The 72,089-nt window shown below is 36.7% G+C and overlaps 1 pseudogene; it reads right to left on the minus strand.

Annotated features, from left to right (window-relative positions):
• Positions 1-23,084: 23,084 nt before the first annotated feature.
• On the minus strand, positions 23,085-30,651 carry Rpl5-ps11 (ribosomal protein L5, pseudogene 11; annotated as a pseudogene).
• Positions 30,652-72,089: the final 41,438 nt, after the last annotated feature.

Consider the following 72,089-nt stretch of genomic DNA (forward strand, 5'->3'; position numbering starts at 1 on the left):
CTATCTGTCTGTCTCTGTACCAATACCATGCAGTTTTTATCACTATTGCTCTGTAATACTGCTTGAGTTCAGGGATAGTGATTCCCTCTGAAGTCCTTTTATTGTTGAGGATAGTTTTAGCTATCCTGGGTTTTTTGTTATTCCAGATGAATTTGCAAATTGTTCTGTCTAACTCTTTGAAGAATTGGATTGGTATTTTGATGGGGATTGCATTGAATCTGTAGATCGCTTTTGGTGAAATGGCCATTTTTACTATATTAATCCTGCCAATCCAGGAGCATGGGAGATCTTTCCATCTTCTGAGGACTTCCTCAATTTCTTTCTTCAGAGTTTTGGTGGGATTGCAGACTGGTAAAACCATTCTGGAAATCAGTCTGGAGATTCCTCAGAAAATTGGACATTGAACTGCCTAGGGATCCAGCTATACCTCTCTTGGGCATATACCCAAAAGATGCCTCAACATATAAAAGAGACACGTGCTCCACTATGTTCATCGCAGCCTTATTTATAATAGCCAGAAACTGGAAAGAACCCAGATGCCCTTCAACAGAGGAATGGATACAGAAAATGTGGTACATCTACACAATGGAATATTACTCAGCTATCAAAAACAACAAGTTTATGAAATTCGTAGGCAAATGGTTGGAACTGGAAAATATCATCCTGAGTGAGCTAACCCAAGACGGATGATCAAAATGTGAATGCTTCACTCCTTCTTTAAATGAGGAAAAAGAATACCCTTGGCAGGGAAGGGAGAGGCAAAGATTAAAACAGAGACTGAAGGAACACCCATTCAGAGCCTGCCCCATATGTGGCCCATACATATACAGCCACCCAATTAGACAAGATGGATGAAGCAAAGAAGTGCAGACCGACAGGAGCCGGATGTAGATCGCTCCTGAGAGACACAGCCAGAATACAGCAAATACAGAGGTGAATGCCAGCAGCAAACCACTGAAATGAGAATAGGACCCCCGTTGAAGCAATCAGAGAAAGAACTGGAAGAGCTTGAAGGGGCTCGAGACCCCATATGTACAACAATGCCAAGCAACCAGAGCTTCCAGGGACTAAGGCACTACCTAAACACGATACATGGACTGACCCTGGACTCTGACCTCATAGGTAGCAATGAATATCCTAGTAAGAGCACCAGTGGAAGGGGAAGCCCTGGGTCCTGCTAAGACTGAACCCCCAGTGAACTAGACTGTGGGGGGGAGGGCGGCAATGGGGGGAGGGTTGGGAGGGGAACACCCATAAGGAAGGGGAGGGGGGAGGGGGATGTTTGCCCGGAAATCGGGAAAGGGAATAACACTCAAAATGTATATAAGAAATACTCAAGTTAATAAAAAAAAAAGAAAAAAAAATGAAGTTCTTATTTTACAAATCTTTTACTTGCTTGGTTAAAGTCACACCGAGGTACTTTATATTTTTTGGGTCTATTATGAAGGGTGTCGTTTCCCTAATTTCTTTCTCGGCTGGTTTCTCTTTTGTGTAGAGGAAGGCTACTGATTTATTTGAGTTAATTTTATACCCAGCCACTTTGCTGAAGTTGTTTATCAGCTTTAGTAGTTCTCTGGTGGAACTTTTGGGATCACTTAAATATACTATCATATCATCTGCAAATAGTGATATTTTGACTCTTCTTTTCTGATCTGTATCCCCTTGACCTCCTTTTGTTGTGTGATTGCTCTGGCTAGAACTTCAAGAACTATATTGAATAAGTAGGGAGAGAGTGGCCAGCATTGTCTAGTCCCTGATTTTAGTGGGATTGCTTCAAGTTTCTCTCCATTTAGTTTAATGTTAGCAATTGGTTTGCTGTATATGGCTTTTACTCTGTTTAGGTATGGGCCTTGAATTCCCATTTTTTCCATGTCTTTTATCATGAAGGGGTGTTGAATTTTGTCAAATGCTTTCTCAGCATCTAATGAAATGATCATGTGGTTTTGTTCTTTCAGTTTGTTTATGTAATGGATCACATTGATGGTTTTCCGTATATTAAACCATCCCTGCATGCCTGGGATGAAGCCTACTTGATCATGGTGGATGATTGTTTTGATGTGCTCTTGGATTCTGTTTGCCAGAATTTTATTGAGTATTTTTGCATGGATATTCATAAGGGAAATTGGTCTGAAGTTCTCTTTCTTTGTTGGGTCTTTGTTTGGTTTAGGTATAAGAGTAATTGTGGCTTCATAGAAGGAATTTGGTAGTGCTCCATCTGTTTCAATTTTGTGGAATAGTTTGGATAATATTGGTATGAGGTCTTCTATGAAGGTCTGATAAAATTCTGCACTAAACCCGTCTGGACCTGGGCTCTTTTTGGTTGGGAGACCTTTAATGACTGCTTCTATTTCCTTAGGAGTTATGGGGTTGTTTAACTGGTTTATCTGTTCCTGATTTAACTTTGGTACCTGGTATCTGTCTAGGAAATTGTCCATTTCCTGCAGATTTTCAAGTTTTGTTGAAAATAGGCTTTTGTAGTAAGATCTGATGATTTTTTGAATTTCCTCTGAATCTGTAGTTATGTCTCCCTTTTCATTTCTTATTTTGTTAATTTGGATACACTCTCTGTGTCCTCTCGTTAGTCTGGCTAAGGGTTTATCTATCTTGTTGATTTTCTCAAAGAACCAACTTTTGGTTCTGTTGATTCTTTCTATGGTCCTTTTTGTTTCTATTTGGTTGATTTCAGCTCTTGAGTTTAATTATTTCCTGCCTTCTACTCCTCCTGGGTTTGTTTGCTTCTTTTTGTTCTAGAGATTTTAGGTGTGCTGTCAAGCTGCTGACATATGCTCTTTCCTGTTTCTTTCTGCAGGCACTTAGCGCTATGTGTTTTCCTCTTAGCACATCTTTCATTGTGTCCCATAAGTTTGGGTATGTTGTACCTTCATTTTCATTAAATTCTAAAAAGTCTTTAATTTCTTTCTTTATTTCTTCCTTGACCAGCTTATCATTGAGTAGAGCATTGTTCAAATTCCACGTATATGTGGGCATTCTTCCCTATTGTTATTGCAGACCAGTTTTAGGCAGTGTTGGTCCAATAGCACGCATGGGATTATTTCTATCTTTCTGTACCTGTCGAGGCCCGTTCTTTGACCAATTATATGGTCAATTTTGGAGAAAGTACCATGAGGAGCTGAGAAGAAGGTATATCCTTTTGCTTTAGGGTAGAATGTTCTATAAATATCTGTTAAGTCCATTTGACTTATGCCTTCTCTTTGTCTACGTCTCTGTTTAATTTCTTTTTCCATGATCTGTCCATTGATGAGAGTGGGGTGTTGAAGTCTCCTACTATTATTGTGTGAGGTGCAATATGTGTTTTGAGCTTCAGTAAGCTTTCTTTTACGTATGTAGGTGCCCTTGTATTTGGGGCATAGATATTTAGGATTGAGAGTTCATCTTGGTGGATTTTTCCTTTGATGAATATGAAGTGTCCTTCCTTATCTTTTTTGATGACTTTTAGTTGAAAATTGATTTTATTTGATATTAGAATGGCTACTCCAGCTTGCTTCTTCTGACCATTTGCTTGGAAAGTTGTTTTCCAGCCTTTCACTCTGAGGTAGTGTCTGTCTTTGTCTCTGTGGTGTGTTTCCTGTAGGCAGCAGAATGCAGGGTCCTCGTTGCATAGGGTCCAGTTTGTTAATCTATATCTTTATATTGGGGAGTTGAGGCCATTGATGTTGAGAGATGTGCTGGATTTGTAGAAAGATATTTTGTAAATTTTGTTTTGTCATGGAATATCTTGGTTTCTCCATCTATGTTAATTGAGAGTTTTGCAGGATACAGTAACCTGGCCTGGCATTTGTGTTCTCTTATGGTCTGTATGACATCTGTCCAGGATCTTTTGGCTTTCATAGTTTTTGGCGAAAAATCTGGTGTAATTCTGATAGGTCTGCCTTGATATGTTACTTGACCTTTTTCCCTTACTGCTTTTAATATTCTTTCTTTATTTTGTGCTTTTGGTGTTTTGACTATTATTTGACGGGATGTGTTACTTTTCTGGTCCAATCTATTTGGAGTTCTGTAGGCTTTTTGTATGCCTATAGGTATAACTTTCTTTAGGTTAGGGAAGTTTTCTTCTATGATTTTGTTGAAGATATTTACTGGTCCTTTGAGCTGGGAGTCTTCACTCTCTTCTATACCTATTATCCTTAGGTTTGATCTTCTCATTGAGTCCTGGATTTCCTGTATGTTTTGGACCAGTAGCTTTTTCTGCTTTACATTATCTTTGACAGTTGAGTCAATGATTTCTATGGAATCTTCTGCTCCTGAGATTCTCTCTTCCATCTCTTGTATTCTGTTGGTGAAGCTTGTATCTACAGCTCCTTGTCTCTTCTTTTGGTTTTCTATATCCAGGGTTGTTTCCATGTGTTCTTTCTTGATTGCTTCTATTTCCATTTTTAATTCCTTCAACTGTTTGATTGTGTTTTCCTGGAATTCTTTCAGGGATTTTTGTGACTCCTCTCTATGGGCTTCTACTTGTTTATTTATGATTTCCTGGAATTCTTTCAGGGATTTTTGTGTCTCCTCTCTATTGGCTTCTACTTGTTTATTTATGATTTCCTGGAATCCTTTCAGGGATTTTTGCGATTCCTCTCTGTAGGCTTCTACTTGTTCTCTAAGGGAGTTCTTCACGTCTTTCTTGAAGTCTTCCAGCATCCTGATCAAAAATGATTTTGAAACTAGATCTTGCTTTTCTGGTGTGTTTGGATATTCCGTGTTTTCTTTGGTGGGAGAATTGGGCTCCGATGAGGCCATGTAGTCTTGTTTTCTGTTCCTTGGGTCCCTGCGCTTACCTCTCGCCATCAGATTATCTCTAGTGTTACTTTGTTCTGCTATTTCTGACAGTGACTAGACTGTCCTATAAGCCTGTGTGTCAGGAGTGCTGTAGGCCTGTTTTCCTGTTTTCTTTCAGCCAGTTATGGGGACAGAGTGTTCTGCTTTCGGGCGTGTAGTTTTTCCTATCTACAGGCCTTTAGCTCTTCCTGTGTGCCTGTGTCTGGTGTTCACCAGGCAGGTCACTTGCAGCAGAAAAGTTGGTCTTACCTGTGGTCCCGAGGCTCAAGTTTGCTCATGGGGTGCTGCCTACAAGCTCTGCGTGGCGGCAGCAACCAGGAAGACCTGCGCCGCCCTTTCCGGGAGCTTCTGTGCACAAGGGTTCCAGATGGTCTTTGGCTTTTTCCTCTGGCGTCCGAGATGTGTGCAGAGTGCAGTCTCTTCTGGTTTCCTAGGCGTGTCTGCCTCTCTGAAGGTTTAGCTCTCCTTCCCACGCGATTTTGGTGCAGAGAACTGTTTATCTGGTCAGTCCCTTCAGGTTCTGGCGGTGTCTCAGGTGCAGGGGTCCTGCTTCTCCTGGGCCCTCCCCCTCGGGAACCCAGAGACTGTATAGAGTTTCCTCTTGGGCCAGGGATGTGGGCAGGGGTGGGCAGTGTTGGTGGTCTCTTCCGCTCTGCAGCCTCTGGAGTGCCCACCTGACCAGGTGGTGAGGTCTCTCTCCCACGGGGTCTGGGAGCAGAGAGCTGCTGTGGGCCAGGATCCGTGGGTTTGGGACTCCAGGTAAACACAGGAAGTCCCCAGTCCTAGAGGAATTTTGCCTCTGTGTGTCCTGAGTTTACCAGGCAGGTCTCTTTCAGCAGAAAAGTTGGTCTTACCTGTGGTCCCGAGACTCAAGTTTGCTTGTGGGCTGCTGCCTACGAGCTCTGCCGCTAACTATAATTTTTAAATCTATTCCCCAACAGGGATTAAGTTCTTCATTATGTTAAACATCTATCCAACATCAGTTTCTGAAGTAAAGTAAATAAAGATTAATTTACTTAAAAACTACATCTTCCTAAGTAATAAACAACAGAAAATGATCTTGTATTCCTACAGGAGTGGATAACCAGAGTACATCTTTTCAGGAAATCTTGGGTCCACATTTTTCATAGGAATCTATTGGGATAATATCCCAAAGTAGTCTTATTTTCCATTTCCACCATGGTTAAGATCGTGGATAATTTAAAAATATTTCTTAACCTTTTCTATAACTTCTGAGACTTCAAATTTTATAGACCAATTGTAATTAACTTGCTTGGTTTTTTGCTGCTTAATTTTCTGCATATCTTGTATATTCTGCATACAATACCATTGGAGGACTTATGGCTGGCAAAGCATTTTCCCTATTCCATAAGTTGCCTCTTGAATTTACTGTTGTCCTCATAGAATATTTTTTTTCGGAGCTGTGGATCGAACCCAGGGCCTTGTGCTTGCTAGGCAAGCGCTCTACCACTGAGCTAAATCCCCAACCCCGAATATTTTATTTTAATTCCATTATGTCCCACTTGGTTTTGGTCTTTTTCCTGGTGAAATGAATTGTGTTCAGAGAGTGTTATATTGAGATTACCTTAAGTTGTATCCCCTACATTTTCTTCTAGAAAATTCAGTCTCTGGCTCCATTCAGAGTGTCTCTGATTATGAAAACAGAGTACAGACCCTGGTATGGATTTGGGGAATAGAGAATGAGTGCAGCCAAGATGGAATATGTCAATTTATTCCTTCCTCAAAACACAAGAAATAAGTGTACTGGGTGATTCAGATGTACCATTGCTGGGTACATGCTTAAAGGAATACGGTATAGCTTATTATAGAGATGCATGCTTATCTACTCATTGCTTCTCTAGTCACAGGGTATTAAAATAGAGTAAACTAATCAGTTTACTAATCCGTAAACTATTAATATGATCTACTTTAAATATTTAAATGAAGAAGAAAAATTTAAAAACATAGTTTATTCAGTTCACAGCTTTGATGCTCAAGTCCACTATGAGTATTGTTCAGGGTTTGGAGAGAAACAGTAGGAGTGCATGTAGTAAAGCCAACAAAACTTGAGCCAGAAAAAGAAAGATTAAAAAGATCTAGGGAGAGAAGGAGGGAAGCAGACAGAGGGAATGAGAAAATAGAGAAAGGGAAGGAGAGCAGAGAAAAAGAGAAGTGGAGGGGACAGAAAAGAAGGAGATGGGAGGGAGAGGAGAGGAAAAAAGGAGAGCAGTGGAGAGTGATGGAATTCCAGATCATCTTCAAGGGCAGACCTCATGTTGGTTCTCCATCTCAGGAACTTCATCTTAGGAACCAATATTTTTAGCACAGGTGCTTTTGAGCATTTTCAGAAATCAAATCAAACTACAGGAGGAAGAAAGGTTTGAGTTTATTTTTACATCAGGATACTAAATTTTATAACAAAGACATAGTTTTGATTGTTCCAAAGTGTTTCTTAGTTCTAATAAAATGCGATAGTTGAAAACATAAAGGTTTTTGTTTTGCTTTGTTGTGTTGTTTTGCTTGTTGGAGGGCATAACTGAAAAGTAAACAATGTTGGTTAAGCTACCACTGTGTGAGAGCAGTGAGTAGACCTACAAAAACCATTTAGGTGCCAACAATTCTAAATTGCAGTCATATGAGCAAAGCCTTGAAATTAAAAGACCTGGAATTGGCAATCAGAAGACAAGCAGATGTTTACATGATATATAGAGATAGAAGTGGATGGAGGATGGATGAGTATCAATAAAACAAAGAAATACAATTCAAGAATCCATGTGCTAAAGTGGAAGATAACTTTGTATTAGTAGGCAAAATATGTATATGTTCTAAACACCAAGAATCACCATGGTAGCATGAAGAAGCACAAAATCTTGTCAAGAACACTGGTAGGAAAAAAATTTGGAAGAAAAAGGATAGCATGGATAAAAGATTCAGTCAGTGAGTACTCTTAATTTCCTCAATTTGCACATCAACAAGAGCAACAACAAAATTTCATGAAGAAGCTAATCAAGTGCTAATGCAAGTAAATATATATACAACAGTACACACACACATACACACACGCACACTCACACACACTCACACACACACACACACACACACACACACACACACACACACACACTGTATCTTTAGATGAAGAGAACAGATATGAAGCAGCCAAATAAAAGTTAGTGAAAACTGGAGAACTGTTTCTGGTTTTGCTGAAAAATTTTATTTATTAAAAATTTATCTAGTAATGTCTCTCTCTCTCTCTCTCTCTCTCACACACACACACACACACACACACACACACACACATATATATACATATATATATATATATATATGCTTACAAAACACTTTTTATCTAAAAATCAAGAAGAAGTTGGAGGTAAATAATGATCAGTAGTTTATTAGGCGTCCAAGTGAATTACTAAATATAAGAACCTTTGTGCATAAACAACAGAAGGTAGCAGGAGTGACTGATTCAAGGAATGGAAGTTTCCTTGCATGAGTTTATTGCACTCTCTGATAGCATTCTTTGAGATTCATTTTAACCAAAAATGGAGGAGCAATAGCAATATCCAATAAAACAAACAAACAAAAAGCAATATTATAAGGGGAGTGGGAAGAAGTTCAAAGGTAGCAGTGATTGTGCCTGGACCGTTAACAGACTAATACAGGAGTGATGACCTTGTGGAGTCTGTTGGTGATGAGGTCATAAAATGTGACAAAAAGAGATTGCAGTTTTTATTGTTCCATTGATTTCACCTTTTCCCTTTTCGATATGAAGTTGGATAAAAGAATTTTTATTTTGTTGCTCACAGAGTCAAGGGATTGTGCAAAGACAGAGAGATCTTTCCATCTAATAGGTGCTAACTATATTTGGAGGTGGCCAGTCAGGCTGGAGATGCTCAGGGGGCTGAAATCAAGTCTGAACTGAGCTGATTCTGCTTCCATAAGTATATGTATACACACACACACACACACACACACACACACACACACACGGTCATGCTAGTCGATGAGTTTGGTAGTTAACAAGCGAAATGGAAAGTAATCAACCTAAGTCAGAAAATTGTCAACTCTGTAAACATAAAAGATAACACGGAACATTATGGCAGTCATGGAAACAATATTCTTTTCAGATATTTTTCACATGTTGAGATTATATTGTAGCTACTTAGGTTTTCAATTCTTAATTTTTAATTAATTCATGTACATTACTCCAATCGTGTATTTTATCTGTGTGAACTAAAAAAGAAATAAAAATGGACTGTGACAGGCAAAAGTATTTTTTAATTCACAAAATGTATTTTAATTCATTAGTAGTTTGTATAATTTTTTTTTGGTTCTTTTTTTCGGAGCTGGGAACCAAACCCAGGGCCTTTCGCTTCCTAGGCAAGCGCTCTACCACTGAGCTAAATCCCCAACCCCCAGTAGTTTGTATAATTTAACACTCATAACACTTGATCTTCAGAAATTAAAGGAAACAATACATGTCTCAGTACATCATTTTTAACTATTAACCTGCAAATCAACAGACAGAATAAATTGAAATTGGAGAACCTGTGTTAAAAATACCATGATTGTTCAGAACACTTTATACAGTCACCAAGTCAGAATCTCACAGCTGATATTAGTAATGTTTACTCTTTTTTTTTTTTCCCGGAGCTGAGGACCGAACCCAGAGCCTTGTGCTTGCTAGGCAAGCACTCTACCACTAAGCTAAATCCCCATCCCCGTAATGTTTACTCTTGATTATTTTGATAACATACACTAACCTTTTCTGACACATAATTAACTGATGAGATGATGTTATTCCTATAGAAACCTCAAAGCTAGTGGTACAATTCAATGGTATGTCAGATGCCTATCAAACTGGAGACCTCAAGTTCAGCATCAAATACTACAAAAATAAAGTAAGGTAAAACAAGATATCAAGAAAATATTAATACATGATATGATGTCACATTCAGAGAGAAAACAATGTATACTACCTTGGTCTTCAGTATTGGCCATTATAGTTGACTGAAAAGGTAGTTAAAGCTGGGAGACAGTGCTTTGAGAGGAGATGGGCATGCAGAGTACACAAAGAGAAATGAGGCTCATCAAGTTTAAATGCATTCAAGGTTACAAAACCAGGAAGACACATGATAAAACTATGGAATACAGTTTATAACACAGTTTGTTTTCCATTGTTTTTTTCTAATTTTTCTTCAATAATTGATGTTGAGAATTGTTTAAACAAAAGTGTCATGTTTCTTTGATACTAGAACCTTCACAGTTGATAGATTCACCCTCTCAGAAAACTTTGCAGTAAAAAGATTTAAGTCATCAGTACATGACATACATTGTGTTTATATAAAACTAATGGAATTATGACATTTAATATACTACATTTAGAATTGAACATAGATAGCAAAGTAAAATTTATCTAAGACTTTACATATTTTTTTAAATCATCTGGCTACTTGTAAATATTAGAGCATAAACTAGAATGTCACTTCTAATTGCAAGTTGAAGGTAAAATTTCCTATTTGTAAAACTTAAACATTCAAGATCAAAGCTGTGAAATTTCATTTTAGGAAGTGTTAATAACATAATATTTGTTGGAATATAGTGTCTGTTCGTTATATTGGTTCTCTTGAATGAATTCAATAAAAAAATTGCTGTCTAAATTTGGAAGCTTGCCCAAATGAAATGAAGAAATGCAAAATACTTGCAATACAAGGGAAGTGCCTCATGTGAAAATGAGGTTTTCAGACATAGTATCTGGGTTTGAGAAACCCTTTCTATGGCATCATGGTTTTTGTCTGTAGCAGAACACTCCATGGTAGCTAGACCTGGGCATCTTTCCCTGTACATATGCATGGCTCTTGCTCTCCTTACAAACAGGACCAAATCTTCCCATTTCCATGGGGGAGAATTCATTCTCCTTCTGTTCCTCTGTGACAATAGGCATGTATAATGTCCTCTGTAAATATTACACTAATCACTTTTTCTAACTGTGATTTTTCCATTTCCTTAAACACAGCTTAATAGCTAAAAGGTCCAGAATTTTTTGAAGGGACTTTTCCAGCTGTACAACTTTTCTGATCTTTTTCTCAGTAATGAAGGTATTTGTTGCTGGGCTGCAGTTGTTAGCAATCAACCATAATCACAAATGTTTTATCATTTCTCTTCATTTGTATGGAAGTTTCACTGGTTATAACTTCATTTATTGTCAGGTCAGTTGACTTCCTTGAAATAAAAATTCTTCATACATAGAAAGGAAGTATAAATAAATAAATTTAATGTGATCAAAATTGTGTTCCTATGGCAACAACAATTCAGAAAGCTAACATTCAAATTAAGACCTTTCTTACATCTAATCCTGTGTGATTTCTTTAATACCTTGCCAGAAATCCATGCTACTGTGCTGTATAATTTTCATGTTATTGATTATCAATTCTAATTTTCTAATTTTCTGGCACTTTGATTGCTTCAATTGCTACTTTGATTCATAGCAATATAAACAACAACAAATCATTAGAAATTCAAGATAACTTTAGGAATGCAGATTATTTTTTAAAAGCTAATGAATACTAACAGGTACAAACACTGAAAGACATGACAGGGAAAAAAGTAGATAGATTAAGATCCTTTTTCCCAGTGAAAAAAAATGGAACATAAAATCCATTGTGCTTCACCGAGAATTAGCAGTAATAATTGTTCCAAGAAGATATTAATTATTTCTGGTTTATTATTTGCTAGTATTTTGTGGCTATATTAGTAGAATTAGTGACAATGGCATGTTAGGTTGTGATGTGTTTGTTACTGTATATTATAATATGCTCATGTTATTATGAATTTGGATATTAATAATATCTCATTTTAAAAGAAAATGATTATGGAAAACAGAAATAATAACAGAAATAGTAAATAAAATTAATGATGTTACACTATTTCAATGTACTTTATTCATACCTCTTTTAGATTAAGTATTAAGAGTAATACCCAAAGAAACCCTAATTAATTCTGATAAACTACAAACAAGTCTCTGTTATACTTTGATAATTCCTTTAAGAGATATTCTCATCTGTATGTCCTCAGATTTTAGTATGAGAACAAAAGCATTTATATTACAGTGGCTTTAAGAATACAACCTCACCTGACTTCTTCTCTGCCTATTTCTTTACTTACGGTTACCAATTAACCTTCTTCTTAATGTCAGGCCTCAGGTCTAAAAATTATAACTGCTTGGAGCACCCTTTCCCCAGGGAGACCCCTAATATCTATCTGCTTCACTTATAAACATTGAAACTTTATAAATTCTATAATTTTATCATAAAGCTATCTTTTCATTTCTCATATAACAAAGAAATTAGTAATTTAAATAACATCAATTATTTCTTATTAATACTATTTTTGGACTATAGATGTCTATAATTTCTTTATTCATTATATGGCATTAGTTTTTACCAGAGATGTTTGTTACTTTTATGTCTCAAGGTCTGTTGTTATGCATCATGGATAATGATGACACAACTAGATGTAGTTCTCAGCAAACCACAATTTTATTTCCTCCTATCACAAAAGAGCTGGAAATATGTGGAGTACATTCCTGTCACTTCCTAACTTTGATTTCCTAAATAAGGGAGGGAGTGGGTCAACCTCTTCACTGTGGCCATAGATACATTTGTCTTCCTGCTCCATTGGTTTATTAAAACCAATGAATTAAGAGTAGTTTGAAGTTCTGGAAAGGTACTTTATTTTTTTGTTTGCTTTTTTTCTTTTTTTCCATCTTTATTAACTTGAGTATTTCTTATTTACATTTCGATTGTTATTCCCCTTCCCGGTTTCAGGTTTCAGGGCAAACATCCCCCTAACACCTCCCCTTCCCCTTCTATATTGGTGTTCCCCTCCCCATCCTCCCCCTATTACCGCCCTCCCCCCAACAATCACATTCACTGGGGGTTCAGTCTTGGCAGGATCAAGGGCTTCACCTTCCACTGGTGCTCTTACTAGGATATTCATTGTTACCTATGAGGTTGGAGTCCAGGGTCAGTCCATGTATAGTCTTTGGGTAGTGCCTTAGACCTGGAAGCTCTGGTTGGTTGGCATTGTTGTTCATATGGGGTCTCGAGCCCCTTCAAACTCGTTCAGTCCTTTCTAAGATTCCTTCAACGGGGGACCTATTCTCAGTTCAGTGGTTTGCTGCTGGCATTCGCCTCTGTATTTGCTGTATTCTGGCTATGTCTCTCAGGAGCGATCTACATCCGGCTCCTGTCGGTCTGCACTTCTTTGCTTCATCCATCTTGTCTAATTGGGTGGCTGTATATGTATGGGCCACATGTGGGGCAGGCTCTGAATGGGTGTTCCTTCTGCCTCTGTTCTAAACTTTGCCTCCCTATTCCCTGCCAAGGGTATCCGTGTTCTTATGGGGTTGCAAGTCTCTTCAGCTCCTTCAATCCTTTCTCTAACTCCTTCAGTGGGAACACCATTCTCAGTTCAATAGTTTGATACTAGCATTTACATCAGTATTTGTTATGCTCTGACAAAGCCTTTCAGGAGACACCTATACCATGCTCCTGCCAGCATGCAGTCATATTACCTGGGTCTGGTGGAGATATATACATATACATATACATATTCATATACATATACACATTATACACATATACACATATACACATATACACAATACATACATACATACATATATATATATATATATATATATATATATATATATATATATATATGCTGGATCTCCAGGTGGGGCAGGCTCAGAATGATCATGCCTTCAGTCTCTGTTCCAAACGTTGTCTCCATATCTTCTCCTATGAAAATTTTTGTTCCCCCTTTAAAGGAGGACTAAAGTATTCACACTTTTGTCATCCTTTTTGAGCATCATATGATCTGTGGATTATAACTTGGGTAATCTGAGTTTTGGGGCTAATATCCACTTATCGGTGAGTACATACTGTGTGCGTTTTTCTGTGATTGGGTTAACTAACTCAGGAAATTATTTTCTAGTTCCATCTATTTGCCTATGAATTTCATGAAGTCATTGTTTGTAAGAGCTGAGTAGTACTCCATTCTGTAGTGGTATCATATTTTCTATATCCATCGCTCTGTTGAAGGGCATCTGGGTTCTTTTCAGCTTCTGAATATTATAAATAAGGCTGTTATGAACATACTAAAGCATGTGTCCTTGTTATATGATGGAGCATCTTTTGGCTATATGCCCAGGAGTGGTATAGCTGGGTCCTCAGGTAATTCAATGTCCAATTTTCTGAGGACCCTCCAGACTGACTTCCAGAGTGGTTGTACTAGCATGCAATCCAACCAACAGTGGGGTAGTATTCCTCTTTTTATCAGGCTTAGTACTTCTCTGGTCGGACTTTTGGGGTTACTTACTATACTACCATATCATCTACAGTGATGTTTTGACTCCTTCCTTTCTAATTTGTATCCCTTTGACCTCCTTTTGTTGTCTGATTGCTCTGGCTAACTTTGAGTACTATATTGAATAAGTAGGGAGGGAGCGAGCAACCTTTTCTAATCCTCGATATTAGTAATGACTTCAAGTTTCTCTCCATTTAGTTCGATATTGGCTACTCGTTTGCTGTAAATTGTTTTTACTATGTTTAGGTATGGGCCTTGAATTCCTGATCTTTCTAAGACTTTTAACAAGATACAGGTGTAGAGTTTTGTCAAAGGCATTCTCAGCCTAATGAAATGACCATGTGTTTTTTTTTTTTTCTTGAGTTTGTTTTTATCGTGGATTACATGGATGGATCTTTGTATATTGAACCATCCATGCATCCCTGGGATGGAGCCTACTTGATCATGATCTATGATTGTTTTGATGTGTTATTGCTTCATTTTTGTAAGAATTGTATTGAGTATTTTTGTGTCAATATTCATAAGCGATATTGGTCTGAAGTTCTCTTGATTTGTTGGGTCTTTGTGTGGTTTAGGTAGCGTAATTGCGGTTTCATAGAAGGAACCTTCTGTTTATAATTTGTGGAAAAATTTGGACAGTATTGATATTAGCTCTTCATTGAAAGTCTGATAGCATTCTCAACCAAAACCATCAGGTCCTGGGTTTTTTGGGGGGTGAGGGTAGGGTGGGGGTAAGTGGGGGTGGGGGAGACTTTTAATAACTGCTTCTATTTCTTTAGGAGTTATGGGAAAATTTAGATGGTTTATCTGATCCTGATTTAACTTTTTAAAAATTTTTTTTCTTTTCTTTTTTTCGGAGCTGGGGACCAAACCCAGGGCCTTGTGCTTGCTAGGCAAGCGCTCTACCACTGAGCTAAATCCCCAACCCCTCTGATTTAACTTTGATTTCTGGTATCTGTCTAGAAAGTTGTTCATTTCATTCAGATTTTCAGGTTTGTTGAGTATATGGTTTTGTAGTAAGACCTGATGGTTATTTTTAATTTCCTCAGATTCTGTTTTGTTTCCCTTTTCATTTCTTATTTTCCTAATTAGGATATTTGCTCTGTACCTGCTTGTTACTCTGGCTAAGGGTTTATCTATCTTGTTAATCTCCTCAAAGAACCATCTCTGGGTTTTGTTGATTTTTTTGAATAGTTCTTTTTGTTTCTACTTGGATGATCAGCCCTGAGTTTAATTATTTCCTGCCTTCTACTCCTCTTGGGTTTTTGCTTCTTTTTGTTCTAGAGCTTAGGTGTGCTGCCAAGCCAGTAGTGTATGCTCTCTCCAGTTTCCTTTTGGAGGCACTTGGAGCTATGAGTTTTTTCTCTTAGCACTGCTTTCATCGTGTCCCATATGTTGTGCCTTCATTTTCATTAAATTCTAAAAAGTCTTTTATTTCTTTCTTTTTCTTCCTTGACCAAGTTATCATTGAGTAGAGCATTGTTTAACTTCCATGTGTAAGTGGGCTTTCTGTCTTTTTTGTTGTTTTAAAGACAAGCCTTAGTCTATGGTCATCTGGTAGGATGTATGGTATTATTTCAATCTTCTTGTATCTGTTGAGGCCTGTTTTCTGACAGATTATGTGGTCAATTTTGGAGAAGGTATTTCTAGCAGGCCAGGTGCTGCAAGACAGTGCACATTATGGTAAGACTAATAAATTCCATGATCGTGGACCCACTTTTGCACTTTTTTTTTTATTAACTTGAGTATTTCTTATATACATTTCGAGTGTTATTCCCTTTCCCGGTTTCCGGGCAAACATCCCCCTCCCCCTCCCCTTCCTTATGGGTGTTCCCCTCCCAACCCTCCCCCCATTGCCGCCCTCCCCCCATAGACTAGTTCACTGGGGGTTCAGTCTTAGCAGGACCCAGGGCTTCCCCTTCCACTGGTGCTCTTACTAGGATATTCATTGCTACCTATGGGGTCAGAGTCCAGGGTCAGTCCATGTATAGTCTTTAGGTAGTGGCTTAGTCCCTGGAAGCTCTGGTTGCTTGACATTGTTGTACTTTTGGGGTCTCGAGCCCCTTCAAGCTCTTCCAGTTCTTTCTCTGATTCCTTCAATAGGGGACCTATTCTCAGTTCAGTGGTTTGCTGCTGGCATTCGCCTCTGTATTTGCTGTATTCTGGCTGTGTCTCTCAGGAGCGATCTACATCCGGCTCCTGTCGGTCTGCACTTCTTTGCTTCATCCATCTTGTCTAATTGGGTGGCTGTATATGTATGGGCCACATGTGGGGCAGGCTCTGAATGGGTGTTCCTTCAGTCTCTGTTTTAATCTTTGCCTCTCCCTTCCCTGCCAAGGGTATTCTTTTTCCTCATTTAAAGAAGGAGTGAAGCATTCACATTTTGATCATCCATCTTGAGTTTCATTTGTTCTAGGGATCTAGGGTAATTCAAGCATTTGGGCTAATAGCCACTTATCAATGAGTGCATACCATGTATGTCTTTCTGTGATTGGGTTAGCTCACTCAGGATGATATTTTCCAGTTCCAACCATTTGCCTACGAATTTCTTAAACTCGTTGTTTTTGATAGCTGATTAATATTCCATTGTGTAGATGTACCACATTTTCTGTATCCATTCCTCTGTTGAAGGGCATCTGGGTTCTTTCCATTTTCTGGCTATTATAAATAAGGCTGCGATGAACATAGTGGAGCACGTGTCTCTTTTATATGTTGAGGCATCTTTTGGGTATATGCCCAAGAGAGGTATAGCTGGATCCTCAGGCAGTTCAATGTCCAATTTTCTGAGGAACCTCCAGACTGATTTCCAGAATGGTTTTACCAGTCTGCAACCCCACCAACAATGGAGGAGTGTTCCTCTTTCTCCACATCCTCGCCAGCATCTGCTGTCACCTGAGTTTTTGATCTTAGCCAATCGCACTGGTGTGAGGTGAAATCTCAGGGTTGTTTTGATTTGCATTTCCCTTATGACTAAAGATGTTGAACATTTCTTTAGGTGTTTCTCAGCCATTCGGCATTCCTCAGCTGTGAATTCTTTGTTTAGCACTTTTCTAACGGTAAAGAAATTCCTTAGTCAGGAACTATACTGTTTGAAATACCATGATAGTGGATAAGGCATTCTGTAAGTCCATGGATAGTGTTTTTGCTAGAAGCATTTCTTGCAGGAATGGAAAAAATATATAGCCAGTATAGTTTTACCTTTAGAATAAGATAATGGTGAAAATACAAATAATAGCATCAACAATATATTCTGACATATAAGAAACTTAAAAACTGCAAATATTATTTTTTGTTTTATCTAAAATCATTACCTGACAATATCTCTTTTCCCTCCATAAGTCCAACCTTCTTAAACTTTACCTTTGAAACTTGAAAATAAGAATTTTATAGAAGGGGTCCAGGAAAGACTTAAAAATCTTTCTTTTTCTACACAATAAAATAACTGGATTCTAATTAATGTAGAATTTTAAATTCAATTGAAATTAACTACATTCACAGAGCCAATCTTTCTCCCTCACAATTGTTCCCTCTAAAATACATTGCCTCTTTTTCTTCAACCATTGTTATTATATATAAAGTAATAATCATACGACCTATTTGTTTTAGTTCAGTGTTGTCCGAATGGCTCACATGCAGTATTAAATAGCTAATTTCAGCGTTCATCCTTAAGCCATAGCTAATTAACCCTCTCTCTGCAGTCACTATGGTTTTTAGTTCTTTATCTAGATGTGGGGGTCACATAAAACTCCTCCATCTATATAGGGCAATAATCTAGTATTAGACTTCTTTAGGTCTCATTTGGGCTTCCATATGTTGCGATTTCATGGATTTAATGCCTTTGTCATAATTTAAAGGCACAACCCAATGGCCAACTTCCTATTGCTCTGTTTCCTTCAATCTTTCTGCCCATCTTATACAATGTTCTGCTTTGAATGTAGTTGTGCTATAGAGTTATCAAATGAGCCCGGGAACACTACAGTCAGATCTTCTATTTTGACCCTGAAATGATCTCATTTAAAAAAAGAGAATAAAAGTCAATTCCTGTGATGAGGTTTGAGGTTGGCATTTACTGTGGATATAACAAAAATGAGGTTAAGACTGTACACTTTTAGGAGAATGTTGGAAGTGAATTCTCCTCTAAGATTCATGGATTTGCAGGCATATGTTTTTGGGAAGGTTTACAGTACAGCATATTTCCCTCCTCTTAGAGAGGTTTGAGTTCAATTAGAGAGCTGTTTGTTACAATCAAATATACATATCCCAACTGCAAATTTAGAGATATCTTACCATTTGGATATATCATAGATGAAGAGGACTTTTATTATTTTTTCCCTTAACAACTTGTGTTTACTTTTTACAATTTTCTTCACTAATTTCCATAGTGGTTGCACTATTCTGCATGGTCACCAACAGTGAGAAAGGGTTCCTCTTTCACCCCATTCTCACTAGCATTTGTTTATCAGTTGCCTAGTTGATTTCATCCATTACCTTTGAGACTGTAGCAAGATGAAATTTCAAAATTGTTTTGAATTTGTATTACTTAATTGGTAAGGGCAATGACTTTAAAATAGTTCCTATGAATTTTTCATTCTTATTTTGGAAAGTCACCATTGAAGTCTATAGACCCTTTTTGATTGTGCTGTTTGTTTTCTGAATCTTGGATATTGAGTTCTTTGCATATTATTGACGTTAAATCTATGTGAAGTAATATCTATTTAAATCCTTTCCCCTCAGAGTTTCCTTTTTACTTTATTGATCACCATTACACAAAAGCTTTTTTGTTTTATAAGTTTCTTTCCTGTCAGGGATAGCTTTAATCCCTGAACATTGGTTCCTATTTTGACAGCTCTTTCCTATGTGTATATCTTTGCAATGTGCTTCCTGTTTTACTCTAGCAATTTCAGATTGAGACCCTAGGTCCACTATGAGTAAGCTGTTATAGAGTGAAACATAGGCTATAGTTTGGTGATTGTAATCTATGTTTAGTATTTGTAGAAATACTGATATATGACTTCTGACCATGAAAAATTAAGAACCATTCATCTGCCATTGGCCACAAATACATGCCCTGATATTCAAAAACTATCCTGCACAGTTCGAACAAAATCCTAAATATTCACATCCTTCACCTTTATATTTTATGAAAATTTTTAAGTAAAATCTGTTCTTTTTTTCCCACCATCCTATTAAAAGCTCAGAGCAGCTCTTTCCTCCAGCAGAGCAAGATGCTTAAAGGAAAGAAGGCCAAGGGGAAGAAGGTGGTCCCGGCCACTGCCATCCTCAAGAAACAGGCCAAAAAGGTGGTCAATCCTTTGTTTGAGAAAAGGCCCAAGTACTTCAGCTTTGGCCAGTTCATCCAGCCCAGAGGAGACTTAGCACGCTTCGTTAAATGTCCCCCCTACATCAGGCTGCATCAGCAAAGAGCAATCTTCTATAAGCGACTCAAACTACCTCCTGCCATTAACCAGTTCACCCAGGCCCTGGACAGGCAGTGACTCAGCTGCTTAAGCTTGCCCACAAGTGCAGGCCAGAGACAAAGCAGGAGAAGAAGCAAAGTCTACTGGCCCGCGCTGAGAAGAAAAACGCTGGCAAAGGGGAAGTCCCACTAAGACCACCTGTTCTCCAAGCAGGGGTCAATACAGTCACCACCTTGGTGGAGAACAAGAAGGCTTAGCTGGTGGTAATTGCTCATGATGTAGACCCCATTGAGCTGGTAGTTTTCCTGCCTGCCCTATGTTGAAAGATGCGGGTGCCCTAGTGCATCATCAAGGGAAAGGCCAGGCTGGGGACGCCTGGTCCACAGGAAAACATGCATCACTGTTGCCTTCACACAGGTTAACTCGGAAGACAAGGGTGCTCTGGCTAAGATGGTGGAAGCTATTAGGACCAATTATGACAGATATGACGAGATCTGCCACCACTGGGGAGGCAACGTCCTGGGTCCTAAGTCTGTGACTCGCATTGACTTGCTGGAAAAGGCAAAGGCTAAAGAACTCGTCACTAACCTGGGTAAATGTACACTAAGTTTTCTGTACATAAATATAATTACAATTTTAAAAAAAACCTCAGAGCAAAGGCAATTGTTTTTTACATATGTGGTCCACTGTAGTATTTGGTAGGAGAAGATCATCATTCTCCAGTATGCTACATTATAATTGCCAAATACACAACTTTATCATGCAGCCAAATTATTTTATCACATTGGAGTTGTTAACAAAGTCTTTGCTTTGTTGTGTGTGTCTCGTTGAAAGGAAAGGAAAAATTCTCTTTATTCCAAATAGAAAATAGGCTGTAGTTGGCAGAAGACTTAAAGAATACACTATGTACTTACATTAGTTTCTTGTGCTACCATGAGAAAGGCAGGAGTCAGGCACTTTGAGAAGGTAACAGCAATTATATACCAATGCAATACCCAAGAACCTAGGGAAATTTGATCATTTGATCTTGCTCTTTTCTCTTAGCCACTCTGCCACTAGGGAGTGAAGCATATGAATTTAGGCCAATATTAAATGATTATATGTTGTTCTATATGCCCATATGTTTAGGTACAAGAATGGTTATTATATTTATACAAAGGTAAAAGCCACTAATCTGAAAAATGATTTTTCTTCATAATGTTAACTGATAACATTAGCAATTTATGATATATGAATTTTGCTATAGTATTGGTGAGCATGATACATTTATCTGTTGACTGCTAGAATCTGGAAAACAGAAACTTCCTTATCTATTTTATAAATAATATACAGAAATAATGATCGAGATAAATGTACTGAAGAGAAAATAGTTGATGTGCTTAAGGTTAGTAACTCAAAATTATGTCTTCCTAATTACATGGCAACAAATTCTTTTCTAAGCTACAGACAATCTGATATAAACCTGGCAGAATATTCTGGGCCACTAAGAAACTATTCTGCAATTCAGTATAATGCCACAGTCCACTGAGTGTCTAGGCCACCCAGAAATAATGTACAGCTTATTGCTTATTAAAGTATATTGCCATTTACTTTGACCCTTGACAAACTCTATTCTTCAAGGTTTTTTCTCTGCCTTCCTTTTCCCCTCTTGACAGGTAATGATTTCAAAAGATCTATTAGATATTATATGCATAATGAAAGTGCAAAGCTTCCTGTCTGGTGCAATAGACTGCATTTTTATTTGAAGCCTCAAAGTTATCCTGTGTCATAGGTACCCGGAAGGTCAGTGAGGACAGAGATCGTTTCCTGTCTCATTTCTCTAGCAGATATTGGCAAAGCTACTTGGTTAATACAGAATAGTTTTTCTTTCATTATTTTTTTACTCTTTATCTTGAAGGTCAGAATCTTCTTCATAGCGTTAGGTCAATATGTTCTGTATTCTGATGGGTTCCATTCTACTCATTGTCATGCATTTTGTAAGCTTGCAGTAATAGAGAATAATAAAAATTGGCTCATTAATTCTTTTTTCTTTGTAAAAAGACATCATGTTAAATGTAAACTCTCAAAAGATGATGATTTTTAAGCAGCTGCCCTGAGTATATACCTAAGTCTCTTCCATACACGTATCTTTTAAGTAGCAAGCACCACAATATAGACACCATTTTGTTTATTTCTTACTGTAATGAAATTTTTCCTTTAAAATTATGAATAGTAATCATCATTATTTTAATTCCTATGGGAACTTTTGCCACACCAATTGATGCACCAATCTGTACTAGCATGTTCCCTAAAATTATTTAGTTTTCCTACACATGAAAAAATATGGCAACTATTTTCATGTATATTGTTTTAAATTTTTTAAATTATTTTCTTAGTATATGGAATGAAAATGACATAAGAAAAGTAATATACAATGGTAAACAGTTTATGTCAGTTCTCCCAAAGTGTACTCAACCTAATAGCATTACCAACCCTAAACAGAACTATCAATTTGAAGTCATGGCCAATGCCCAGTGTCTAGAGCCAGTAGCAAGGACCCAAGGACGTTATTTACATCTCTGGACCACACAAGGCAGCAAGGGACAAGCAAATGCTGAAGGCTGTCTAATGGACACTACACACATACTACGGCACATGCATTCTGGCTTTCAAAGACACAAGGACAGGCTCCCACAAAATAAAATTTAAAAAGTAATGTGATAGGACCTATTTTTACTTAGTTTGAAGATTTACATGAACTGTTTACTGGTTACCCTAGACTTTCTCCCTGTTAGTCCTCTGCTATTTCTTGTAAAGATGTTGCCCAAGATTGCTTCCCTACTTCCATTTTTTCATTTAAATATTCTCCATAACCTTGTATGGATTTTTGATGAAATCCTACTCAATGTGTACAAAGTTTCATACATGTATGTTTTCAGGGCTTATCATATCATATTTGTATTTTCTTCTTGGGGAAGACAATTTCTTCCACTATCAACATTCCTAAGTTCGCTAAAGTTTTTTGCATAGGGTTGAGGCCTTGTGATCTATCTATCCCCTGTGCGCTTTACCATATATAGTGTATTGACACCATTCAGCTCACGTTTATTCACATGTGTTGGTGAAAGTTCTTTCAACTGATGAATGAAAGATTACAATGTGGTATATATACTGTATGAAATATTATTCCTTAAAGAAAAATGAAAATCATGAAACTTTCAGGTAAATGGTTGTTACTGGCAAATATCTGGTAATTTAGACATAGGAACAAAAACATTTTATATTTTCTTTTATATGAGCCCCTAGTTCCAAATGTTCATATATGAGTATACATAATGGAGTAACTACATAAACCAGTAAAGTAAAAAAGGATCATTGGGGAGGACTGAGAGCAGAATAATTGATCTCACAGATAAATTATTTAAATTGAAGGTTCTCTAACTAGAGATAAGGAAGAAGTTAATTATAAAAGAAAAGAGGAATAGAAAATGTAGTAAGGTTGTCTCAAAATCATAATGAATATTATTATTACCTATTTACATAAAATTAGCTATAATACATATATCAGTATATAACAATACATAAATAGTTTAAGTAAAATTTTGCCATCTGAGATAATAATGCCTTTTTCTAAGACCCAAAAGCCGTTGAACAACAACAAGAAAAATAGCCAATATCAAAATATGAAAACCTTTGGAGTTGCTGGTTAGGGTTGTTTAAGCTAATCCTTAAAACATTACAGACACTTGATGCAATCAAGAGGTGGAAGATAAGTCCCTGCTGCTAGAGGCACCATACACTTAACGTACAAGGACCATAGCCTTCTGGGCTTGAAGTAATGAAATGTATCTTCCTTGAGGACTACCTTCAATTCTGCACTGTCCTTGGATACCATCTCTTGGTAGGGACACTAAATCAACTCCATTCATCCCAGTGACCTAGGGACTTGCTGTCCAGGTAGTAGCTCTAAAACCATCCACATGGCCTGCCTTGAGGGCCATGTTTCTAATCCTTGCTCTGGCTTCTCCCTTCTTTGGCAGGGACCTAGACTTGTCAAACCATTTACAATCAACTCATTTACAATATACTTCTCAGTTTCCTGCTTTAAACAGATATTCTAAACTCATGGCACCAAATCCACCAATCCATATAACACAAAGAACACAACTCAACCTACCTCTTTGATCTGATTATAGACAATATGTCTTGTGCTTTCCTTCTATCCACTTCACCCAAATATTTCAGGTAGAGATCTTAAACTCACATTATCAACACCATCAGCTCTCTTTGCCTGAGAAATATCATAAGAATCAACCCAAAACTTCTGAAGATTGGCTTTGTAAATCCTATAACTCTACACTCCAGGCCTTAGAAACCTCACTAAATTTGAACTAACTTGGGACTACATTATTTGGGGGAGGGTTGTTTGTTTATTTATTTATTTTCTGAATTATCTGTTTCTTTACATTTTTATTGGATATTTTTAATTTACAGTTCAAATGTTATTCCCTTTTCTGGTTTCCCATCCATTAGCCCCCTATCCCCCTTCTCCTATGAGGCTGTTCCCCCTCTCCAACCACCATGCCTTCCTGCCTCCTCACCCTAACATTCCCCTATTCTGGGGGGATCCAGCCTTGGGCTTTTCCTCCCATTGGTGCTCAAAAGGCCATCCCCTCCTACATATGATGCTGGAGCCATGGGTCTGTCTATGTATAGTCTTTGGGTAGTGGTTTAGTCCCTGGGAGCTCTGGTTGGTTGGCATTATTGTTCTTATTGGGTTGTAATACCATTCAGATACTTCAATTCTTTCTCTAACTCTTCCAATGGGGGGCCCCATTCTCAGTATAATGGTTTGTTGCTAGCATTCGCCTCTGTATTTGTCACACACTGGCTGAGCCTATCAGCAGACAACTATATCAGGCTCCTGTCAGCATGTACTTCTTGGCTTCATCAATAGTGTCTACTTTTGGTGGCTGAATATATGTGGTCTGGATCCCTGGGTAGGGCAGGCTCTGAATGGCCATTCCTTCAGTCTCTGCTCCAAATTTTGTTTCCATATCTCCTCCTATGAATATTTTTCTTCCCCCTTTTAAGAAGGACTGAAGCATCCACACTGTGGCGGTACTTATTCTTGAGCTTCATGTGGTCTGTGGATTGTATCTTGGATAATTCAACATTTGGGGCTAATATCCACTTCTCAGTGAGTGCATACTGTGTGTGTGTGTGTGTGTGTGTGTGTGTGTGTGTGTGTGTTTCTTTTGTTTTTGTTTTTGGGGTTTTGTGTGTGTGTGTGTGTGTTTGAGTTACTTCACTTGGGATAATATTTTCTCTTCATTTGTCTATGAATTTCATGAAGTCATGGTTTTTGATAGCTGAGTAGTACTCCAATGTGTAGATGTACTTTATACAATTTGAACAACAACATTAACTTACACCAAAGTTGAACTTTAATATATCCCTTTCTTTTCATGAGTTAGCTTGAGCTCCATACATGAAGGAGACATGAACAGTAACTAGAATTTATTCTATTCAATAATAATATACATTGAACTAATTCCAAAGCATGAAATTTACATGGTATTTTGTAATGCAGTTTATAAGAAATTAAATGTAAGCTTGGAAAGTTGTATCCATGTTATTATTTTTGTCATCATAATAAAAATTTCAAAAGCAAGAGTTCTGATATGTCATACACAGCTATAAAAATCTCCATGAAAGGTGGAAATAACATTAAGTCAATATTTTAAAATGATTAGAAAGAGTTGGACATTCAAAGGTAAAAAAAACCCATCACTATATAGAAATATTTATTTTACAAAGTAGAGTGCAAGTACATATATAAAATTACATAGCCTTTTTCTATCTTATGACTCTTCTTTCACAATTTTTCCATCTCCTCTTCTGCACTGTTGACTGAATGTTTAAAGAGATGATATCTACATCTTGTTTAGGGTCAAGCACTTACTTGTCACATAATTTTAAAATCATGCACATAAATGAGCCTCTACCCTTTTTGCAGTTCATTAGAAATATCAGCTCTTCTTATATAGGCTAGGCAGAAATTTTCTGTGGATATAAATACGTATACTTATTTATACTTATACTTATACTTATTTATATTTATACTTATATGTACTTAGAAAGTAGGACCACCTTATATGTACATTAACTGATACATGGTATTGAAAGATACTAAAATATGATTGTGTATAGTACAATATTATGATCTTTCAAAAAATGAAATAATGACATTTCCAGGTATATGAAGCAAACTAGAAAATACAGTGAGTGATATAGCTCAGGCACAAAGAAAAACACTAGTGTTAATGTTCTCTTTTTAAACTTCCTGATCCAAAACCTGAAGGGAGGTGCCCCCTGCCTAGCACAGCTGTTGTAGTTGTTATTGATTGTTTTATAGGTAGTCTATGGACACCAGGATTATCATTATTATCCCATGTGGGTCAACTATGTTTAGATTGTATGTATTTATGCATTCATATAATGGATTGATATGTATTTCAAGTAAGTTTATGTCATTCAAGGTTATGGAATTTAGACTTATATATTAATGTTTTTCTATGACTTTTTACAGCATGCTTGGTGATGTGTATTCAGACTCCTCTCTGTCTCTGTGTTAACCTACTTTCTCCTTCCTCATGATTTTCCATGCCACCATTATTTCCCTTTTCTCCCTTCACTGCATATGTGTACTTAATCAGTATGCTTTGGAGTATGTGATCACAACAACCAATAGTGATTGAAAGAAAGTAATAATAATAATAATAATAATAATAATAATAATAATAATAATAATAAATAGCAAGTACCGACTAATCGGAGATCTATGTATTAGAGAGTTATTTCTGTTTTGTAAATACTGTAAAAACTATTTCTGTCCTATAGTTAATTTAACATCATTTATTAAATACTGATTGCATATGCATTAAAAATGTGCAACCACCTCTTTTTCTTCACTTCTCTCTTGCTCTTCTTCTCATAGACTGGATTCTCTCAGATAGCAGCATGAGCTTTCTCCTCCATCCTGTCTGGAGTTATGTTGTTCTTGATGTACTGAAAGAACTGTTTCTTATACACATCTTCATCTTCCTCCATCAGGTAGCTCATGTAGTCTGCCACATTCTGACCCATGGTGTGCTTCAGGTGCACCTCTGCATTGAACTCCTTGCTTTTAGAGTCATAGCCAGGGAATCGTTTGGTACTATGAGGGATAGACAAGCCTCCATCCACAGCTACCTTCAGGGTGCCAAAAACTTTATTGCCAGTTGTAGTTCGGGCAAGACCCGCATCCAAATAGCAAGTGAAGGCACCAGGCTGACTATTAATGCTTTCCACATTGTATTCATCTCCATTCACCTCCACTTGGTCTTCATAGATCCTGTCCATGCCAAACCTATTCAGAAGCCTGCGGACCAGCAGCAGACCAGTGCAATAGGCTGAAGCGTAATTTGTCAGGCCAACTTTCACACCGTGTTTTGGAAGTTCATGTGTATGTCCTGCACAGACGACCAATATCCCCTTCTATATGGGCATATGCAATCTGGCAGATGATGTCTCTGTTCGTTACACGAACTATCATCCTGTATTTCGGTATGTTGTACTTACTTTTGTCCTGGATCACCAATCGTTTCTGTGCATGGTAGTCAGTTTTACCCTCTCGCTGCCTTCTAAATCTCACTTGGTATCTTTTAAAGTAGGCCTTATTCTTGACAACTTTCACGAATCCCATCCTACAGAACTGAGACCCACAACCGCGGCTCCAGGCAAACTTCCTCAGAGCTCAGGAACGGGCTACTGAAAGCTAAAGCAATTTTCTATGAAGATTTTTTCATAAAGACAATAAATATTGGTCAAAGCAGAAAAAAAGAATGTGCAAAATGGCACACAAAATAACCGGTTATGACAATTACATTTATACATTTTTTCTTACAGAGTCCAGTTATTTGTCCATATATCAGTGTAGACCTTGAGAATAGTGGAATCCTTTATGTAAATGTTATTTAAATACTTAGGCATTGGGTAAAGCAGAGTGCAAAATGAGGCTAGATTTCAGATAATCAACTAAAGACCTTAAAACCAAAATACAGACACCCCAAACTATTGATTTCATTTCCAAATAAGAAATGAATTATTTTGTGAGTTTCCTGCCTTTAGGTTTTAGACCAAATCTTGAATAGTTAAGCCATTCCAGAAGTCTAGATTTCTGGATGTTCAACCCATTTTTAATACACTTAAGGATAAATTTCTTTAGAGTTTTCATATGAATATATCTTTTTATACACATAATTATTGCAATAGGTAACCATATTTTGGCAAATAGAGACACCTACATGAGAGTTCTGATTTTTTGGGTGACTTCTGAGACAGTAGCTATGAAGAAACTGCACTTAAGACAAATAGGCAATGGATACTGCACAGCAAGTAGAAGCAAATCCAGGTGGCAATCCATTATCTATATTGAGTATTACACAGTGATGTCTACCATATTACATAACTTGTATGACTAGGCTATCATAGTTTATATTGTGTGAAAGAGCTAAACTATTAATCGCCAAAGAAGTGCATCCAGATGACAGAAAGTCCTGTAGCCTGGAAAAGCAAGATCTGGTAAAGTGGAAGATTTCGCCAACAAACTTAAAATTTGAAATATACTAAATCTGGGATTATTATACAGATAATAGGAATAGAACAATTATCAATACGGAAGAATAAGGAAGTTAAGATACCAAACTTTTGGAGAAAATAATTGTCATCAGCTTTAAGTAATGCGAGCATTCTATTATAATCATTGTTTCCCTGTTTAGAACTGAAAAAATGAGAATTCAATTGACATATGTAAGGAGAGTACCACTCATTGGTGCTTTCTTCCCAGAGGATAAAAAGAATAGCAACCTTATTTTTGTCATAACTGGAGACTCTTTCATATTTTCTTCTGGACATCTGAGCTTTCAGAGAAGCAGTGACATTATCAAACACCAGATGGAATACTGGTTCAACTACATAGAAAAGAAATGAAAAGAACTTAGTTTTTTTCCAAATGAATGGCTCTCCAAAGGCTAGGGGATTCCAGGAAGTAAGTTGGGGCAATTTGCATTCAGGCCTTCCTCATTTGCACCAAGTATATGGAATATTGTATCATTTTAGAGTTTGAAAAGCTAGAACACCAGGGCACAGCTGAAGTTCAGAAACCCATAGGTTTATATAGGACAAATTAATGTTTACTATGTTTATTTTTTAGTTTTATTTTACTCTAATAAATTCTTTGTGATAATTACTTTATATGGAAACAAATTAAATTTTGATTCATGGTATGGAGAATTCTCTTTAGGATTTCTTTGGCTTGTTGACAAAAAGGATACCTTGTACGGAACATGTTGAGAAGAAACTGTTCACTTCACGTATAAAAGTAACTTTTATATGCCTGATGTAGCTGTCATCTTTGGGGATTGCTGCTGAACTAACTCACCCTTTCTAGTTCTTTCTGAACACTGGCTGACTAGTTCACTAAGCATTCTGGCCCAAACTCCTCACCAAGCTAACTGACTCAAACAGGCTTTTTTTGGTTTTACCTGAATTGCTTTGCTTAGCCTCAAACATATTCTGGCAATATGTCCTAAACATCTGGCCCTTCTCATACTGTGGCTCATTCTGTCTTTACCTGAAACCTGTATTTGTAAATCTGTGCTGGGAAAACTGTTGCTGTCTCTTTGTCTCTGTCTCTGTCTCTGTCTCTCTGTCTCTCTGTGTGTGTGTGTGTGGTGTGTGTGTGTGGTGTGTGTGTGTGTGGTGTGTGTGTGTGTGGTGTGTGTGTGTGTGTGTGTGTGTGTGTGTGTCTGTGTGTCTGTGTATTATACAACAAGTCACATGCCCAGCAACCATCAACACTTGTGAAGGCCTACCCCCTGCTGGCTCTGTTCCAGGGGTGGGAAACCTTGCTACACAATCCCTTCCAGGCCATTCATGACTTCCCACTTGATGAAAAAGAGGGACCACCTTTGAAGTAAATGATGAACAAATGAGCAAGCAGACACAAACAAACTATCTTTCTTTTGCTGGTCTAACAGATTGTATATATCTTTTGATTAATAGAACTATTAAACTATATTCTAAGCCACAGTCACTATTGGTACAGGTTGGTAGGAACTTGGGAGGAATAGAGGACCGGGGAGGGGAAGGGGTCAGGATTAGGTATGAGAGGAGACAGGGATGATATACAGAGGGTCAGGAATTTGAACAGAGGTGTGTAGTAATGGCAGATGGGGAACTGAGGATAGCCACTAGCAAGTCCTACATGCCAGGAAAGCCAGAGGACCCAACAGGGATGAGATTACCTGAAATGCCCAACTAAGTAGGCATTTCTGTAAAGACCATATCCAGAGGTTAGAAAAGACCCTGGTTGCAAGAAAAGGTCACCCACCCTTATCAAAATTTTAACTCAGAATTATTCCCATCTGAAGGAAATACTGGGACAAAGAGTAGAGCAGAGACTGAAGGAGAGGCCATGCAGAGACTGACCCATTTGGGGATTCATCCCATATGAAGCCACCAAACCCAGTCACTATTGCTGATGCCACAAAGTACTTGCTGATAGGAGCCTGATATGGGTGTCTTCTGAGAGGCTCTGCCAGAGCCCTACTGATACAGATGAGGATGCTTGCGGCTAACCATCAGTATGAGCATGGGGACCCCAATGGAGGAGTTAGAGAAAGGACTGAAGCTACTGAAGTGGTTTGCAACCTCATAAGAAGAACAACACTATCAATCAACTAGACACCCCCCCCCCCAGAGTTCCCGGGTACTAAACCACCAACCAAAGAGTACACATGAAGGACCCATGGCTTCAGCTCTATATTTAACAGAGGATGGCCCTGTTGGACATAGTCAGAGGAGAGGCCCTTGGTCCTGGGGAGGCTTGCTGCCCCAGTATAGGGTAATGCAGGTAAGGTGGAAGTGGATGGGTGGGAAGGGAAGCATGCTTATAGAGGGAGCAGGGATGAGAGAGAGGGGAACTGGGAAAGGGATAACTTTTGAAATGGAAATACATAAAAATATCTGACTAAAAAATGGAAAAAATATTTAAAAAGTTGACAAGGAAGAATAAGAACTTAAGATAATCATCTAAAATTATTTAAAAATTGCAAAATCTTTAAGAAGAGTGTAAGGAAGCCTGAATCTTCATTATTTTTAAGAGATTGTAGTTAAAAATAATATAATTCAATTTGTGTATAAATTAATTATACAAACCCACATAAATATATGTTACTGTTACAGAAAAACTGAATAAGTTCATTCAAACACACAATGAAGAATATAAAAGAGCATAGTAACTGAAAAGATATGCCATGTATATGAGCTAAAAAATAATTATATTTGTTGAGCAGTAGAAGAAATTTAAATCCTTTCCACAACCCAATCCATATGTTTCAGTAAATTCATTCTAAAATACTGAAATATAAGGGTCTTAAGAAATCAGTGTAATTCTGGGGAAAGTTAAAACAGGGTTTAACAAACTTGAGTAATACTCTTCATATATATAAAAGAATTACACTACTAAAGGCTGGGAATATATTTCAAGGATAGCTATGTAACCAACTGGATAGAAAACAGCAACCAAAGCCTATAAGTGTTTTTAAAAAAGCTTATCATGTTTGAAAAAACATAAAATTATAACATGGATATATTAGACAAGACTGAACACAGAGAGCAGCTCAACATATTAAAACTGAAATAGAAAGGAGGAGTCATTAATAAATAAAGACTTTCTGTTTGCAAAAGATTTTCTGAAGTAATGAATGGTCAGCACAGAGTATGAGAATATTAAATGTATGATCTCATAACGAGAAACACAATATAAAAATCTGAAACGTTAAAGCCACCACATAATGAATTATTTAAGCAATTCTAAATTCATAGTCACAATTATAAGTGAGAATTACTTAAAAAGTGTCATCATTATTTACACAAAATTATGATTTTAAATCAAAGTGGCACAGCATTAAATATCCATTAGAATTGTAAAAGTTGTGAGTAATGTCAGTGCCATATGTCAGTGAAAATCTTCCCTAATGATGAGAGTAAAAACTTAGTCTAACAACTTCAAAAACATATCAGCCGATTGTTGCAAAGTTAAATATACACTTACTATACAATCAGCCAATTTTTCTCTTGTTAATTTACAGAAGTGATTTAAAAATATAATTTCAAGGAAATCTTTGGTACAAGTAGTACCTTCTCTAAACAGGTAATGGCTTTAAACTGGGCAATAATCTACATTTACCTAACAGCTTGGAATAAAGGAGTGATGTGCGGCAGTGGATAGTGTACTCTGTAAACCAACACTGGAACCACACAATATGATGAATATGAAAGCAATTTGATATAGGTGACTCTAGTATATGAGACTCAAGAGCAATAACACGATTTAGCAAGTCAAAAAGTGAGTTTGCTCTTAATGGGACTATGGTCAGGTGACAGCATTCATTGGTTTGGTTTTAGGAGTGATTCTTACGTCAAATACTCACTATATTTAATAATGTATAAATTAAATGTATATATTTGTTAATAAAAAATCCATAAACCATAGTTTGAAAACATGTCCTACTGGCTAATTTATAATGCATTGCTTGTTTGGAAAGTGTTTTGTCTCTGTAGAATGAGAGAACAAAAAGTAATGGAAGAAGCACACACACACACACACACACAGCTGCTTAGGAAATGATGATGAAAAATTTTCTTACTGGGATTAAAACTAATGTGAGATCATGCAACAATATTTTAGAGAATGCAAAGAGGTTTGTCTTGTGGTTGGTCACATTTGAAATTTTCAGAGAATGATGATGGATCAATGTCTCCAACTGCGGTTGTTGTCTCAGCAGGAAAATAAAGTTTTTCTCCTTTGACTGCAATGTATCACAAAGTGACCAAATTTAATGAAGCCTGAAAATGTTTATTACATCTCCATGTGGCATCATAAATGGGTTATTTGTTAATCATCATTTTATTTTCTCTCATTATAAATTGCCAAGTATTTCATGTCTTAACACCAAGATGGGCATTAGCAGTTTAAGAATATATTAGCCTAAGAAAAATTATGGAACCCTTAAGGAAAATCTATGACTGGGGATAGTTGTTGCTGTTTCTCCAAACAGAAACAGATAGTAAACTATCACCAGGTTTGCAAAGAATGATCACAAAAATTATGAGATATTATTGGTATTTTGAGCAAAGAATCAAGATAAACTACTTTAACATAGTAAAATTACTCCAGAGTTTTAATAACATATTTACTGGAACTATTTTACAACTTGACTAGATATTGGTTTTATATCCTCAATAAGTAAATATTAAAATATTTTAGATCATAAATTTTAACTAATCAACCTAGGAAAATAAATCATAAATATGATGGTTTAGAAAATGAGGTTGGATTTTTTATTTGGGGTGAGTTCTGTGTTCAAGAAAAAATAGTTTCTTAAGACACTAGACAAATTTAAGGCTTCATTTCAACTTTTAGAGTAGATCCCACTAAAATCCTTCAGTACAATGATCAAAGAAAATTCAGGGTCCTAACATATGTCTGATTCCACCAAGGAAGGTAGATCTCTGTAGTTTGAGAAGATAAATTGTAACACCATGGAATGTGATAAATTAACAGATCATAAAATAACCCAAATGACAATCAGCTTACGATATGTGCTGTTTGTAAGGCACATTGATTTTCAAGGTTATTTTTTTTTAAACAAGGAGTATGGTTGTAGTAGTCATTGGCATTTTTGTAAAGTAACTGGCATCAGAGATTTTCCTTTCTTTCAATTAAAGTGTTCCCTCTGGTTGCTAATTCTGTCTCTATGTATAACTAATGCTCATCATGTTTTTAGATACTGATTACCTTGCAAGCCTCCCCTCAATGTCATGTCAAGCAAAATTACAGTGGCAATGTTGTAAATCTAATTAGGCCACAGTGACCTTAACAGTGGGCAGTCCTCATCTATCTCAGCCTAAGCTTGTTAGAATGATGAAAAATGAAAACAAGGAAGATATTTTATTTTTATTTACCACTAGCTCTTTTATATTAATATAACCCTTTTGCTTCAAAAGTTTAGAAGTTTTCAAATACTCTATCAGCAATCACATAATAAAAATAAAAGGGCAATTTTTGAGGCCTGTTTTAAATTACATATCTATTCTGAATTTGAATGTGTATGTTGTATTTAAACATACTTAATACACAGAAGTGAAATGACTTTCATATAAATATTCTTTTAAGGGGCTAATTTAAAATGCAATATAGTAAAATGAAATGGAATCTTTATTTAAATAATTTTTAATTATGCATTTTGATGTCACATTTTCTAGTGTTTCCATTTATGAGAGGTAAAAATTCAAAGTTTGCTTCAAAGCAAAGATTGGCATTGTCATAAGTGAGTAAAAGACACTCTCACCTACCATATCACAGTTATTTCTCAGAGACAAACATGCCGGTGGAATGAGGCAGTTCTACTGGGACACCATTAACAATGGTAGTATTTTTGTTTTCTAATGTGTTATTATATAGTAAAATTATTTTTGAATTCACTATTATCTTTGCTTTACTCCCTAAAAGCAGATTCATGTATTCTGGCTGATTTGTTGACTTTCTTAATGAGACAAATTACTAGTTCACATCTACTATAAGTTAGATGTAATAGCTTATAGTAGATGCCGGTCACCTAATATGAAAAAATCCATGCTATTTTTCCACTGTACAGTGCTATTCTTCTATCATTCTACCTTTTAGTCTTTTCCCTCCTATCATATGATCAACTGAGTAATATTGTATGTACAGAATCAAAAACTGATATACTTACTGTGTGCTTAGACTTTGAAAAACCTACTTTTAAAAAGGATGTTCAAATGCTTTGACCCCCACTTTTACCACACCACCCTAAGGTAGCTGATGGTAAGTAAGAAAAGGGGAGATGGGCCTGTTTAGAAGTAATTCTTTGGCACAATTCCAGTTTCTGTTGTCAGGATACCAGCAGTCCAGTTCAACAGTGTCAGGACACCAAACATAAATCATCAGTGGTGGCATGATCCAGCAGAAACAGCCAGTTTGAATTGACAGAATTGGCACCAGTCAGAGGGAGTGACCAGAACCAGTGGGGATGCCAGGAAGAGTTCTCTACAGCATCTCTCTCAATGAAGTAAAAAATCAGCAAAGATAGGAAACCAACAAAGAATTGCACAGCTAGCAATGCAAGTGCCCTACCACTGTCTGTTGACTCTTATTTGTATTCTTGCCAAACATCACAGGTAAACCCACAGATCTTGCCTCAGGAAAACATCAAGAGATTCTTCATCACCTGACATACCTAGAGACTTCCATTTTCCTCTAACAACATCTCAACATGTAGGCTACCACTTCCAAACCTTACAATTCCAAATGGTTAACACATACTACATACATAACAGTTAATACGCAAAGTACTACTACACAGACTGTGGGAAACGTTTAACCCCTGGAAAAAGCTATTTAGCTTTTCTGGAATATTAGCATCTTAGGACCCTTCGAATCTAAGAAACAAGTATCTTTTGCATGCAGTTCACCAGATGTTAAAGTTGTTCCTTTTCTATGTTCAGTCTATTTTCGAGTCCCTTGTTAGTTTCTTTTCTCTTCAGCCACTCCTAGTTACCTGAAATTTTTGATAATAGCCCCTTATTCTCTGAAAGGCAGGAAAATCTTAGGAGAGGGAGCTTACATCTTCTTCACTAACTTTATTTTGAGGTCTTGCTATAAAAGACAAGAATGGCCAGGAGAATCATCATCAATATTTCCCTTTTTTCTCTCAGTCTTTGGTATCATAAAGACTGTGTTTCAGTATAAGACAACTCATAGGACAGAGTAAGTATTGTAGACTCTTCAGTTTAAAATTGATTAGAAGTTCAACTCCTTTCTTACTACCTAGAATCTGATATACCTTTTCCCCTTTTACATAGCCATAAAACTCATGAAATGTTCATTTGTGAGCTTCAGTAAAAGTTCACTACTTTCTGTATTCATCTCCATCCTCACTTTTCAAATGAGTCACAAACAAAGCAAAATTAGTATAATTTCTATTGTCATCTTGATTGCTTTATGATGGTTAGTGGGGTCTCTTTCAACATTACACATTCTGAGGAGCAACTGGAATAAGCTTTCAGATTTTTTCATGATCACTGATGTTGAACTAGCAGCTGCATACTTTGGAATATCTATATGCACATCACACCCCGAGGATTTTCTCCCCAATTCTTCTATGAATATACACCATACCTCCTGAATTCAGTTACTTATACAAGAGTGTATGAGGAGCTTGCTTCAATAGGTTTAAATACATTAGAACTGTAAATCTAACACTGAAATATCAATATTTAAGTTTGACCAGTGTGCTTGAATTCCAAAATTTTAGATGGTACCAAATTCATATTAACATCAATATGTAGTCTTAAGAAAAGACCATTCTATAACCATGCAAAGCAAACTAAGACTAAGAGTTTGAGAAGATATTTGCCCATTATACTAAAAAACTATGAATGGAGAAAACTAGAACAACACAGGGTTCAATAAAGCACTATGAAACTGTAAGTAAAGTTTCAGAAGCTTGAGCAATGGGAAAACACATCAAGATGATTCATTAGACTCTCTCACACAGAGCAGACCTGAAAAATTTTGTGGAGCAGCCATATTCATATTTTGCCTGTGATGGATTCCATCTTACTACTATGATCTTCATACATTGTATTCCTGTCATAACAGCATTTCCCTCTATATTTCAAATAACCTGACTTTGCAATGACCTTGGAGTTCTAGACCATTTTCTTTGGCTCTCTGCTTTGTCTAAAATGTGAGTATGACTATATTACAACTCACCAAGTTATTAAGTAAATGTGACTATCTGGTTGAGGAATGGTATGAAGACCCTCTGTGCTTTTCACTATTTCTTTCTTTGCTTTGTCTGTCTAGAAGACTTTGCCATATTAGACACACTTGTACTCTGTTTATTTGTCTTCTTACTGCACTCCTTACCTTCACCTTTTTTTACTCTGCTCTCAATCTTGACCAAGACCAGAAAAGATCAACACTAGGGTATTTGCCATATTCACTGATTCTGTCTCAGGACTAAAACTATGTTTACCACATAATTAAATATGTAATAGTATGAGAATTGAAGGATAGAAATGAAAATAACCAGGATGCTAAATGACAGAAGGAATAAGGATAAGTTGGAAGTAAAAAAAAACCTGAGGTGACAGGATGAAAAAGGAACAGAAGGCAAAAGAATGGAAGGCCAGGTAGGGTAGGATAAAGGAATCCTGAGAGTAGAGGTTCTGCAGTTATATTAAGTAGACTGAAAATTTTAGGGCTCTGCCTACTGTAAGTTTTCTTAAACTATATAGAATATGAACATCAATTCCACAACTTTTGATAAGTTTTATGTCTGACCTCATCAAATTGCTTCAATATTTAAGTTAACACAAATGACTACTTAAAAGTGAGAGGCTTGGCCTTTTATTGAATGGTTTATTACATGCAACTGATGAACTTAAATATACTAATGAAGGAAAATAAAGTCAGAGGACTTAATAACTGCAGTGGTGGTGAAAGAATGGACACTATTTTAATGGTACAATATTTAGAATGCTAAGAAATAGTCAAAAACCCACTGCTAACTGGTCTTTGACAAAAGACCAAGGAAAGAATAACTAGAAAAAAGACCATCTTCTCAAAACTGGTCTGACTTACTAGAGCATTAACAACCAATAAATAAATTCACTTCATATGCACAGAGAATGCCCACCTACACAAAAATGGCCTCAAACTTACTCTTAGATCCCTAAGTATACAAGGAAAAACTGAAGAGCTGGAAGACAGCAGAGCATATTGTTTAGATGACACACAAACAAAACTGCCTAACGCATGAACTGAGCAAGGACCATACCAATAAATATGACAAAGTGGACAGTGGAAAGACAACAAGGACTAAACTATACACAAAGAACTACAGGCAAGTAAGGAAGGATGATAGTAAAAGAGGTGAGTTCTTTCCCTGGAAGAGCATAAAATTGATTATCCAATAAAAAATAATCAGTCATGAAACATACACACAAGTGACATCATATGGACTGAGCATGTTACACACACACACAAACATACACACTGTGTATGTATAAGATGGCTGTACTTATGTATTAGATATTTACATATATATGAATATATGTGCAGTCACATGTTACACACAAATTATGTGTGTATAAGATGGCTGTACTTATGTATTACATGTTTACATAGATATGGATATATATGCAATGATATGTTACACACACATATTGTGTGTGTGGATGTGGTTGAACTTACGTACTACATACCTACATAGATATGGATATATATACAATGAACATTGATGAAGAAAGAAGATGAATTTAAAAAAAAGCAAAGAGACATATGGGTAGATTTTAGAGAGAGAAAGGGAAAGAGAAAAGTACATAACTATATTATAATCTCAAGCAAAGGAAAATATTTTTAAACCAATCCTATAATAAGGTCAAAATATAGATCAAAATCAAAATTCAGTAATACCTCAAAGGACCACCCCTAGTGACCTATCTGTTAACAATCAGATGCTACCTGCTAAATGTTTTTAAAACATCAAGATAGTACCATAAGCTGCGGTCCAGGTGGCAGAATAGCAAACTCTGAATATTTCACATTGAAAGCATTACAAATAAGCAGTTTTTCATACTAGGTGATGCCATACATACAGAGAGGAAGATAGAGAGAGATTGAGGGACCAAGAAGGCAGTAGAGATGAAAAGAAGGAAGGAGCAAGAAACAGATGTGGAGAAAGACGAAAGGACACACACACACACACACACACACACACACACACACACACACACACACACATACACACACACCAGGATAGAATGCTACAGAAAATGACAGAATTAATTTAATAAACATTTCTTAACTTCACAGAGAAAGGTTTTTTTTAAGTCATTTTATTTATTTACATTCCAGGATAGAATGCTACAGAAAATGACAGAATTAATTTAATAAACATTTCTTAACTTCACAGAGAAAGGTTTTTTTTAAGTCATTTTATTTATTTACATTCCAGTCATTGCTCCACTTCATTCCACCCTCCCAAAGGCGCTTATCCCATTCTTCTTTCCTCTAACCTTCTAGTAGTGCTCCCTCCCTACTAGGACTCCCAGTTGTCTGGGGCATCAGGTCTCTCCAGGATTAAGTACTTCTCCCACTGTGGCCACACCAGTCAGACCTCTGCTATATATGCACCAGGGGCCTACAGTTGGTGCATGCAGGTTCCTGGCTGGTAACTCAGTCTCTGGGAGCTCTCTGAAGACTGGGTTTCTTGAGTCTGCTGTTCTTCCTATGGGGTTGCGTTCCCTTTCAGCATCTTTAATGCTCCTAATTCAACCTTAGGAATCCCCTACTTCAGTACAAAGGTTGGTGAAAATATCTGCCTCTATTTCAGTCACCTGCCTGTAGGGCCTCTCAGAGGACAGCCACGCCAGGCTCACCTATGTAAGCACATCATAGTATCAGCAATAGTATCAGGCCTTGGTGGTCCCCCATGAGATGGATCCCAAGTTGGGTCATTGGAGACTATCTGTCCTTTAGTCTTCATCATTTTGTCCCTGCAGTTCTTTTAAACAAGAACAATTCTGCATCAGAAATTTTGACTAGAGGATATTAATCCTGTCTGTCCACTTGACGCCCTGTCTATCTACTAGGGGCAGACTCTTTGAGTTCTCTCTACCCAGTTTTGGGTATTTTTGATAAAGTTAGCCCCCGATGAGTCCTGAGAGTCTCTCACCTCCAAGGTCTCTGGTATTCTAGAGGGTCCCCACAGCTCACAACCCCCAAGTTGTTTATTTCCATTCATTCTCTTATCCTTCTAGACTTCTCTCCTGCTTCCAACCCCGCCGTATGTGATCCTGTCTCCCTTTCCTCCTCCACTCCCCACTGCAATGTTGGTCCCTCCCTCCCTCTGCCTCCCTTGATCATTTCCTCCCTCCTTCTAAGTGGGATTGAAGCAGCCTCAATTGGGCCTTTCTGCTTATTATACTACTTACAGGTCTGAAGGTTGTAATCTAGGTGTTCTGTACTTTATGGCTAATATCCACTTACCAGTGAGTACATACCCTCCTTGTCCTTTTGGATCTGAGCTACATAACTCAGGATGATATTTTATAATTCCATCCATTTGCCTTCATAATTCATGATGTTTTTGCTTTTAGTAACTGAATCGTGTTCCACTGTGTAAATGAACATTTTCTGTATCCATTCTTGGTTGAGGAACATCTAAGTTGTTTTCAGCTTCTGGCTATTACAAATAAGGCTGCTATGAACATGGTAGAACATGTGTTTTGTGATATTATGGGACATCTTTTGGGTATATACTCATGAGTGGTCTGTCTGACTCTTCAGGTAGCAGTATTTCCGATTTTCTGAGGAACCACCAGACAATTTTACAGAGTGGTTTTGCCAGTTTGCAATCCCACCAGCAATGGAGGAGTATTCCTCTTTCTCCACATCCTCATCAACATCTGCCGTCACTTGGGTGTTTGATCTTAATCATTCTGATTTGTGTGAGGTGGAATCTCAGGGTAGTTTTGTTCTGCATTTCACTTATTACTAAGGGCTTTGAAATTTTCTTTCAATCTGGCCATTCAAGATGCTTCTGTTGTGAATTTCTTGTTTAGTTCTATACTCCATTTTTATAGATTTATTTGGTTTTGTGGGGATAACTTCTTGAGGTCTTTATATATTTTGGATATTAGCCCTCTTTTGGATGTAGGAATAGTGAAGATGTTTTCCCAATCTGTAAGTTGCTGATTTGTCCTACTGAATATGTCTTTTTGCTTAGGGAAGATTTTCAGTTTCCTCAAGTCCCATTTATCAATTGTTGATTTTTGAGACTATGGTGTTAATGTTCTGTCCATAAAATTTCCCCTGGTGCCAATGAATTTGAGACTCTTTTCCACTTTCTATTTAATTAGATTCAGTGTATCTGGTTTTATGTGGAGGTTCTTGATCTACTTGGACTTGAGCTTTGTACAAGGTGATAGATATTTATCAATTTGTATTCTTCCATATGCAGACCACCAGTTAAACATATGCCATTTATTGAAGATGCATTCTTTTTCCCACTGCATGTTCTTGGCTTCTTTGTCATAGAGCAAATGTCCATAGGTATATGGGTTTATATCTGGGACTTTGATTGTATTCCATTGGTCAGCCTGCCTGTTTCTGTACCAACACCATGCAGTTTTTATCACTAATATTTTGTAGTACAGTTGTGGTCAGGGATGGTGATTTCCCTGGAAGTTCTTTTATTGTTGAGAATTGTTTTGATTATCCTGTTTTTTTGTTTGTTTTGCTTTTCAATATGAAATTGAGAATTGCTTCTTCCATGTCTATGAAGAAGTGTGTTGAAATTTTGATGGGGATTGCATTGAATCTGTAGATTTTTGGTAAGATGGCCATTTTTATTATGTTAATCCTACCAGTCCATGAGCATGGTAGATCTTTCCATCTTCTGATGACCTCTTTGAATTCTTTTTTCAAGGATTTGAAATTTATATCTTAAAGATCTTTTACTTGCTTAATAAGAGTTACACCTTATTTGAGGCTTTTGTGAAGGGTGTTGTTTCCCTAATTTCTTTCTCAACCTTTTTATCATTTGTAAAAAGGAGGGCTACTAATTTGTTTGAGATAATTTTATGAGTTTGTATGAGTTAGTCCTGCCACTTTGCTGAAGTTGTTCATCAGCTTTAGAAGCTCTCTGGTGGAATTTTGGAGGAAGCTTCTGTATACAATTATATCTTCTGCAAATAGTGATGTTTTGACTTCTTCCTTTAAAAATTGTATCCCTTTAACATCCTTTTTTTGTGTAATTGCTCTAGCTAGAACTTAAACTACTATCTTGAATAGATAGGCAGAGAGTGGGCAGCCTTGTTTTGTCCTGGATTTTAGTGGGATTGCTTCAAGTTTCTTTTTATTCAAATGATGTTGGCTGTTAGTGTGCTATATATTGCTTTCATTATGTTTAAGTATGTGTAAGGAATTTCTGATTTCTGCATTTCTTTTAGCATAAAAAGGAGTTGTTATTTGTTCAAGGTGTTTTCAGCATCTTTTGAGATGATAATGTGGTTTTTTCCTTGAATTTCTTTATACAATATTTTACATAGATGTATTTTCCTATACTAAACCATCCCTGCATTGCTGGGATGAAGTTTACTTGATCCTCATGAATTTGGATTCAGTTCTCAAGTATTTTATTAAGTAATTTTGCATCTATATTCATAAGCAAGATTGGTCTGAGGAGCTCTTTCTTTGTTCGGTCTTTGTATTGTTTAAGTATAAGAGTAATCATGGGTTTATAGAATGAATTGGGTAGTGTTTCCTCTGTTTCTATTTTGTGGAATAATTTGAGAAATATTGGTATTAGCTCTTCTCTGAAGGTCAGATAGAATTCTCCACTGAAAATATCTGGTTTGTGTCTTCATTTGGTTGGGAGGTTTTTTGATGATTATTTATATTTCCTTGGGGCTTATGGAACTGTTTAGATAATTTACTTGACCTCAATTTAACTGTGGTACATGGTAGCTGACGAGAAAGTTTTCCATCCATCTCATTTAGATTTTCCAATTTTGTGGAACATAGTCTTTTGTTGTAACTTCTGATATTTTTTGAATTTCTGCATTTTTGTTGTTATGTCTCTATTTTCATTTCTGTTTTTGCTAATTTGTTTACTGTCTCTGTGTTCTGTAGATACTTTGTCTAACGGTTTATCCATCGTGTTGATTTTCTCAAAGAACCAGATCTTGGCTTTGTGGATTCTTTTTTATCTTTTCCTTTGTTTCTAACTGGTTGATTTCAGCCATGAGTTTGACTATTTCCTATTATCTACTCCTCTTGTGTTTGCTTCTTTCTGTTCTAGAGCTTTCAGGTGTGCTGTTATGTTGTATGTATGGGGTAGGTCCACTTTATAAAGGCACTTAGTGCTATGAACTTTCCTCTTTACTCTGCTTTCCCATAGTTTGGATATGATATGTTTTCATTTTCATTGAATTATATAAAGTCTTTAATTTCTTTCTTTATTTATTCACTGAGTAATTTATCATTGAGCAGAAATTTGTTCAGTTTCCATGAATATGTGGGCTTTCTGCTGTTTCTGTTGTTATTGAAGTCCAGTCTTATTTCATGGTGATATGATAGAATGCATGGGATTATTATAATCTTGTATCCAAAGAGGCTTGTTTTATGTCTGATTATATGGCCAGTGTTGGAGAAAGTTCCATGATGTACTGAGATCTATTCTATTGTTTTAGGGTCAAATGTTCTGTTGATATCTGTTAAATCCAATTTCTTTTAGTTTTACTGTGTCTCTGTTTAATTTCTGCTTAAATGACCTGTCCATTGGTGAGAGTGAGGTGTTGAATTCTACTATTTTTGTGTAAGGTTCATTATGTGTTTTCAGCATTCTTTTATGAATATGGGTGCCCTTGCATTGGGATACAGATGTTCAAAATGGAGACTTCTCTTGGTGTATTTTTCCTTTGATGTATATGAAGTGTTCTTCCCCATCTCATTTTATAACTTTCTTGGAAGTCTATTCTATTGGATATTAGAATGATAACTCCATCTTGTTTCTTGTGCACATTTGCTTGGAAATGTTTTTCCAGCCTTTTTCTATGAGGTAGTATCTATCTTTGTCACTGACAGGAGTTTCTAATGTAACATAGTACAGGTTCCTACTTACACACCCAGTCTATTAGTCTGTGTCTCTTTATTGGGGAAGTGTGTCCATTGATGTTGAGAGATATTAAAGACAGATGATTGTTAGTTACTGTTATTTTTATTGCTGGAGGTGGTATTATGTGTGTATGATTCTCTTCTTTTTTTGTGAAACACCTAGTTTAATATATTTTCTAGGATGTAGTTACCCTCCTTGTGTTGGAGATTTTGTTCCAGTATCCTCGGTAAGACTGGATTAGTAGAAAGATATTCTTTACATTTGGTTTTGTCATGGAATATCTCGGTTTCTCCATTTATGATGACTGAGAGTTTTGCAGTATATAGTATCCTGGTTGACATTTTTGTTCTTTTAGGATGTGGATAACATCTGTTCAGGATCTTCTGGTGTTTAGAGTCTCTGTTTAGAAGAATGGTGTAATTCTGATAGGTCTGCCTTGATATGTTACTTGTCTTTTATTTCCCTTACTGCTTTTTATATTCTTTCTCTGTTCTGTTTATTTAGTGTTTTGTATTATGTAATGAAAGGATTCCCTTTTCTGGTCCAATCTGTTTGGTGTTCTTTAGGATTCTTATACATTTATAGCCATCTATTTCTTTAGGTTAGGAACGAATTCTTCTGTGATTTTGTTGAAAATAATTTCTGGCCCTTTGAGCTGGGATTCTTCATCCTCTTCTATTTCTATTATTCATAGGTTTGATCTTTTGATTTTTTCCCGAATTTTCTAGATATTTTGGGTTATGAGCTTTTTTATTTTATTTGACTGGTATCTTAATATATTCCATGGTACCTAAAAGGTCTGAGATTATTTCCTCTATCTCTTATATTCTGTTGGTGATGATTGCCTCTGTAGTGCCTGGTCTCTTTCCTAAGTTGTCCATATCCAGAGTTACCTGCCTTTGTGTTTTCTTTATTGTTTCTATTTCTGTTTCTAATTCTTAGATCATTTGCTACAAGTCCTTTACCTGCTTGATTGTATTTTCTTTATATTTCTTTGAGCGATTTATGTGTTTCTTCTTTAAGAACTTCTACCTGTTTGAGGGTGGTGGTGAGGGAGATGAGTTGGGTCCTGCGTCAGCTGGGCCCAGTGTTTGTCTTAGCTGGCATGGCTATTTGGGCAAGATTCTCACCTGTGTCTTTGGTTTTTGTGGCTCTCCTCGGAAACAAGTAGGCTGTGGTACTTGTGTTGGTATCGGGCTACTGAACTTGAAAGCTTTCTTTAGCTATTACTATATGTTTTATGAAAAATATAGTGATCACTAGAAAGAACCAATATAAAGAAAATAGTATTTCATTGTAGTTTTTCTTCTCACTGTATTTTGTTTTGACAGTTTACCATATAATAAAGTTAGCTTCAAACCTTGAAAAACAACATTGGATATTCACTATGAATATAACTAAATTTTTAATATTTAGCTATTACTTAGAACACAAATAAATATTTTAGAATAGAACTTTGTTTTCTGGAAATTACAGATATTACCTAATCATTCAGAGATGCATTTCTGAAATTATTTATTATTTAATTTTACTTTATTATATTTATTATTATATCTATCTTTGATATTTCTGCAAATAATATATCTTATTATTTCTTTATGAAACTAAAATGACAAAGATTTTGAAAATATATTTATTGCATTCTGGGCACCAAGAACTTTTTGATAAAATATTACAGTGTCATATAATTTAATAAGCACTGCAATGATTGCAGCAAGGCAACCCAGTCAGAGAAGAACACACATGGTACGCACTCACAGTTAAGTGGATATTAGTCCAAAAGTTGGATACCTAAGAAGAAATTCAGAGATCATATGAAGCCCAAGAAGTAGGAAGACCAATATGTGGATGCTTCATTTCTTTTTGGAAGGGAGAACAAAATACTCACGGAAGGAAATACAAGGACAAAGAGTGAAGCAGGGACTGAAGAAAAGGCCATCCAGAGACTGTACCACCTGGAGATCCATCCCATATGCAGTTTCCAAACCCAGTCACTATTGCTGATGCCAGGAAGTGCTTGTTGACAGGAGCCAGATATATAGCTGCATCCTGAGAGGCTCTGCCAAAGCCCTACTGATACAGATGAGGATGGTTCCAGCTAACCATTGTGACTTAACAAGGGGACCCCATTGGAGGAGTTAGGTAAAGACTGAAGGAGCTGAAGTGGGGTTGCAACCCCATAGGAAAAACAACAATATCAACCAACCAGACCCTATCAGAGCTCCAGGGACGAAACCACCAACCAATGAGTACTTATAGAAGAACCCAGGACTCCAGCCACATATGTAACAGAGGATAGCATTGTCCAGCATCAATATGAGGGAAAGCCCTTGGTGTGAAGGCTCATTTCCCCAGTGTAGGGCAATGTTAGGGTATTGATGTTGGAGTGGATGGGTGGGAGTGGGAACATCCTCATAGAAGCAGGGAGAGGGGAGAGGAGGTAGAGAAGGGGGGAAGAGGGGCTAACATTTGAAATGTAAATACATAAAATATACAAGAAAAATGGAATTAGAGAAAAAGAATTCTACAAATTCATGCTTGCCTTTTCATACATCGGTATTAGATGTAAGGGTTTTACACATTTAAACTTTTATGGGTTTTATGATTTTAGTGCCAGAAATGCCATTCAATTACTTAAAGAGCTAAAGCCCTATAAATTGTTCTGAAGGAAATAATTCTAAACTGCAAACTTTACCTACTCTTCAGCAAAATGGATTTTTAAAATAGTATCATGATAAAATATTTTAATTAGAAAGTGTAATATAATTTCTCAAGTTTTATATTCATGAGAGAGTTGCAGTAATAGAAAAGTGGTTAAGAGTTGAAACAATTATAAATGATATATTCCTAGTTTTAAAATATATACTAATCATTTTAAGTATAAGATAAAATTAAAATTTCCTGATACTGTCCTGATACAAATATGTGCTATTATGTTCTGGAAGAGTTTCTTTTCAAATAGAGTTCTGCATCACAAACTTAGGAAACTGCTTGGTTGAGCAAATTTAAATGATTATAGAGGAATTTTATTGTTACCTAGAATCTTAGACATTTTTGATAAGAGAATCTTCAACAGAAAGCATTAACTTACAGCAGATCCCAAGGTTTCTGTGTTCAGAGCTCTGCTCTCTCTGGGTCATTAATATGCAGCTTATATTTGCAGATATTGCTACAGACATTAAATGCAATTTTAATTTACAAAATAAGAGGCAACACTTACACAGAAAGGAGGAATATAGCCGAGGAACTGGTAATTTGATAATATGGAGCGCAGGTGGAGGAGAACCCAGAAAACAATTCAGAAAACCAGATGCGACTGAGATTCTCTTAGTCGGGAGGAAATTCTCAAGATTTTTTTTTCCGCGGAGAATGTTCCCTCTTTTTGGAGTTCTTGACAAACAGAACAGAAAACTAAATTTCACACTTAATTTTGTTTTCTCTTTGTAAATATGAGATGGAATTGGGTCTTCATTATGAAATAAAATTACTTTTTTCTTGTTTTAAATAAGGAAAAGTAACAGGCTCTGTACACCATATACTGAAAGATCTATCTGTTGGAGATGTTTTTGCCACAATCATTGTTTTCTTCATGTATAAATATATTTTTGAAACTTCATTTTTAGTTCATAAGTCAGCTTGTTCATCTCTTTGCTAATAATTCACAAGTCCAATTTTTGAAGTTGTTATTTCAAGTCCATCTTATGTGATTATCTTCAAATTCATATAGAAATAATTATCACTTTTCCCTTGTTTAATCATCAAAAATAAATTGTTAATTTATATGGTAATCCAATATATTATTATGATATTGACCATTTTAATTCCTCAAAAAGTACATTTTTTAATATCTTCAATAAGTCTTTCTTCTGCAAAATCACCTTACATATCTTTTGTGAGATATTAATTTCTACTTTAGAATATAAACATTCATAATAGTTGGTATGTGAATCAATTATTTAACACAATTGTAAAACTTTATAAAATTATTTGTTAATGCAAATGTCAGGTTACTTGGATTTATGTCGTAAATAAGCATATCATCTCTTAAAATTTATATAGATTCAATTCATTAAGTTAATATTTTGTAACAATATTATAATTTAAGATGCCACTTTTATTAAGATACAATTATTCCATTCAGTATTGTTTGAGAAGGACAGTATCTGAATGGTAGTTTTGCTGTCATGTATCATTTTCTTTTCAGTTTATTATAGGTTAAATTGTCTTCTAAGACAAAGAAAATTTGTATTCTTGAATAAATTTGACTGTCATAATTTATTTAGACATTTCCTAATTATATTTGATACAATTTAAAAAATTTAAACTTATGGATATAAGCTAGAAATAGAAAATTTTTTGTAAGATGTTAATTGAAAATAAAAACATGAATTTTTATTAATCATTTTATTCATTTACATTTTAAATGATATCTCTTTCATGGTTTGCTCTATGCAAACCCCCATCCCATTGCCTAACCCCTTTTCCTCTATTAGGGTTCTCTTCCATCTACTCACCAACTCCTGCTTCACCACTTTACTTTAGCATCTTCTTATGCTGGGGCATCCATTCTCCACAGAACCAAGGGCCCCCTCCCATTAATGCCAGATAAGGTGATCCTCTAGTACATTTGTATCTGGAGCCATGGATTCCTTCAGGTATATTCTTTATTTGGTAGTTTAGCCCCTGAGAGTTCTGGATGGTCCAGTTAATTGATATTGTTCTTCCTATGGGGTTGCAGTCTCCTTCAGCTCTTTCAGTCCTTCCCCTAGCTCTTCCATTGGGATCCCTCAGCTCAGCCCAGTGGTTGGCTGAGTTTCTGCATCTGTGTTAGTCAGGTGTTGGCAAAGTCTCTCAGGGGAAAGCCATACCAGGCTCCTGTCAGCAAGCTCTTCTTGGCATCAGCAATAGTGTTGGGGTTTGGTGTCTACAGATGGGATGGATCCCTAGGTAGGGCGGTCTCTGAATGGCCTTTCCTTTAGTCTCTGATCCATTTGGCTTTGTGTGTTTGGGTGTGTGTGTGTGTGTGTGTGTGTGTGTGCGCGCGCGTGCGCGCATGGGGGTTTGTTGTCGTCCCTACATCTCCTTAAGATAGGAACAACTCTTAGTTAAAAATTTTGATATGGGTGGGTGGCCTTATCCCTCAAATGGGGGCGGTGCTTATGTACTGGAGGTAGTCTCTACAGGTTCTCTCTCCCATTTGTTGGGGATTTTGACTAAAGTCTTCCCTGTTGGGTCCTGGTAGCCTTTTCCTTCACTGTTATCTGGGACTTTCTATTGGCTTTCCCAAGTCCTGTATCCCCTACTGCTACATATTTCCTTTCAATTTCCTGACCATGCAATTCAATACTACATAGGGGGAATAAAATTATCACAGAAAGTTAAGAAAGGAAGGGAACAGGGAGGGAGTGTAGACGGAAGGGACAAGGGGACAGATCAGGTATAGGAACATAAATTTTTAACTAGATATAGTAGACGATTGTAATTAGAGGGTTTCTTTTAAATCATAGGCTTCATGTTCTAGACAAAAGGCAGAGTAACTTAATTACTTAATTACTATTGTGACATAAAAATGGTAAATGTTTATATTTGTTGAGGATCTCTTTCTTTTTATGGTAGATATTCCGAATTTTTTTTTGCATTTTTATTTACATTTTAAATGGTACCCTTTATTCCAGTTTTCCCTCCAGAAACCCGATATCCCATCCCCTGCTTCTATGAGGGTGCTCCCTTACCTACACACCCACTTTCTCCTACCTCCCCGTTCTGACATTTCCCTACACTAGAACATGTAGTGAACCAAACTTGACTGGACCAAGGACCTCTCCTCCCAGTGATGATCAACAAGGCCATCCCCTGCTATATATGCGGTTGGAGTCATAGGTCCAGCCCTGTGTTCTCTTGGGATGGTGGTTTAGTCTGGGGAGTCTGGTTAGGTGATATTGTTTTCTTCTTATGGGGTTGAAAATCCCTTCAGCTACTTCAGTCGATTCTCTAATTCCTCCATGGAGGACCCTGTTCTCAGTTCAATGATTGGCTGCAAGCATCTGCCTCTGAATTTGTAAGGTTCTGGAAAAGTCTCTCAGCAGAGAGTTATATCAGACTCCTGTCAGCATGCACTTCTTGGCATTCTCAATATTGTCTGGGTTTGGTTGCTGTATATGGGATGCATCCCCATATGGGGCAGTCTCTGAATGGTTTTCAATCTCTGCTCCACACTTTCTCTCCATATTTCCTCCTGTGAGTATTTTTGTTTTGTTTTCTAAGATGGTTTGAAGCATCCACACCTTGGTCTTCCTTCTTCTTGAGCTTCGTGTGGTTTGTGAATCGTATCTTCAGTATTCCAAACTTTTGGACTAATATCCACTTATCACTGAGTGGATACCATGTGTGTTCTTTTGTGATTGGGTTACCTCACTCAGGATGATATTTTCAAGTTACAACCATTTAACTAAAAATTTCAGGAATTCATTGTTTTCAAAAGATGAGTAATATTCAATTTTGTAAATATACCACATTTCTATATCCATTCCTCCTTTGAAGCACATCTTGTTATTTTAGCTCCTTTGTCAAAGATTAAGTGGCCATAGATATGTGAGTGCATTTTTGGGTCTTCAATTCTATTTCATCGAACTACCTCCCTGTCTCTGTAACAGTAACATACAGTTTTTTCACTATTGCTCACAATACAGGTGGAGGTTAGGGATGGTGATTCCCCCAGAAAATCTTTTATTGTTGAGAATAGTTTTCTTTATCCTGTTTTTTTTTGTTTTTGTTATTACAAATGAATTTGCAAATTGCTCTTTCTAAATCTGTGAAAAATGGAATTGGGATTTTGATGGGTATTGCATTGAGTCTGTAGATTGCTTTTGGCAAGATAGCCATTTTTACTATATTAATCTTGCCAATTCATGAACATGAGAGATCTTTCCATCTTCTGAGATCTTCAATTTCTTTCTTCAGAGACTTGAAGTACTTATCATACAGATATTTTACTTCCTCAGTTAGTCACCCCAAGATATTTTATATTATTTGTGACTATAGTGAAAAGTGTTGTTACCCTAATTTCTTTCTAAGCCTGTTTATCCTTTGAGTAGATGAAAGCTGTTGATTTGTTTGAGTTAATTTTAAATTCAGCCACTTTCCTGAAGTTGTTTATCAGCTGTAGGAGATTTCTGGTGAAACTTTTGGGGTCATTTAAGAATATTATCATATCATTTGCAAATAATGATATTTTGACTTCTTCTTTTCCAATTTATACCTCTTTAACCTGTTTTTGTTGTCTGATTGCTCTGGAGAAGACTTCAAATACTGTATAGAAATAGGCAGGGAGAGAGTGGGCAGCCTTGTCTAGCCCCTGATTTTAGTGGGATTGCTACAAGTTTCTCTCCATTTAGGTTGATGTTGGCTACTGTTTTACTGTATTTTTCTTTTACTATGTTTAGATATGAGCCTTGAATTCTTCATTTTTCCAAGACTTCTATCATAAAAGGGTGTTGAATTTTGTCAAATAATTTTTCAGCATCTAAAGAGATGATTATGTGGTTTTTTTTCTCTTTGAGTTTGTTTATATAGTGGACTACTTTGATGGATTTCTTTATTTTGAACCATCCCTGAAATGGATGACCATTTTGATGTGTTTCTGAATTCTGTTTTGAGAATCATAGTGAGTATTTTGGCATCGTATTCATAAGGGAAATTGTTGTGAAGTTCGCTGTTTTTGTTGGGTCTTTATGTGGTTTAGATATATGTAATTGTTGCTTCATAGAATAAATTGGGTGATATTTCTTCCAGTTCTAATTTGAGGAATAGTTTGGACAGTATAGGTATTAGGTCTTTTATGAAGGTCTGATAGAATTCAGCACTGCACCCATTAGGTCCTGAGAACTTTTTGGTTGAAAGACTTTTAATGACTGCTTTTATTTCTTTATGAGTTATAGGATTATTTAGATGGTTTATCCAATTATGATTTAACTTTGGTACCTGGTATCTGTCTAGAAAATTGTCCATTTCATCCAGATTTTCCAGTTTTGTTGAATATATGTCTTTGTTGTAGGATCAGATGACTTTGTGGATTTCCTCAGATTCTGTTGTTATGTCTCACTTTTCATTTCTGATTTTGTTCATTTGGATACTCTCTCTGTGACCTCTGGTTAGTCCGGCTAAGGGTTTATCTATCTTGTTGATTTTCTCAAAGAACCAACTTTTGGTTCTGTTGATTCTTTCTATGGTCCTTTTTGTTTCTACTTGGTTGATTTCAGCTCTGAGTTTGATTATTTCCTGCGTTCTACTCCTCTTAGGTGTACTTGCAGCTTTTTGTTCTAGAGCTTTTAGGTGTGCTGTCAAGCTGCTGATAAATGCTCTCTCCTATTTCTTTCTGCAGGCACTCAGAGCTATGATTTTTCCTCTTAGCACAGCTTTCATTGTGTCCCATAAGTTTGGGTATGTTGTATCTTCATTTTCATTGAATTCTAAAAAGTTTTTAATTTCTTTATTTCTTCCTTGACCAAGTTATCATTGAGTAAAGTGTTGAACAGCTTCCAAGTGTATGTGGGCTTCCTGCCATTTTTGTTATTTAAGAACATACTTAGTCCATGATGATTTGATCAGATGCATGGGATTATTTCTATCATATTGAATCTGTTGAGGCCTGCTTTGTGACCTGTTTTGTTTGGAGAACGTACCATGAGGTGTTGGGAAGGTATATTCTTTTGTTTTAGTATGAAATGTTCTGTAAATATTTATTAAATCCATTTTGTTCATAACTTCTGTTAGTTTCACTCTGTCTTCATTTAGTTTCTGTTTCCGGGGCATTGAAGCCACCCACTATTATTTTGTGAGGTTCAATGTGTGCACTGGGTTTTAGCAAATTTTCTTTTATGTATGTGGGTACCCGGGCATTTGGAGCAAAGATAGTCAGAATCGAGAGTTCATCTTGGTGGATTTTTCCTTTGATGGGTATGAAGTGTCCTTTCTTTACTTTTTTGATAACTTTTGGAAGAAAGTTGATTTTATTTGATATTAGAATGGATTTTCCAACATGTTTCTTGGGTTCATTTGCTTACAAAACTTTTTCCAACCTTTTACTATGAGGAGGTTTCTGTCTTTGTCACTGAAGTATGTTTCCTGTATGCAGCAAAATGCTGGGTCTCATTTATGTATCCAGTCTGTTAGTCTATGTCTTATTATTGGGTAATTGAGTCCATTGATCTTAAAAGATAATAGGAAACAATGATTGTAGTTTCTTATTATTTTTGTTTTTAGAAGTGGAATTATATCTGTGAGACTATCTTCTTTTGGGTTAACTGAAAGAAAATTACTTTCTTGCTTTTTCTAGGGTGTAGCTTCCCTCCTTGTGTTGGAGTTTTCCATGTATTATCATCCTTGTTAGGGCTGGGTTTGTGAAAAGATATTGTGTAACTTTGGTTTTGTCATGGAATATCTTGGTTTCTCCATCTATGTTAATTGAGAGTTTTGCTGGATAAAGTAACCAGGGATGGCATTTGTGTTCTCATAGGGTCTGTATGACATCTGCCCAGGATCTTCTGACTTTCATAATCTCTGTTGTGTAATCTGGTGTAATTCTGGTAGGTCTGCCTTTATATGCTACTTGATCTTTTTTTCTTACTGCTTTTAATATTCTTTCTTTGTTTTGTGCATTAGGTGCTTTGATTATTGTGTAATGGAAGGAATTTCTTTTCTAGTCCAATCTATTTGGAGTTCTGTACGCTTCTATGTGTATGGGTATCTTCTTTGACTGTTGTGTCAATGTTTTCAATGGTATCTTCTGCCCCTGAGTTCTCTCTTCTATCTCTTGTATTCTGTTGGTAATGCTTGTGTCTATGACTCCTGATCTTTTTCCTAGGTTTTCTATTTCTAGGGTTGTCTCCCTTTGTGATTTATTTATTGTTTCTATTTCCATTTTTAGGTCTTGCATGATTTTGTTCAATTCCTTCACCTATTTGGTTGTGTTTTCTTATAATTCTTTAAGGGACTTTTGTGTTTCCTCTTTAACAGCTTCTACCTGTTTACCTGTGTTGTCCTGTATTTCTTTAAGAGAATTATTTATTTACTTCTTAAAGTCCACTAACATCATCTTCAGATGTGATTTTTAAATCAGAATCGTGCTTTTTGGTGTGTTGTGTTTTGGAGTTGCCAAGTGGCCTTGGTTTCTTTTGCTTATGTTCTTGTATTTGGTTCTTGCCATCTGGTTTTCTCTGGTGTTAGTTTGTCTTGCTGTCTCTGAAAGTGGCTTGACCCTCCTGTACGTCTGTGTGTTAGTACTCCTGGGAGACCAGCTCTGTTCTGTTGGATTCTGGGCACAGAGAGCTGTGGTAAAATATCAGCTCCAGGGGCAGACTGAAACTGGAAGCTCTATCTTTTTTCTCTTTCCTTTCCCTTCTTTTTTTACTTTGTTTAATTCTTATTCTTTAATTTTCTTTTATTAAAAATCTTTTATTCCTACAATATATTCTGATTACAGTTTCCTTTCTTTGATTCCCTTAGGGTCTCCTTCCTATTTATCCTCACATATGAATCCATGCCCTATCTGCCTCTCCTTAGAAAATAAACTGGTATCTAAAGAAGTATAATAAAATGACATAAAACACACAAGCAAACAACAGGATATAAAGAGCCAAAGAAGAACATGAGAAACACGTATACACAGAGATTCATGTTCTCATACACTTAGAATCCCATAAAAACACAAAATCTGAATTCATATTAAAACAGAAAAGTACATATCAGTGGAGAAAAAGGAAATCGAGTAATAGAAAAAGTAAAATGGAAACGCACTGAGGCTTGCCTCTGAGGTTCAGGGTCCTAAAGTTTCCATTTCTAGTTTTCCCTCAATTTGAGTTTGGTTTATTGCTTCCATGTCCACTCTTATGTTGTTTGTTTCTGATTTTCCAAACTTCATTAATGGATTTACTCCTTTCCTGCTTAAGAATCTCTAGCACATCCATAAAACCTAACTGGACATCCTTGTTATTTTCATAGGCTATATGGAATTTCTTTGTGACTACTATAGTATGGTTGCTGACTTGTGCTAGAGACATGATCTCTTGGCTGCTTTTGGGCATATTTTTTATGTACGCATCTAGGCATCTGGATTTGGATACTTATAATCCTTTAGTGCTGATATTTGTCTATCTTTGTTGTGTGGGTTTTCTGTTCTTGATTTCTGTCCTCCTTTCCCGTGCTTAGGCAGTATGATGTATGACTGGAAGGTGATACTTCTGAATCCCTGTCATTTGAGGCTACGTGGCGATCTAGATAGAAAATGTTCTGAGGTATTGGGACACGAAATACTGTAGATGGTCTAGAAGGGCATGATGGGTGTGTGTATGTGTGAGTGGTTTCAGTGGTAGGTGAGAGGCTTCATAGAAAGCAAGAAAGCTCATCTTTGCTACCAGGATCTGTGTAAAATTCTGTGAAAGGGGCTGGGGAGGAAGAGGCCACAGATTGTTGTCTGCTACAAAGCTGGGGATAGAGAATGGGGGCAGTGTGTGGGGTGTGAGGATAGAATGAAGAGTGTCTACCTGAATAACTGACCTTCAAGTTCAGCAGGATTAGCTGTGTTTATAGGGAGTAAGAATAGAAAATGAGAATGAGAGGTAAGGAGTAGAAATCCTGCCAGCAGGATTTCCAGATATTGCCTCCTGGACTTGGCAACTGAGAAAAAGTGGTTGCTATGAATTTAAATTATAAGAAATCTACACTTCTGGAGTTAATATTTGTAGAGTTTTACAAATTGACTAGAAATATTCCAGGAAAAAATCCAAATATTTTGGGACAGAGAATATACAGGTCTTGGATATATTTATTTTCCATACTTAAAATGACTCCATTTTAAGACAGATAAATTTCCTGGTACCCTATCCATGATGTTGATTTTAAGCCCCGGGATTTATTTACCTGAAGATTTTCATTGAGATTACTGTCACTGCTGATTACAGGACCATTTGCTAGTCAGCTGCATGCTGAGCTCAATCACACTGTTGTCTGCAGATACTCACTGCTGTAATTATGCATCTCAGCATCGACATGACTAAAAGTGTGTACTATTTTATACCCACTGTAGGAGCCAGTCATTAGACCAGCACAGATTTCAGAAAGCTATAGCAAGAAAACAAGAACTCACAATATTAGTTCTGATATACCTGGTGGAAACTGATGAAATGGTGATTGGAATAGAATAGTTTTGATGTATCTCTTTGTTTGATACTAAAATTATCAATTAGGAACATGCAACATCTTACACATTGGCAGGGTGAAGAAAAATCTCAAAATACTGCAAAGAGTGGCAAAGAGCTTATAAGTAACCTCAGAAGAAATCTAGATTGTTGTTAGATGTAAGTAGAACAATAATGGAAGCAGGCAAAGTCCTCAAATAATCAAGAACTTCTAATGGAACTCAGCATGTTCATCCAATGATCTTATGCTCTAGGTTATGTAACAGATGAGCTTAAATCTGCTGTGTCTAGGATTCTTGATTATTTTTCTATTACTTTTTCTGTATTAATTGTTTTCCTGCAGTATCCAAATGTCCAAGAAAAAAATTAAGGGGAAAGCTCCTTTAGTCCATCATGGCTATAAAACTATGTCAAGATTTAGTAAAAGTGCAGTAGACACTGATACTCCCCATTTCTTATGCTATATAGTTCATTTTCCCAGCCCTTAGAGTTGGAAGATATTTCATATGTTTGATAGTGTATTTGAACTACAATTTTCTCTCTTCTATATCTGCTCTTCCAAACCTCTCATCTTCCTTCTAATTCATTCTTTTTTCATTAATTGCTATTGTATCTATATATGTATCTGAAAATGCACATATTTTCTACCTATAAACTTTTAAATACATACTTTGTTGTTTGTATGTATGTTTTCAGGGCATGGGACAAACAATTGCTGTGCTCCTCATAACATGTTAATAAAGAATATATTGTTCAGTGAGAGTCCAGCAAATCTAGATTGATATAAAAATTTTATTGTTTTTTTAGAAAATACAGGCAAGACTCAAATTTGAAAATGACAGAAAATAGCAATATTATTGTAGTAGAGAACAGAATAGATTATCTTCCTCAAAAAGCAAAATAACTAGGGAATACACGTTATTTTGGGTCAATGAATAAAGAAATGGGAATCAGCTCTGTATTTCTTGAAGTTGAATAGTTGCAGATATAGGACAGACTCACTTTATATGAAGAATATCATAGGAAATAGGAAGAACATTCCTGATTTGTCTAAGGGAGGTGAAGATCTAAGAACATAACCCTGAACTTCCCCTCTATTCTGTCCTGATGTTTTTATTCATGACAGCTTTTGACACATTTATTCATAATGCCGAGGCTGCAATAGAGTTGGATGCAACATGATAACAGAAGAATAAAGCCTCCTCATCTTGTTTGTTAATCTGTTGGATAGATGTTTGCAAAAACAATGAATTGTTATTTATTTGTTGTTTTCAGTAAAGAGGCCTAAGAAGATAACATAGGAATCGACCATTATAATGACCACACAATGGAGATGCTGTATACCGAAAACCAGAAAATAGATAGATAGATAGATAGATAGATAGATAGATAGATAGATAGAGCTATTAATGTTATCAGCCAGCCTTTGAATCCTCTAAAGTAGTCACTTTAAGTCACCTAATGACAATTGAAACCCTAGAATTCACTTAGGATTTGGCCCACAAATACTGCTTTGTTACAAATATCCACCTCTGCCTCTTAAAATCTTTCTATCATGTCTTCCATGGTGACCCCAATCTTTGGGAAAAGGTGTGATTAAAGACACACAATTTATAGATGAAACTAAACAAATCACTATTTCTGAATTTTGTTTATTTTACAAAGCATACATTTAATAAAACTCAAAATTTTAATTCTTTCATTGGGTATTCTAACTTTGGTGGTGTGTCCAATCATCAACAAACTCAAGGTGGTCCAGATTTTTTTTTAACTTATATCCCCTTCAGAGTCATTAGTTCTCTACTTAAGCCTATGATCCATTCCACACTGTCTTCTTATGAATGCTGTGAGATTGCCCCTCCTTTGTTCCCGTGTTTGTTCTGAATGTCACAGTGTCCAGTGCTGTTTGTTCTAAAGACTTTATGCATGCCAGCATTCTCATCTCTTTTTCAATGAAAGCTTAGCTCTATTTTGCTGTCGTCTTTTCTAGGTGTCTGCTTTTGTTCATTTGACAATTCCTTTGATGGTGTTTCTTCCCAACAGCAGTTTGTGTTTATTTTCATAACCTGACTATACATATGCAACCCAACAAGTCTGGCCCATGGATTGCTTTTTTCAGTCTCCGCTGGCTATACTTGATATTCTGACAGTGCTCAAAATCCTTGGAACCAGCGTGTATATAAACACCTAGTAATTTCCCGAGATTATAGGGATTCTATATAAACTCTAGGTGGTTAGAGGAAATGATATTTTTGCAAACCCCCGTTCTTTTGATCAGATACACACAACACCTATTTTGGAAATTTGTATTTTTCACTGATATTTTACACTATTTCCTGTTTTCACTAAATTCTGATCTCATGATTGTGCTATAGCTTGTTTTAAAAGATTTATTTTATGTATATCTGAGTGCTCTATCTGCATATACATCTGCATGCCAGAAGCGGGCATCAAATCTCATTACAGGTGGTTGTGAGCCACTATGCGTTTTCTGGGAATTGAACTCAAGACCTCTGGAAGATCAGCCAGTGCTCTTAACCAACGAGCCTTCTCTACAGCTGCAATTTTTTTTTTAATATTCCTTGCCTCCACGTATTTTAATCTGATCTTTTCTTTTAACTTCCTATATCCAAGGAGGCTTACATATTATGATTTCAATTTTTTTATTTCTCTTGTATGTATATTTAAGGTTTATATTCCCCTGTAAGCATTGCACTATCTTATTCCACAGATTTGATGCTCTGTCTTCATTTTCATTTATTTAAAGTATTTTCTGCTTCCCTTGACTTTTCTCATTCTATAAACATTTAATCTCTGGTTTTGGCCACAAATTTTGGATTTCCCAAAGAGGCTTAATTACCAATTTTGAGTTTAATTTCAGATTGTATTCTATGATTTCTCATTTAAAAAATATTTAATGTTTTTCTATTGCCCAGATGAATGTTTCCTCTTATTTAAAGGGGGTGAAGTTTCAATCATCTCCTAAGGTAGTCTGAGATACGCATCATATCAAATTGACTGATAGTGTTGTTGAATTCAATTATATCATCCCCAAATTTCTGTCTCACACATCTGTCCATTTGTGACAGAGAAATATTGAAGTCTACAGCTAAAATAATGGCTTTACCAGTTTCTTCCTGAAATCCCATTAACTTTTGTCTCATGTGTTTTGACGGTCAATTGTTAGGTGCATGAACATGAAGATTTGTTGTATCAGCTTGTTAAATTGATCTTTTTTTCATGTGACCTATTCAATAACTTGTCCAATAATGAATAATTTCTTTATTTTGACTGCTCTTCTGATATTAATGTAATTGATTACTTTCACTGAATATTTTATCTTTACAACTTCATATTTAGAGTATATTGCAGAACACAAAGTCTAGCCTGGCACTCCTATTTTTCCATTCTCACAATTGATTTATATAGAGCACTATCATTCAAAACAATTATAGGTATTCTTGAGATAGTCTCTACTACAGTCTTTTTTTTGTTTTCTCTTTATTGCCACTGTTCTTTTTTCTACTTTTCAAATTCCTTTGTTTCTCTGGTTTGTGCAAGTTTAATTAAATTTAGAGAATTCAATTTCCTCCTCTTTTTAATCCAAATTATCATTGATATTTTTTTCTATATGAAGTGTATCCTCTAGAGTTTGCAATATACATTTTAACGTAGCAATATATCACTTTATCATTGTATGAATACATTTAATTATAAAATAATTATAATTCCTCCTTCTTGCGTTATTATTATTAATCATTTCTCTTATGTATACACAGATGACTGAACATCCTCTCCATTATTATGAACAACCGTTATTTCTCAAACCAACTTTAAATGGAATTTCAAGCTTTTGCTTTGCTTCACTATTCTTTCTTTAATGTTCTACCGTCACCAATGTAGAGCATGAGTTTTATCTTATGTGGTTTCCTTCTATCAAAACAGAACAAACCTTTTGTTACCTGGTGTGGCGGTATAATCTTATAGGTCTTGACCCTTTCTGTGGTACATAGGAAGACTTTTTCTCATAAACAAACACAAAACCAAAGCCACACTGTAGATTCAGGAATATCTTCTCCTTTTCCTCTTCCCTCCCTATCCCTCTGGTGATAATTTGTCACTATAGCCTGAAGGATATAGAATTGGGCTTTTGCCTTCCACCTAGTGAGTTAGGCTCTGGAAAGACTGCTGCTGGTCAGCCTGGGTTCAGCACTTTCTTCTCAGGCATACCTCCTTAACACAACATTCTGAAGAACTTCAGAATAATTCTTTATCTCTTCCCCCTGGTGGAAGCATCAAGATATTTTCCTGAAGTGCTCACACTGAAAGCATGGTAGACCTCCAAAAAGGATTTACTTGAAAGAATGCAGTTCCTGATGATCTTTTTCCTTGTACCTTCATTTCTTGGATTTTGACACATGGAAGCTCCCAAACATTTTGATTACATTCTAGGTTTCCTCTCTAATGCCAGTTCCCAGTTCCCTTCTGTGCTCACGCCTTTCCCCTGCTCTAGTGAAATGCATTCTTTTTTTTTTTTTATTATCTTGAGTATTTCTTATATACATTTCGAGTGTTATTCCCTTTCCCGGTTTCCGGGCAAACATCCCCCTCCCCCCTCCCCTTCCTTATGGGTGTTCCCCTCCCAACCCTCCCCCCATTGCCGCCCTCCCCCCATAGACTAGTTCACTGGGGGTTCAGTCTTAGCAGGACCCAGGGCTTCCCCTTCCACTGGTGCTCTTACTAGGATATTCATTGCTACCTATGGGGTCAGAGTCCAGGGTCAGTCCATGTATAGTCTTTAGGTAGTGGCTTAGTCCCTGGAAGCTCTGGTTGCTTGGCATTGTTGTACGTTTGGGGTCTCGAGCCCCTTCAAGCTCTTCCAGTTCTTTCTCTGATTCCTTCAATAGGGGACCTATTCTCAGTTCAGTGGTTTGCTGCTGGCATTCGCCTCTGTATTTGCTGTATTCTGGCTGTTTCTCTCAGGAGCGATCTACATCCGGCTCCTGTCGGTCTGCACTTCTTTGCTTCACCCATCTTGTCTAATTGGGTGGCTGTATATGTATGGGCCACATGTGGGGCAGGCTCTGAATGGGTGTTCCTTCAGTCTCTGTTTTAATCTTTGCCTCTCCCTTCCCTGCCAAGGGTATTCTTTTTCCTCATTTAAAGAAGGAGTGAAGCATTCACATTTTGATCATCCGTCTTGAGTTTCGTTTGTTCTAGGGATCTAGGGTAATTCAAGCATTTGGGCTAATAGCCACTTATCAATGAGTGCATACCATGTATGTCTTTCCGTGATTGGGTTAGCTCACTCAGGATGATATTTTCCAGTTCCAACCATTTGCCTACGAATTTCATAAACTCGTTGTTTTTGATAGCTGAGTAATATTCCATTGTGTAGATGTACCACATTTTCTGTATCCATTCCTCTGTTGAAGGGCATCTGGGTTCTTTCCATTTTCTGGCTATTATAAATAAGGCTGCGATGAACATAGTGGAGCACGTATCTCTTTTATATGTTGAGGCATCTTTTGGGTATATGCCCAAGAGAGGTATAGCTGGATCCTCAGGCAGTTCAATGTCAAATTTTCTGAGGAACCTCCAGACTGATTTCCAGAATGGTTTTACCAGTCTGCAATCCCACCAACAATGGAGGAGTGTTCCTCTTTCTCCACATCCTCGCCAGCATCTGCTGTCACCTGAGTTTTTGATCTTAGCCATTCTCACTGGTGTGAGGTGAAATCTCAGGGTTGTTTTGATTTGCATTTCCCTTATGACTAAAGATGTTGAACATTTCTTTAGGTGTTTCTCAGCCATTCGGCATTCCTCAGCTGTGAATTCTTTGTTTAGCTCTGATCCCCATTTTTTAATAGGGTTATTTGTTTCCCTGCGGTCTAACTTCTTGAGTTCTTTGTATATTTTGGATATAAGGCCTCTATCTGTTGTAGGATTGGTAAAGATCTTTTCCCAATCTGTTGGTTGCCGTTTTGTCCTAACCACAGTGTCCTTTGCCTTACAGAAGCTTTGCAGTTTTATGAGATCCCATTTGTCAATTCTTGATCTTAGAGCATAAGCCATTGGTGTTTTGTTCAGGAGATTTTTTCCAGTGCCCATATGTTCCAGATGCTTCCCTAGTTTTTCTTCTATTAGTTTGAGTGTGTCTGCTTTGATGTGGAGGTCCTTGATCCACTTGGACTTAAGCTTTGTACAGGGTGATAAGCATGGATCGATCTGCATTCTTCTTCATGTTGCCCTCCAGTTGAACCAGCACCATTTGCTGAAAATGCTATCTTTTTTCCATTGGATGGTTTTGGCTCCTTTGTCAAAAATCAAGTGACCATAGGTGTGTGGGTTCATTTCTGGGTCTTCAATTCTATTCCATTGGTCTATCTGTCTGTCTCTGTACCAATACCATGCAGTTTTTATCACTATTGCTCTGTAATACTGCTTGAGTTCAGGGATAGTGATTCCCCCTGAAGTCCTTTTATTGTTGAGGATAGCTTTAGCTATCCTGGGTTTTTTGTTATTCCAGATGAATTTGCAAATTGTTCTGTCTAACTCTTTGAAGAATTGGATTGGTATTTTGATGGGGATTGCATTGAATCTGTAGATTGCTCTTGGTAAAATGGCCATTTTTACTATATTAATCCTGCCAATCCATGAGCATGGGAGATCTTTCCATCTTCTGAGGTCCTCTTCAATTTCATTCCTCAGTGTCTTGAAGTTCTTATTGTACAGATCTTTTACTTGCTTGGTTAAAGTCACACCGAGGTTCTTTATATTATTTGGGTCTATTATGAAGGGTTCGTTTCCCTAATTTCTTTCTCGGCTTGTTTCTCTTTTGTATAGAGGAAGGCAACTGATTTATTTGAGTTAATTTTATACCCAGCCACTTTGCTGAAGTTGTTTATCAGCTTTAGTAGTTCTCTGGTGGAACTTTTGGGATCACTTAAATATACTATCATGTCATCTGCAAATAGTGATATTTTGACCTCTTCTTTCCGATCTGTATCCCCTTGATCTCCTTTTGTTGTCTGATTGCTCTGGCTAGAACTTCAAGAACTATATTGAATAAGTAGGGAGAGAGTGGGCAGCCTTGTCTAGTCCCTGATTTTAGTGGGATTGCTTCAAGTTTCTCTCCATTTAGTTTAATGTTAGCAACTGGTTTGCTGTATATGGCTTTTACTATGTTTAGGTATGGGCCTTGAATTCCTATTCTTTCCAGGACTTTTATCATGAAAGGGTGTTGAATTTTGTCAAATGCTTTCTCAGCATCTAATGAAATGATCATGTGGTTCTGTTCTTTCAGTTTGTTTATATAACGGATCACGTTGATGGTTTTCCGTATATTAAACCATCCCTGCATGCCTGGGATGAAGCCTACTTGATCATGGTGGATGATTGTTTTGATGTGCTCTTGAATTCGGTTTGCCAGAATTTTATTGAGTATTTTTGCGTCGATATTCATAAGGGAAATTGGTCTGAAGTTCTCTTTCTTTGTTGCGTCTTTGTGTGGTTTAGGTATAAGAGTAATTGTGGCTTCGTAGAAGGAATTCGGTAGGGCTCCATCTGTTTCAATTTTGTGGAATAGTTTGGATAATATTGGTATGAGGTCTTCTATGAAGGTTTGATAGAATTCTGCACTAAACCCGTCTGGACCTGGACTCTTTTTGGTTGGGAGACCTTTAATGACTGCTTCTATTTCCTTAGGAGTTATGGGGTTGTATAACTGGTTTATCTGTTCCTGATTTAACTTCGATACCTGGTATCTGTCTAGGAAATTGTCCATTTCCTGAAGATTTTCAAATTTTGTTGAATATAGGTTTTTATAGTAAGATCTGATGATTTTTTGAATTTCCTCTGAATCTGTAGTTATGTCTCCCTTTTCATTTCTGATTTTGTTAATTTGGACGCACTCTCTGTGTCCTCTCGTTAGTCTGGCTATGGGTTTATCTATCTTGTTGATGTTCTCAAAGAACCAACTTTTGGTTCTGTTGATTCTTTCTATGGTCCTTTTTGTTTCTACTTGGTTGATTTCAGCTCTGAGTTTGATTATTTCCTGCCTTCTACTCCTCCTGGGTGTATTTGCTTCTTTTTGTTCTAGAGATTTTAGGTGTGCTGTCAAGCTGCTGACATATGCTCTTTCCTGTTTCTTTCTGCAGGCACTCAGCGCTATGAGTTTTCCTCTTAGCCCAGCTTTCATTGTGTCCCATAAGTTTGAGTATGTTGTATCTTCATTTTCATTAAATTCTAAAAAGTTTTTAATTTCTTTCTTTATTTCTTCCTTGACCAGGTTATCATTGAGTAGAGCATTGTTCAATTTCCACGTATATGTGGGCATTCTTCCCTTATTGTTATTGAAGGCCAGTTTTAGGCCGTGGTGGTCCGATAGCACGCATGGGATTATTTCTATCTTTCTGTACCTGTTGAGGCCCGTTTTTTGACCAATTATATGGTCAATTTTGGAGAAAGTACCATGAGGAGCTGAGAAGAAGATATATCCTTTTGCTTTAGAATGTTCTATAAATATCCGTTAAGTCCATTTGGCTCTGTCGACATCACTGTTTAATTTCTGTTTCCATGATCTGTCCATTGATGAGAGTGGGGTGTTGAAATCTCCCACTATTATTGTGTGAGGTGCAATGTGTGTTTTGAGCTTTAGTAAGGTTTCTTTTACGTATGTAGGTGCCCTTGTATTTGGGGCATAGATATTTAGGATTGAGAGTTCATCTTGGTGGATTTTTCCTTTGATGAATATGAAGTGTCCTTCCTTATCTTTTTTGATGACTTTCAGTTGGAAATTGATTTTATTTGATATTAGAATGGCTACTCCAGCTTGCTTCTTCTGACCATTTGCTTGGAAAGTTGTTTTCCAGCCTTTCACTCTGAGGTAGTGTCTGTTTTGTGTCTGAGGTGTGTTTCCTGTAGGCAGCAGAATGCTGGGTCCTCGTTGCGTATCCAGTTTGTTAATCTATGTCTTTTTATTGGGGAGTTGAGGCCATTGATATTGAGAGATATTAAGGAATAGTGATTATTGCCTCCCGTTATATTCATATTTGGATGTGAGGTTATGTTTGTGTGCTTTCATTCTCTTTGTTTTGTTGCCAAGACGATTAGTTTCTTGCTTCTTCTAGGGTATAGCTTGCCTCCTTATGTTGGGCTTTACCCTTTATTATCCTTTGTAGTGCTGGATTTGTAGAAAGATATTGTGTAAATTTGGTTTTGTCATGGAATATCTTGGTTTCTCCATCAATGTTAATTGAGAGTTTTGCTGGATACAGTAACCTGGGCTGGCTTTTGTGTTCTCTTAGGGTCTGTATGACATCAGTCCAGGATCTTCTGGCCTTCATAGTTTCTGGCGAGAAGTCTGGTGTGATTCTGATAGGTCTCCCTTTATATGTTACTTGACCTTTTTCCCTTACTGCTTTTAATATTCTTTCTTTATTTTGTGCGTTTGGTGTTTTGACATTTATGTGACGGGAGGTGTTTCTTTTCTGGTCCAATCTATTTGGAGTTCTGTAGGCTTCTTGTATGTCTATGGGTATCTCTTTTTTTAGGTTAGGGAAGTTTTCTTCTATGATTTTGTTGAAGATATTTACTGGTCCTTTGAGCTGGGAGTCTTCACTCTCTTCTATACCTATTATCCTTAGGTTTGATCTTCTCATTGAGTCCTGGATTTCCTGTATGTTTTGGACCAGTAGCTTTTTCCGCTTTACATTATCTTTGACAGTTGAGTCAATGATTTCTATGGAATCTTCTGCTCCTGAGATTCTCTCTTCCATCTCTTGTATTCTGTTGGTGAGGCTTGTATCTACAGCTCCTTGTCTCTTCTTTTGGTTTTCTATATCCAGGGTTGTTTCCATGTGTTCTTTCTTGATTGCTTCTATTTCCATTTTTAATTCCTTCAACTGTTTGATTGTGTTTTCCTGGAATTCTTTCAGGGATTTTTGCGATTCCTCTCTGTAGGCTTCTACTTGTTTATTAATGTTTTCCTGTGTTTCCCTAAGTGTGTTCATGTCTTTCTTGAAGTCCTCCAGCATCATGATCAAATATGATTTTGAAACTAGATCTTTCTTTTCTGGTGTGTTTGGATATTCCATGTTTGTTTTGGTGGGAGAATTGGGCTCCGATGATGGCATGTAGTCTTGGTTTCTGTTGCTTGGGTTCCTGCGCTTGCCTCTCGCCATCAGATTATCTCTAGTGTTACTTTGTTCTGCTATTTCTGACAGTGGCTAGACTGTCCTATAAGCCTGTGAGTCAGGAGTGCTGTAGACCTGTTTTCCTCTCTTTCAGTCAGTTATGGGGACAGAGTGTTCTGCTTTCGGGCGTGTAGTTTTTCCTCTCTACAGGTCTTCAGCTGTTCCTGTGGGCCTGTGTCTTGAGTTCACCAGGCAGCTTTCTTGCAGCAGAAAATTTGGTCTTACCTGTGGTCCCGAGGCTCAGGTTCGCTCGTGGGGTGCTGCCCACGGGCTCTCTGCAGCGGCAGCCGAAATGCATTCTTTTTATCTTACTGTTAATCTCTGTTAAAGCAGTGACCTCAGTCCGCTCACACACCTTAGATGAAGCATGTAGATTTTACATGCATCCACTGATTAAGCTCTTATTAGAAAAAGGGAGGATATGTACACATTTGTTATCATACTGAGCATTTGTCTTGATTTTACTTTTATTTCTTCTAGAGATTATTTTTCCATTTGTTGTCAACAACTTTCTAAAATGAGCTATAAACTCCATTGGTTTCGAGATTATTTTTTTCTTTTTTTTTTTTAATTAACTTGAGTATTTTTTTTCTTTTTTCTTTTTTTCGGAGCTGGGGACCGAACCCAGGGCCTTGAGCTTGTTAGGCAAGCGCTCTACCACTGAGCTAAATCCCCAACCCCAACTTGAGTATTTCTTATATACATTTCGAGTGTTATTCCCTTTCCCAGTTTCCGGGCAAACATCCCCCTAATCCCTCCCCCTCCCCTTCCTTATGGGTGTTCCTCTCCCCATCCTCCCCCCATTGCCACCCTCCCCCCAACAATCTAGTTCACTGGGGGTTCAGTCTTAGCAGGACCAAGGGCTTCCCCTTCCACTGATGATCTTACTAGAATATTCATTGCTACCTATGAGGTCAGAGTCCACGGTCAGTCCATGTATAGTCCTTAAGTAGTGGCTTAGTCCCTGGAAGCTCTGGTTGCTTGGCATTGTTGTACATATGGGGTCTCGAGCCCCTTCAAGCTCTTCCAGTTCTTTCTCTGATTCCTTCAACGGGGGTCCTATTCGAGATTATAGTAGAATTTTTATATAAGCAAAACCTTATTGGAGTGGTTGTGAGATCTCTGAGTACTTGCTGCTGGGTACTCAACTTGCTTCTTTTCAAAAGCAGTGCATACTCTTGCCCACTGAGCCCTAAAGTAATATGCTTTGTTAGAAAAGGCTAGCATTCTAAAACATGGTTTGGTATCTTTTACTGTCAATTTAAATCCCTTATTAGTAACTTTTTTCTGTTTCTTTTTACAGTTATATAACATTTGCTTTATATATTTGAGTGCAAACTGTCAGGTATAAAAAAGCTTAGTGTTGTAGAACCCATGTCATTTTATGTTCACTTTCTTAAGTAGAGTTTTGCTTTTCTTGATTATGTTCTTTGATGTTAATAAGGCTTTATAACATTGAACTTGTTTTGTATTTACTCAGCACACTAGTTATATATTTTGGAGGAAAACTGATAATTTACTGAATATTTTCTTCATGTAACACTATCTTCTTCAGTGTTCTTTCAGCGAGACTCTCTCCTTTATTCCTGAGCTCAGAAGCTTCTAAGATCACTTAGTGGTTTCTTGTCCTCTGACCTCTGCACATAATACACTTTCTTATGTGCCACAACTACAAACTTTCTCCACAGCTAGTGAGAGGATAATAATATTTGCTATGTTTCTTTCTGTCTGTCAAGGCTTGTAGCCTGATATCTTTCTTCATTCAGTTTTCAATAATATTTGTTGATTCAGCTAAAGTGGAACTCTATTACCTTATTTTTCACATGTATCCTGAGCTTATTAATATTTTATTTTCATGCTTGGAAATATTTTCCTGATTTTCTGCTCTTTAATCTGATAACTTATTCTTAATTTTATTTAATTTGTTTTTCCTTATTTTAAGAACTATATTTAATGCAATATATATATATGTATATATATATATATATATGATTTTAGTATTCCTGCCCATGCGTTTTGACACTTACACTAAAAACACTCTTTTAAATTTTAATCTGTTTGTTTGAAAATGTAATGTTTCAGACAACACTTACTTTCCTCAGAGGTATATCTTTACAAGAAATATATCAAAAGAATTTTATCAAATTTGCATTGATAACTCAGTTTATGCACTTGACCAAACCAAATTCATTTGTGGTATAGGTGTTTAGTAGTGTACTTGTCCAAAATAAATACCATCTTTGGTTGAAGGATCTCTCCAGTACCACTGAGCCCAGCTGGGACTCAAGCAGATACACTCAGGGAGAAAGTAGAGGTAATTGGTCTGAGAGAGCAATTCTACAACAGTGGAAATGAGAGTTCTTGTATTGATGCTACACTGCAATTTTCTTCGTTAAGATGGTATATAGGCATCTTCTGTCACTGCTCTGGTTGAGTCGCATTACTCAAAATTGTGTTATATTTTATATTATTAAATTATTTTATTTATTTGCATGTCAAATGTTGCCCCCCTTCCTGGTCTCCCATCTCCAAGTTCTTCACCACATCCTATTCCCCTTGGCTTCTGACAGGATGTCCCCTCCACCCACCCACTTCCAGCTAAGACCCCCGCCCCAAGCATCCCCCTTTCCGTGGCTTCAAGATTCTACAGGATTAGACACATCCTTTCCTACTGAGGACAGACAAAGTAGTCCTCTGTGACAGATGTCATGGACCAGTCCATGTATGCTCTTCCGTTGGTAGCTTAGTCTCTGGGAGCTCTGAGGGGTTCAGGTTGTTGATGCTGTTCTTCCTATGGGGATGCAATCCCCTTCAGCTCCTTCAGTCCTCTCCCTAGCCCTTACATAGGGATTCCCAACCTTAGTCCAATGTTTGGCTGCAAGTATCTGTATCTACCTCAGTCAGGAGCTGATAGAGCCTCTGAGAGGAGAGCCATACCAGGCTCCATTCTGTAAGCACATAACAGCATCAGTAATTGTGTGAGGTCTTGCTGCCACACCCATGATGAAATGGATCCCAAATTAGACCGGTCATTGGATCATCTTCTCTGCTCCATTATAATTCCTCCATTCCCTTTAGAACGGGATGATTCTGGTGAAAAAAAAATGAAGATGGGTGGGCCCTGTCTATCTACTGGAGGTAGTCTCTTCAGGTTCCATCATCCCACGTTGGGCATTTATGCTAAGGCCATCCTCATTGAGTCCTGGGAGCCTCTCAAATCCCAGGTATCTGGGCCTTGCTAGAGATCATCTCCACACCCCCAACTGCATATTTCCATTCATTCTCCTTGGCCTCCAGTATTCTGTTTTGTCTTCTCCTATACCTGATCCTGTCTGCCCTTTACTCTTCCTTTCCACTTTTCCACTTAGATCTTGCCTCTTCTCCTGATTCTTTCCTTCCCCTCTTCTAAATGGGATTGAAGTATCCACACTTGGGCTTTTCTTCTTGTTAAACTTCATACATTTTGTGAGTTAGAACCACTTTCTTTTGTTTTTCTTCCCTGATTTCCTTACTCACTTTTATCTCATCATTTGTCCTTCACAGGAACATCTTCCAATGATACGATTTGCTTTGCTTTTGCTTCAAGTCTTCCTTTTCATTTGTTGGTGCATGGCCAAACACCCGTGTTCCTATAGAATTGGCACAGCTTATTGTAGAGGCTATAAAGTCTAATGAAATATTATATGTAATTGAAGAACAGGAGATTCAATAGCAAAGTTCTCACTAGAGTCCTAAGGCTTTACAACTGAGGAAAATAGTAAATTCTAGTTGGAGTACAGAAAAAAGAAAGATGCCAGGTCATAGAACAATGATTTCTTCCTTCTTTAGATATACTCCTCACTGGCTTTCCATGGGAATGAATTTTCCTGTCAACCTTGCAAGGTCAATCTGCCTTCTTCAATCAATGGGTTCACACTCACCATGAAATATTCCTAAAGGACAACCAAGAAAAATGTTTCACTAATTAATAGGATTCCTTGTCATTCAATTATACAAATTAATTTTATCCTCATAATGAAGAAATGACTACATGGTATTTTCTTCCCTTGGTATCCTGGTGAATGTTCATTTATAATATACATTGTACATTCATAAGAAGTATAGAATGCATTAACGCAAACTATGTTCTCTTTAACTCCTGGTATGAGTGAAATAAGGCCGTGCTGTTCATCTTCCTAACTCCAAAGAACATGAAACTTAAACATTAGATTTATTAGAATCTTAATGGATTGGCTGTTGCAAAAATGTTTTATGTTCTGAATTTTCTTATTTAATTCTTTGTATGTGTGTGTTAATCTTGTCGTATGTCACAATTTAGAAATTCATTTAAGAAGTTTGTTTGTATATGTATGCATCATTCACAAATAGCACAGTTTAGTACAAAATGTATCATACTGTGAACATAGAGAATCATAACTTTTTATTACATATATATATGTATATATGCTAAATCCTATTTGGATGAACTAACTCACATTTTTTAAAATCACTTAAAATATACTGTATGGGAATTTTAAATGCTAAATTGCAGATAATAGAAAATTCTCTGAAGAACAAAGACTGTGTTTTCAGCAAGATTTACATATATATGATCTTTATGGTTGATGTCCTGGAGAGATTGCATTAGTCCTTGGTTCCTGTTGTTACTTTATCATGCAGAAAAGTTGCATTTGGAAGTTATTGGAGGAGTAATTTGAAATTCACCATGTAACAACTTTTTAAAACCTATAAATGGATAAAATCGCTCAATTTCATATTTAAATATACACTAAAATGCAATTTATTTAGACTACACTCTTTTTGCTGGACAAGTTTTATATCTTGCGATTTATTTATGAAGTGGGAAACATGCAAATATGTGCTTCATCAAAATGTGGTTCAGATTATTTACCTTATATTTCATCTGAGCATTAGATGCCAATTCCTCTAATATATATAGCATATCAATGATGTCACTTAGATTTATTTGAAAAGTCCTCATAAATTATTTTCCAACTTAAGTGAAAAACAACCACTCCATTTGATAATGAGTTGTGAAATGTTTTATGTTGCACAGTTAGATCATGGACTTTTATTAATCAATTTAGTAATTTATTGCTTCATCCAAAAATACATTTCAGTCTACATAATTGCGTGTGTGTGTGTGTGTGTGTGTGTGTGTGTGTGTGTGTGTGAGTGATTTATCATTAAGGAAAAAGTGATAAGAGAAGTAGTCTCTGTATTTCTGAAGATTATACTCCAATAATATTATATTAACCCTTCTGGCCAGCACCAGTAGGGGCAGAGTACCAACTTGTCTGACCTCTGAAGACACCATAATCTCTCAGCCTCCAGGAGGTACGCTGCATGCAGAGCAACTGTTCTGCACAGAAGGCAACAGAACCCACAGTCTGAAGGGCTCCCAGGAGCAAAGCTAGCTGCATGCAGAGCAGCAGCTTGACTGCTTCTCTGAAGACCCACCCAAGTGTCTGAAGGCCTCCCAGCAGATCTGCTACATACAGGGCCACAGGTCTACCAGGAGACCAGTGGACAACCAAGGGACATAAGAGGCAGGCACCAGACAAAGACACCCAGACCAGCTAAGACTAGGAATAACCAGATGGCAAGACACAAGCTGGAGAAGATAAACAATAGAACCCAATATACATTGGCATCATCAGAACCCGGTTCTTGCATCACAGCAAGCCCTAGTAACAACAGCACACCTGAAAAATCAGGAAGCTGACTTAAAATCCTATCTCATGACGATAATAGAGTCCTTTATTAAGTTTTAATAAATAATTCACTGAAAGAGATGGAGGAAAACACAGATAAACAGATAGAAGCCCTTAAAGAGGAAACAAATCCCTTAAAGAAATACAGGAAAACACAATCAAACAGGTGAAAGAATTGAACAAAGAGGTCTAAGTCATGAAAGTGGAAGGAGAACCAATAAGTAAAACACAAACGGAGGCAACCATGGCAATGGAAAACCTAGGAAAGAAGTCAGGAATTACAAATATAAGCATCAGCAACAGAATACAAGAGATAGAAGAGAGACTCTCACGTATAGAAGATACCTTAGAAGATACTAACACAACTGTCAAAGAAAATTCAAAACATAAAAAAACCTCTTAAACCAAAACATCCAGGAAATCCAGGTCATAAGGACAAAACCAAATTTAGAAATGATAAGAATAGAGGAGAGTGAAAATACCAGCTTAAAGGATCTGAAAACATATTAACAAAATCATAGAAGAAAAAATTCCCAATCTAAAGAAAGAAATGGCCATAGATATACAAGAAGCCTATGAACATCAAGTAGATAGGACTAGAAAA

This window comes from Rattus norvegicus, chromosome 5, assembly GCF_036323735.1.
Source record: "Rattus norvegicus strain BN/NHsdMcwi chromosome 5, GRCr8, whole genome shotgun sequence".
NCBI lineage: Eukaryota > Metazoa > Chordata > Mammalia > Rodentia > Muridae > Rattus > Rattus norvegicus.